General features: G+C 36.6%; 1 pseudogene; it reads left to right on the top strand.

Annotated features, from left to right (window-relative positions):
- Positions 1 to 27,784: 27,784 nt before the first annotated feature.
- LOC118983271 (RNA-binding protein MEX3A-like) lies at positions 27,785 to 60,333 on the top strand (annotated as a pseudogene).
- The last annotated feature ends 11,756 nt before the right edge of the window (positions 60,334 to 72,089 follow it).

The raw sequence follows: 72,089 nt of genomic DNA, 5'->3' as shown, positions 1-72,089 counted from the left end.
ACATTTTGGCCAACATTTATTTCTTGCCTTTTTGGTAAAAGACATTCTAACAGATGTGTGGTGACATCTCATTTTGATTTGCCTTTCCCTGATAATTAGTGATATTGAACACCTTTCCTGTATGGGTTCACTGTCTGTATGTCTTTGGAAAATTTTCTATTCAGACATACTGCACATTTTTAATTGGATTTGTTTTTTCTGCTATTGAGTTTCTTATATGTTTTGGAAATTAACTGCTTATCAAACATATGATTTGTAAATATTTTCTCATATTTAGTAGATTGCCTTTTCATTTTGTTGATTGTTTCCTTTACTGTGTAAAACTTTTTAATATGATACAGTCCCACTTCTTAATTATTTTGTTGCTTTTGCTTTTGGTGTCAGATTAAAAAAATATGATCAAGACCTAAATCAAGGAGCTTAGCACCTATTTTTTAGGAGTTTTATTGTTTCAGGTTTTACCTGTAAGTAATTAAAATATTTTGGCTTAATTTTGAGTATGGTGTAAAATATTGGTCCAGTTCCATTCTTTTGCATGTGGCTGTTAATGCGTTTTCATAGATGAACACATGAGTGAATGAATGATCATTTCGACAGCATACTTGTTTTCTGACATACTACTTTAAAGATAATTTCAATATATCAATTTCCCCATTGCTACTTTTCTTACACAGTTATCTTTATATTTTAATAGTGTTTATTAATGTTCCAATACAATTGTCTCCATTCATTATTTAACCTGATGAAAGTCAGACCAAATTGGAAACTAGAAACTAATAGAAGTTAAAGAAAGAATTTGTAGCAAAAGAAGCACTTGGACTTATAAAGTAGAAATAAATCCTGTAGCAATAGTTATGATTTCATATGTATACATACTGATGCACCAAAAATAGACAATAAACCAATAAACCAGTAATGCAGAAGGTAATCTAATCGAAAACTAATCTCCTAATTTTACCAAAACAATGGACTGGGCTTTGTAATTTTTTTTAAGCAGAAACAATATAGTAATGGAAAATAATTATTGTAATCAAGGAATTCTGAAAAATCCCATCACCACCATTTCTTAGCAATTTATTTTCTGGAAAATTAATTTTCCTCCCTGAATCCTCAGTGAAAAATTAAAATAATGAGAATTAAAGCCACTCAATTCCACTATCGCTTCTCATTTTACTAGTGCAAGGCTCTTAACAGATTTAACATGACCAGGTAGTTACTGACTCCATTCACCAGGGCTGCTCCCCCAAACCTCAGCAAACAAACAAACAAACAAACCAACCCTGTTCTCAGTGTAGAGGCTTTTTTAGTGAAATGATGCTAACAGCTCTGGGACTGTGAGTAGTTGCAAACCAGCTGTTCACTTTGTAAGAGTAGCAGTTGTGTTTACTGGTGCTGCCAGGCAGTATGATTGCTTATTTTTCTTTTTTACTTTAGTTTTGCTACAAAAGTCCAGTTTAAGTTCCTCTTATTCCATGAAAATGTCTCATAATAATTTCTAGCAGTGTTTTCCTTTATAACAAATAGGCCAAGTTTTAATTCAGCTTTGTGCTATTTTCAGGTTACTTTATACCTTTGAATTCATGTATAAAATATGGACCACATAGGATCTGGTATTTCTATACAGTAAAGTTCCAAATTCAAACTTTTTCTTTCTACCAACTGGAAAATAGGCAAGCAGTACCTGGCACTTTGCAGATGGGTAGATTCCATATTGAGGGTCACCAAAATGACCATCTATTTTTACAAAGACATTATTTGTCACCTGCTAATCACCATCACTGAATCTTTAATTTAAATGTTAGACCTAGACAGTAATTTGTTGATGTAATTATACCTAGAAATTTTTTGCTATTTGTAATCATGCAAGTTTCTTCTAAACAATTGAAATAGATAGCAGATTCTTTTTTCCCCACAATGCATTCTTTAGAACCATCTCAAGTTAGAGCAAACAAACTGCATTTCTACATAGATGTGTGATTAAATAAAATAATTTCTCCTTTAATTGAGCTGTCAACTAAATAAAAATTGTAACAGTAGTATAATATAACAAATATATTTGTCCTATATTTTACCTATAAAAGCTACTTTATGTGTACTAATGTTTATTTTATTCTGTAAATTCAAAATTAAATTATATGTTGATAAATGTTAATAACCAATTCTCTAAGGAAAACAGCACTGATTTCTATTATTTGTTGATTTCCATAGTTTAGATAATCCCATCATACTCTATTTCAACTTTCTGAGACCATGTCATGTTCTATAAACACGGAATTGGGCAGAGATGCACAGTACACACCATGACTATATACCCACCACACAGCACAACAAACATAAAGAATCCTGAATATAGATGATATTAAAATGGGGCAAAATTACTAGAAGGTGATGATTTTTGTGTATTATATTTCTCATTGATATGATTTATATAATTTACATGTATAATTTAATTTCTAATAATGATAGGCTTAACATCCATCCCAAAATTCTTGGTAACTTGAGAGTTGTCCTTGGTGAGCCAGTTGATGCTAGCATAGCACCGGAAGGCCGTTCATTTTAAACTGGTCCATTTAAACATCATGCTTTCTTTTTGCATGTCAACACTGCATGGGACACAATGGTATGTTTAATGCAACATCTCTCATGTATCGAGTCTGTCTAAGATTTGATTCATTGAATTAATCTCCAAACATTTTGTGGTGTTCTACATCAGTTATCATGGTATTCCTGGTTTATCCATATACAATTTCTTCTGTCTAAAGTTCCAAAATAAAAAAGAAACCAGCCATATTGACCTGTGTTTGTACTTTGTAAAGCCTCATTTTTTATATTTTTGTTAACTATTTAAATAAATCATGCCAATTTCTCAAAGATTAACTAGAGGCACAATTTTAGACTTAAAATTGAAAGCATGCAGATATAAAACTACGTTGAAGTTTTCATTCATAGACCATTTGGTGAAGGCTCCCTGCTTTCTCTCTGGCCAGCCCTGCTGTGCCGTGGAGTTCGTCTTTCGTAGGAGACTCGTAAGCCTCCTTGACATTGGTAGGAGGGTGTATATACAGCCCTCGGCCCAAGCAGCACTGGGGAGAGGTTTTGATGATTACTTAATTTTGTCCTCCAATTTGGGATATTACTAATCAATGTTTTAACACATGAGATTGACACATCAAACATTCTACCATTATTTCAGATTGATGGCAGCAAGTGTAGATAAAGCTTACCATGTAGGTTATTTTACATTATATTTACATGCACCGTGAAAGGAAAGTACGATGGTGGAGGGGCTTGAATGGGCTAGTTGTCTTCAATTTCTTTGGCCAGTGTATTTGAGTCACTTATATTTCTCTACTGTGCCTGCAGTAGTCATCATTATGCTTATATATCACTGTGTTTAAAACACATGAGTTTCTACAGAAATGAGGGAAAAGGTTATAAGAGAATAATTTTAGCATTAGTAGAGGGAGCTTCCTTATCATGTTAATCATGGACAATGCTCTCTTGTGCAATTAGTAATGTTTATTTTAGTTTTTTTCCAGGTTTTTATTATTTTACTTCTTTTAAATTGGAAAAGCACTTGAACTAGCAAAGTTTATTTTTAAAAACTCACAGTAAAAATATTGGATTTAAAATGCATTGGTATGCTGTGGAGTCTGTGGCATTACGTTTGGAAAATTGAGGAAAGACCTAAGAACTGAAGGCTATTTTACTTCAGTACAACAGTGACAGTTCTCCTAGTGTTCTGGACTTTCAATGTTATTTCTCGCATGATCTTGCTCAGCAGCATGGAAATTAAGTGACATTCAGGAGCAAATCCTCTGACGGTTAGGTGAGTGAGATGATTTGTAGTGATCTTAGATTTTGCTTCATTTTCTTTCTTTTCCCCTGAATTGCTACATTTCATTTTAAAGTAAAAGTGAATTGGTTTTGTAAGTAAGTATTGGTTTTTAAGTAAAAGTGTATTGGTTTTGTAAGTAAGTTTTGACTGTCAGTGTCATTTCTCGCATGATCTTGCTCAGCAGCATGGAAATTAAGTGACATTCAGGAGCAAATCCTCTGACGGTGAGGTGAGTGAGATGATTTGTAGTGATCTTAGATTTTGCTTCATTTTCTTTCTTTTCCCCTGAATTGCTACATTTCATTTTAAAGTAAAAGTGTATTGGTTTTGTAAGTAAGTCCATTGTAAACAGTGAGGAGTATAAGAATTTCTGATAGAAGTGATTGTGCATCATAAGCACAAGAAACTTGCTTTAAATTTTTACTCAAATATTTAAGAAACAACAACAAATAATACTGCCTCTGATTATAGTAAAGATAATTTGATCTAGAGTGGCATTTAGAAATATTTTTGTATAATAAAACATTTTCAATATACATAAAAGTAGAGAGAGCAATAAATGAATGCTTATGTGTGCTTTATCCAGAATCAATATATAACGGGGTGCAGAGCCTGGGTCCCCTCATAGTAGAGGAACAACCCACAATCCAGACTTCAAGGTGCAGGTAGGAGGGCTGTCCACATAGCAGCAAGTACAGTGTTTTAAGGCACACTGCGTACAAAGGCAGATTAACAGCCACACCTTCCTGAAGAGAAAAGGGCTGCTGCCCAGGGGGAACTGTTTGTGACTGTGAGAGTGTGCACTGTCTGGTGACATAGCTGAGAGTGGGCGCTCTCCCCTGATGCCCGTGCATCGCTGGGAACTTTTGTCCTGATTAAGGATGGCAGAGGAAAGAGGGTGAAAGAGACTGAGAAGCTGACAAAAATGGTGGACCCTAACATACCGTGGGAAGAGCGGGATATTAGATCACACACGAAACTCTGAGCTGAGCACTTAAATTAGAGCAGGCCGCCAAGAAGTCAGAGGAAGTTTGCTGAAGGTCTGCCTGTGGGTCTGCCTGTAGATTTGTCTGGGTATCTTCAGGGAATTTTGCTGCAAAGCAGTGAGTCAGCCACAGGATCCGCAGAGAGGTCTGTAGAGAAGGCGAAGAGGTCTCTCACGTACTCCCTACTGGGGACCTGGCCTGCAATCCAGGCATGTGCCCTGACTGGGAAATGAAATGACGGGCCTTTGGTTCTCAGGCTAGTGTTCAGTCCACTGAGCCACAGCAGCCAGGGCTGAATTTTTTTAATTCTTGTTTCTTCTTGCTGTACTGGTTGAATGCTTATTTCTTCCTTTTGTTCCAAATTGTTGGTTTGAATCCTGGCTTCCTCCCCTTCACTGTTGTTTTTCTATAGATTTTTCTTTAAAATTCCATAACTCAAAATAATCATTTACGTTTTTAACACAAATGGCCAATTAATTCTTAGTGACCTGTTATGTTAATAGCAATAATAAATAGTAATAAAACAATAATCTAATACCTTTATTTTATTTTATTTATTTTTTAAAATTTTTGTTGTACTTTTCCATTACCTTTTGACCCCCTTATACCATCCTCCCCCTTACAGTCATGAGACTGCTGTCCACGTCCATGAGTCCATTTCCCATTTTGCTCGATTCCTTGACACCCTAATCTCTCCCCTCAATAGCTGTCATCCTGATCTCTATCTATGAGACTGTCTTATGTTTTGCTTGTTAGTTCAGTTTGTACATCAGATTCTACATATGAGTAAAATAATATGAGATTTGTTTTTTTCTGACTGGCTTCTTTCATGTAGCATGATGTTCTCCATGTCCAAACAGTAAAATTTTCTTCCTTTTTATAGCTGAATAGTATTCCATTGTATAAATGTCCATCGTTCTTTTATTGACTTATCTATTGATGGAAACTTGAGCAGCTTCCATATCTAGGCAATTGTGAATAAAGCTGAAAGAAACATAGGGGTGCTTATGTTCCTTCAAATTAGTGTTTTGGGTTTCTTCGGATATATTCCCCAAAGTGGGATCACTAGGTCAAAAGGCAGACCCATTTTTAAAATTTTTTGTGTTATGTCCATACTACTTTTCACAGCAGCTATGCCAGTCTGCATTCCCAGTAGCAAGCTCCCAAATGTATAATCAAATTGATTTTCAGTTTTATAAACAGTTGAAATTTAAGCTCTAACATTTCCACTTTCAGGAAGAACTCTCATTGCTAAGAGAACACCACATTTGCAATTCTGCCTAATTTCAATTTCAGCCATTACTTGTAACACATTGTAGAAAATTTTGATAAGTCAGATCATTCATGTTTTATTTTATTTTAAAGTCAACTTTATTGAGGTATAATTTTAAGGTAAAATTTACACCTTTTAATTGTGCATCTTGATGAGCTCTGACAAATGCATATAGAGATATAATAATCACCACAAAGTAAGAATAGTGCCATCACACCAAATTCCCATCCCGAATTTGATTTCTGTGTCAATGATTTTTCCCTTTCAAAAGTGGCATATGTGTGGAATTATTAAATGTATAAGTTTTGTGGTGTATAATGCATAAGAAAATGTGGTGCATACATACAATGGAATATTATCCAACCTTTAAAAAAGAAGAGAATCCTTTCGTATGCTACAACATAGATGAACTTTGAGGACATTTTTATTTCATTCAGTATGATGCTTTTCATCCAAGTTGAAGAATCAATCCAAGTTGTTGCATGTGTCAGAAGTTTTCTGCTTTTTATTGTTGAATATCACTATTTAGTGTGTAGATATTCCACCATTTATTTATCCATTTACCAGTTAAAGAAAATATGTGATATTAGCAGTTTTGAGTGATTATAAATAAAAATGCTGAAGTATTGATATATATGTCATCGCATAGTCATGTGTTTCAATTCCCTTGGCGAGAGGGGGATTTCTGGGCCATGTAGTATGTGTATGTTCAATACTGTGTGTCACAAAGTGGTCATGCCATTTACATTCTCAAAAGCAATTTATAAGAGCTTCAGCTGCTCCAAATGTTTATCTGCACTTCATATTACCAGGTTTTCATTTTAGCCACTAAGGTTGGTGTAGAAAAGTATCTAATTATTATTTTAATTTGTATTCACCTAATGACTAATTATGTTGAGTACTAATTCATGCACTTATTGCAAACTATATTGATTACTGATATATATTCTTTAATGAAGAGTGTGTTCAAATATTTTACTCATGGACTTATTTCTCTTCTTAAATATTAAAACTTGTTTATGTGTGTTCAACACAGATATTTTACTAAATACGTGGTTGTAAGTTTTCTCCTGTTTGTGATTTTTTCTCATTTTTGTGTTAGTATCTTTTGTATTAGTCAGAATTTTCCAGAAAACTAATAAGATAACAGGATGTATTAAGAAAGAGAGAGAGAGGCAGAGACAGAGATTTAAGAAATTGGCTCACATGTTTGTGGGTATAAGGGCTGGTAAGTCTAAAAATCCACATGGCAAGCCAGCCGGCTGCACATTCAGGAGATAACAGCACTCTCACGGTCACTGCAGCGTTATTTATAATAGCCAGGAGTTGGAAACAATGTACATATGCACTGACTGATGAAAGGATAAAGAAAATGGGGTGCCTACATGCAATGGAATATTATCCAACCTTTAAAAAAGCAGGGAATCCTTTCGTATGCTACAACACAGATGAACTTTGAGGACATTATGTTTAAGAAAATAAGCCGTGCACAGAAAGACCAATAATGCATGGTTCCACTTATATGAAACATCTGAAGGAGTCAAACCACAGAGGCAAAGAGTAAACTAGTGGTTGCCAAGAGCTGGGGGAGAGGAATATGGGGAGTTGCCGTTCGAAGGGTATGAAGTTTTAGTCCTACAAGTTGAAAAACTTCTAGAAATCTTCAGTACACTATTGTACTTAATTTCTTAAGAAGGTAGATCTTATGGATAGTTTTGTCTTGATCACAACTTTAAAAAAGAAGAGTTGATGTTATAACCTTATATCTGAATCTGGAAACTCAGAATTTTATGTTGTAGTCTAGAGGCAGGCCCACTTCTTTGGGAAAGCTCAGCCTTTGCTCATAAGGCCTTCAACTGATTATTTGAAGCTCACCCACACTATGCTGGGTAACATTAAAGTCAATACAAAGGTTAATCACATCTAAACAAATGCCTTCAAAGCAGTATCTAAACCAGTGTTTGGCCAAATAGCTAACTATATTCTTTTTTTGAAAGATTTTATTTATTTTTATTTATTTTTTGAGAGAAGAGAAGGGAGGGACAAAGAGAGGGAGAGAAACATCAACGTGTGGTTGTCTCTCATGCGCCCCCCACTGGGGACCTGGCCTGCAGCCCAGGCATGTGCCTTGACTGAGAATTAAACTGGAAACCCTTTGGTTTGCAGGCCGCCCTCAATTCACTGAGCCACACTGGCCAGGGCTATTCACTGTATTCTAAGTGGACATGTACAATTAATCATTTTATGTAATAAGAAATCTTTGTCTAACTCAAGATTAAATTTTTTTCTTATTTCATATTATAAATTTTAAAGTTTCAGGTTTTATATTTAGCTGTAAGATCCATTTTGAATTACTTTTTTTGCATGTGGTGTGATATGAAGCTTGAGGTTCCTTTTCAGGGGAGTGGGGGCACATGCGTGTCCATTTTGTTGAAAAGAATGTCCTTCCTCCATTATTCCCTACACCTTGGTCGCATGTCCTTTGACTGTCAGTTCTGTTCCATTGACCTGTATGTTTGTTCTAATGCCATTTCTGCATTGTTTCGATTACTGCAATTGTGAAACAAAATGATTCTTCTATATTTTAATTTTATTTTTTAATTCTAGATTCTGTGTTTTCCCATATAAATTGTATAGCCAGCCGATCAGTTTCTGGGTGGCTATGTCAACTACCTGCCAAGAGTGTGGGGGGAGATGTCCAGGGTACAGCTGTATTTGTCAAAGTGAAGGCCAGTTTGCTTGTTACCCACTATGTGCGTTATTGGAAGCCTGGGAAAAGGTGGGGACTGGAAGAGAGATGACTTGGGCTCCATACCATGGCAAATGCAGGTACTGGCTCATCACAGACTTGACTTTGCCAGTTAGAGAGATACAAAGGCTCTTACTGATATGGCTCATTCTCTCTTCATTTGCATCATTCAACATTGGGTTTATCTCTCCTCCAATAAAAGATTTCTGTCCTCATTTTGCTAGGTATTGAGTTCTTTTATCTTGTTGATAGTCATCATTTCACTCATGTTACTTAGCAGTGAGCTATATTTAAGCATTCCTTGATTTGTAACTCAGAAGCCACTGGCCTATAACTCTGTACATAAACAGCTAAGGGTCCATGGGATATACAAATCCAATAAGAGAGACATATGCTGGTTATAATAACAATAGGATGCATTGCGTGAGGAGGAGTGCTTCTTTTTTACATAAAGCTTTTTCAAAGAGATCCAGAAGTAGCAACAGATGATTTAGTTTGGGGAAAGGCCAGAAGTTGCAGGGCACCACATCTGGGCTGCAGGCGGTTTGAGTCACCTGAGTGACTTGATGTTTCACCAAAAACTCTGTACAAGACATGATGCATGAGTGGCATGTTGTTGTGATGAAGCTGCCAATCACCAGTTGCCCATGGCTGTGGCCTTCTGAATCGTCTGAATAGTTTCTGCAGGGGAATGTTCAAGCTTAATGCCAAATTTGATGCAGATTCATTGCTCTACTTGTCCGGTCATTTAGAATGCGATGGCTACACAGTACACAGGCTCACTCAGTGACATCTACCTACCCCACTGACTAGTACAATGAAGCTGTCATTATTTAAGCATGCACATTCCAGTCTACTCTCCTTGGCTGCCAGGTTACATCAATGTAATGCTAACCATTTTCATTATATTAACAATGGCAGGGTTTTTTCGGACAGACCTTGTATAAAATGGGATATTACTTGACCATAAAAAAGAATGAAATCTGACTATTTGCAACAATGTGAACCCGCCTAGTGGGTACTAGGCTCAGTGATATAAGTCAGTCAAAGAAAGACAAATACCATATGATTTTACTTATATGTAGAATCTAAAGAACATTATAAATGCACAAACAAACCAGAAGCAGCCTCATAGATACTAAGACCATGCTGATGGTTGCCAGAGGGGAGTGGCACTGGAGGACTGGGTGAAAAAGGTAAAGTACTTGGGAAGTATAGATTGGTAGTTACAAACAGTCTTGGGGATGCAAAACGTAGGGAATATAGTCAATAATATTGTGATAATAATGCATGTTGCTATTTGGATAGTGGAAGTATCAGTGGGAATACTTTGCAAATTATATGATTGTCTCACCATTATGGTGCACACCTGAAACTAATACAAAATAATATTAAATGTAAGCCCTAAAATATTAAAATAATTGAAAAAATTAAAATGTGAAAAAATAACAAGCACTTATTTGAACAAAAGGAACTGCAAACCTGGAGACAGTTTCAGGTTGCAACCTAAACTGTGTTCCACAAAGAGACAAGGGGGGCAGGCTTTTCTAGCAAAAATTCCCCCCCCAGGTTTCCAATGACATCAGTGTTATATAAATGAGGTATCCGAATTGTGTGTACTTCGGATTACACAGGGCAGGTCTCGTTCAGTTGGTAGAAAGGTTTCCCTGCACTACTTGAGGCTGGTTGCATGAACATGTGGGGCACAGAGCAGGAGGCCGAGAGCTCAGCCTGAAGTTTTTCCCGGTATCTAGAGTGTGTGAGGGGTCCCTATCAGCAAATGACCCTAGGCTCTTATTATTCATAAAATTTGGGCTCTTGGTTTATCATGGGGAGTCCATCTCAGGGAGTATAGCTCGTTTCTTGGGGGTTTACATCAAATGAACCTTTCTTCTTGTCTGCAGGAGAATGAAGGCTAGAGAGGCATGAGCGAAGAAGAAAATAATAAAAGAAGCGGTCAGAAAGTTACTGAGAGTATTTGAGAATGGCAAATGGTATAGCCTAATATAGAACACTCCAAAGATTATAAATTTTACTATGAAAGAGGTGGGATGCCACTAATATTACAAGCTGGGTAGTCATATAATTCATGTTTTATAAGGATTTCCTCCAGGTGCCATGTTGGGGAGGAGAGTGAACTGCGTAAGTGTGGTAAACGGAGAAGAGTTAAGATACAACAGTCAAGTGAAGAACAGTGGTAACTTGAGCCAGGGTGGTGATATTAGAAGTCTTGCCTAGTTATTGGAGTCTTCACAGTTTGTAAGGAGAACCTACAGATTCTTTAAAGTTTATAAAATTTGGTCATAAGGGTTTTTTTTTTTTAATGTTCTTTTGACCTAGTTTTGAGGCTTTTGCCAGAGGCCGGCCGATTTCCTTACTTGAGCAGCTGACTGGGTTCACACCCCAATCTCCTCCCTTATCTCCTTCTCCTACTCTTGGCCACTATACATGAATCTTAATTGCCTCCGGGCCAGGTACCAGACCACAAGTGACTGCCCCTCTGTTCTCCAGCCCAGCCAAAGTTATTCACATTAGCCAATCCTGAGCCTTTCTGCCCTGCCCCACCCTTCCCTTCTCAAAAAAACCCCACAAAAACAAAAACAAAAACAAAAACAAACAAACAAACAAAAAAACAACTTGCTCACAGTCACACTCCCTCTGCCTTTGGACCAAACCCTGGCATTTTTCTGAGTAGTGCTGTGCTATTTCCTCCCAGAGAACTGGGAGTATTAGAGCAATCACAGTGATAGACCAAAACTATAAAACTCCTTGCAGAGACGCCCTCTCTTGATCTGCACCAAGCCTCACCAGATCTTAAGCTAATGTGGCTAAAACAAATATACCATACATACCTCATAAATTATATGTATTTTCTTTTCATTCAAGACATGCCCATTGATTTTAGAGAGGGGAGGGGAGAGAGGGAGAGAAACATCAATGTGAGTGAGAAACATTGATAAGTTGCTTCTCATACTCACAACCCACCCGGGAGTGAGTTTGAACCCACCCAGGGTTTGAAATCGCAGCTTAGGTGTGTGCCCTGACCCTGACTGGGAATCGCACCTGCGACCTTTTGGTTTATGGAACTACACTCCAACCAACTCAGCCACACTGGCCAGGGCATAAGTATATTTAATGAATGAATGATACTTCTTGGAAAGCAAATTTACTCTAAAAACTCAAAGAGTGTCCACAGCTAGTAGTGGTTGCTCAATAAATATTTTATATATTTTTTAAATCAACAATGAGCATTTTCTAACAGAGGAAGATATCAATAGGGAAGAATTGCTTTAATGTATACACTCCAGGGACTTTTATTTAATATATTAATTCAGAGGGAAATCAAATACTGTTAGAATAAATTATAATATTTTAAATTTGTGTTTTGCCAAACCTAAGATTTTTTAATTTTCTGATACCTACTTCTGTTGGTATTAAAATCTACTGAGGAAGACAAATCAAATACAACAAAAAAGAACACATGAAAGAACAAATGTAGAAACATTAGCGTTGTATTCTCTCGGTGGGAGGAGGGCTGAGTAAGAAGGGTAGATGGACTGAGCAGAAAAGAAAAAGAAAGAAAGAACTCATGGTCACTGACAATCACCAGTGAGGTGATTGCTGGGGAGAGGGGAGTGGGACAGGTAGGGGAAGGTATTGAGCGAATCAAGGCTGAGCGACAGAAATTTGACTTGAGGACACAATACAGTGTACACAGTGTACACAATACAGTGTACAATGAGCACACAATACAGTGTACAGATGGTATGTGTTGAAATTGTGCACCTAAAACCTATGTAATTTTGTTAACCAGTGCCATTATAGTAAATTCAATAAAAATAAAAATATTGTCATTAAAGGTTGATATTGATGGTTGGCCAATATACCATATTTTTCAGACTATATGATGTACTTCCCAAATGTGGGAGGAAAATGGGGGTGTGTCTTATAGTCTGAGTGTACCTTACCTGGCTCCCTATGGGGGGGTGGTGGAGTGGGGTCACAGGTTATTAAATATTTTACCACAGTTTTCACTTGAATTTTTTTTCTGTTTTCCTCCTCTAAAACCCAGATGTGTCTTATGGTCCAGTGCATCTTGTAGTCCTAAAAATACAGTATTTTTTAGAGAAGATAGTGATTTGATAAAAAAAAGAGAAGAGTGCAAGTGTTTGGGGGCTCCCTTTTTAAAATACTGGGGCCCCATATGTACCGATACGTTTTCTGTAAACAGACACCTATTGGTTTCACTGGCTTGAGTTGAAAAGATTCACTGGGAATCTGCTATAAGTGAAAGCATTTATCTAAAGTTGACAGAGCCACCCAGAAACCAATACTTTTTAAAAATAAGTTTATTTTTAATGAAATTATAGTCCAATAGATTTTACTGGACACGGACCCATGGATTTTATGAAATACATGTAGATCCGCAAGTCCATTAGAACAATTAGGGCTCAGTGCCTTCCCTCCCTCCCCCGAAGTTCCCTCTTGCTGTCCAATGGTAGACAAAACCTCCCCTCTGCACCGGCTCTTGGTAACCGCTGACAGGCTCAGTCACCGAGTTTGTCTTTGCAGAGTGCTGCGTAGTTGGAATCACACGATGTAGCGATTTAGGCTTTTTCACTTAACATGATGGCTTGGTGAATCATCCAAAGGATCCAGAAGTGTGCCAATGAGGACATTTTGCTCATCCATTTACCTGGTGAAAGACAGGGTAACTGTTGCTACCTCTTAGAAATTGCCTGTATAACTTCTGAAGCTCTGAGTTTCGGTGACATAGCATCCCTTCTCTCACCAGCCCCTTGGGGTAGGTATCAGTCACTACCAACTTCATTGTGAATGCATCATCAGGATAACTTTTGAAAGAATATGTACTTTTGACCAACTAATATTATAAAACTCTTAACAGTATAAGGCAGAATAAGAAATATTAAACTATACTACAAGAGCAAAGTCAATGTTTGCAGATTTTTTGTGTAATAACATTTATAAATTAAACAAAATAAGAACTCTGCGTGATTCTTAGATATTTAATTCCACTTAGCCCTACTCTCTCTAGCAAATAATTTATTTTTCAATTTCTTCCTGTGGTGAAGATGAAATAAAAGCAGACTGCCAACTCTGCCAACTCAAAATTTCATGAGAAGGGAAGACATAAACATCATGTCAATGATAAATCATTTTAATACAAATGTAAAAGAAAAATACACAAAGACAAAGAAACTAGTGGAGAGTTGGGAAATAAATGACCTACCTCCAAACCTGATGCTTCTTCATCGACTTCATTTGAAAGTGAACATCATTTTTTGCTGTGGATGAGCGGTGTACTGACTGCAGCAGTGGCCCAGGAAGGCTGATGAGGAATTACTGTTCCTCTACAGTAACTGTGAAGCTTCGAAAATTTAACCATGACAACTTTTGGGAAGTCACTTGTAGCTATAATTTTATTTAGTAATGTTTCCAATTTATTCTTGATTTCATTTCCAGTTTATTTTTGATCTTGAAAAGTCATAACAAGATTTTAATATTCTAGGTTAAGCAGAATATTTTGATAACCCCTGGCTTTTAGGCATTTGGACAAAATGCTTGTTCAGAGCATCTTTAAATGTACACATTCATAAGATGATATGAGAAATTCAGAAAAGAAATTACTCATTAGCTTTATTATCTCTAGACCTTGATGTTCTTATTATTTTTCTGGCTTCTAATGGTTGTTATTTGAGAGACTTGACTGGTCAAAGAGTGAACATCAATAAAAATGACTAGTGTTACTTTAATAATAAGATAAAATTCCATGGTATTGAAATTGGCTAGTGTAGTGAACCAAATCGCTGACTCCAAACATAATTATGGTAAATAAAAATCTATTTTAACACAACTTAAATCATGTCCATTGCTGTTGATCTCAACATCACAGTTATAAAGGACTTATTCACACAACTCATATTTATGAATCACAAGTCATGTGGCAAGTACCATGTTAGGAATTACAAAAGAAAAAATTAATAATATTAACAGCCATAGCAACTATAGTCTCCCGAGAGTATGTTGCGTGTTAGGCCTTATCCATGCATTATATACTTTCCAATATGTGCGATAACAATTTTGTATTTTAAAGATGAAGAAAATAAGACTAAGGGGATAACCTTTTCAAGGCCATGTAATGACAAATATAAGCACCAATAACTTCAATACCAGTATGCTCGACACCAGTGTATAATATATATTGTTCCTCCTCAATGCACATCGAATGGGGGTACAAATCTAACACATATCAAATAGTTTGTGAGCAAGGGCAGAGGTTTAAACTGTGAGCCAAATACAACATGTGTGATTAGAACCGAAAGCTTGCTGAGGGTTGGGCTTCAAGGATGAGCAGGGGTTTATTTAGAGAAAAAAAGAGGGAAAACATTTTAGGTAAATAATCAATTATGTGAAGGCTGATGTCTCTAGGGAAGTAGGGAAATGTTTTGGGGTAGAAAGTGTAGTGAGTGAACTCTTCACATTATTTCTGTAATTGTATTTCAAAATTTTTAGTTTCTGTAGTTTGGATGTCCTGTCATTTAATGACTTACAATAATGATACAGATGATCATATGGGCTCTTGAAGGCATTTCAAAGTCCATAGAGCACTATGTTAAAACCGATGGTGGAGAGACTGAAGTTAATAAAGTAGGACAAGGAGTAAAATGATGCTAAGTTTTTTGGCATAGTGTTTTCTTTTTCTACCATTGCGATGAGGAGAGATCACTGAGGAGAGAGTTTTCATTTACAGATAAAGATGCCCTAACAGAGGGAGTAGCTGGCTCAAGACCACGGAGCTACTTATCAGAAGAGAAAGCATTCTAAACCTGTGACTTTTGGGAGCCAGCGTAAGTCAAATTTTTTATGGAGACTTATAGCTCTTTCTCATATATATTTTAAGCAATCCCTTCTAACAATCCCATCTTCTACAAGAAAACCAAATTCAACTCTTACAATCCCCTCACTTACAAAATTGTCTACCACTTTGGCATTGTCTCAATGTTTGGTTCCTGAGACTAAAATAATAAAAAATGAATGTAAACATAGGACCTGTAGTTGGGTCAGTTAATGAGGAATAGTTATCATTACATGTTTAGTATTTTCAGTTTTAAATTGTTCCATTGAAAATATTTCAGAGAAAGTCACAGATGTGCTGTATCACCATATAACTGCTATTTATTTATTTATTTATTCCTTCCATCTTGCTTTTAATCAAGAAAAGTCCAAAATTTCTTACAATAAGATCAGGTGGTTCATATTGGGTTTGGAGCAGGAACAATACTAGAATTAAATTATATTATTCCAAGTTCTTATTCTGCCATCATGGACCAGAAACACACAGGTAGACAGGGGTATCCATTGTTCTCGATGGGTACTTCTGGGAAGCAGTATCGTTGAAGAGGGGAAGCCTCTTCTGGCTAGGTGCTGCTAATTCCCCACTCTATTCTGAGGGGTAAAAAAGGTGAGGGTAGGAGACTTGGTTTCTTATCTGCAAAGAAGATTGATAACAGTAGGTTTGTACTAGAAATTTGTATAAATAATTTGCAAACATTTCTACAGGACCATTTCATAAGTTCTAGAAAGCTGCCCAAGTGCTTAATTATCATTAGAGCTAACACACATAGTTTATAGAATTCACCAACATAAGACTTTGGAGATCTCTCTCCTTTTCCTTTTTCACTTTTTTATTGTTGTTCAAGTATAGTTGTCTCCATTTTCACCCCCCTGTCCCACCTATCCCTGGAACCTATCCCTATCCCTATCCCTTTCCCTATCCCTGGAACCACCCCCCCCCCATCCCTCCCACGCTGGAACCTACCCCCTTTGGCTTTGTCCATGTGCTCTTCCTATAGGTTCCTTGGTGAACCTTCCCCTATTTTCCCCCATTTGCCCACTCCCCTCTCCCCTCTGGTTACTGTCAGTTTGTTCTTTATTTCAATGTTCTGGTTATATTTCGCTTAGTTCTTTGTCTTGTTGATTAGGTTCCACTTATAGGTGAGATCATACGGTATTTGCCTTTCTTAATAGAAAGTTTTCCTATACTATTTACTTTTTACAACATTGAAGAGTTTCTGCTCACATCCAGGATGCCTCAGGAAAACCACAAGAATAACTTTGCAGTCACTCTCTTTAGCTTGAGGTATCTTATCAGGAGACTGAATATGGAATGGTTTTAAAATTCTATCAAGATCACACAGAGATTGAAGTGAGCCAGTGTGAGAAATGAATGGAAAGGAAATACGCGAAAATGAAAACAGCAGTTGTATTAAGGTGATGAGCATTTTTCTTTCTTAATTAAATAACATTCACATAACTTATTTAATCAATTTCTTATAATAATAAAAATCACATAAATCAGGAGAGAATAAATACTCATGTGTTTAATAGGTATTAATGTTGCTTCATAACAGAGTTTTGGAATAGAAACTCTATCATAGATACACAGTTATGATAATTACACAGTTTTTCCTTTTCGTATTTTCAAACCACAGCAATTCTGTAATATTTGAAGGAGTAAGCCTGAGTAGCTTTAGAGGTATGCTTGTGTCAATAAATGACTTCATTAGCATTCTCATGAATACCATTTAGCGCATTGCATGCGGTAAGAAAGAATATTGTGGCAAATTAGATACTATAATTAGGCACTTTTCCATCTTTAATTTTCATTATGAAAATATGATTACCCCGACATCTAAATTTGCTTTCATTCCCCTGGCTTAAGAGCAGGCTGCACCACAGGTCAGCTGTGCACATTGAGAATATCTATAACTTCATGGAAGAATGATCCGTATTTACAGTCTGCAAAGTAACTTCAATAGAAAATCTGATGTTATGTTTCTGCTGATTTAATGCCAGCTTTATGGTTTGCTATCACATGCCTCTTGCACTTTTATAGTCTAGGTTAGTTTCAGGTTAATTCACATTTAATGAAAAGTGAAATGAATTGTACTGGGCATATGCAAGGTAACTGCTATCACCAGAGTGAACTGGCTCTTATGTTATATATGCAGATTTCTAAAGTACAACCCTATACTATTATAATTGATAAAGCTGAATTTTAAATTTACGATAAGTTTCAGATGAGATAAAAACAGATTTGTTTGCCTTGTCTAAAGACATCTCTGCCTTTTTTCTAGGGTAAGCAGGGCTGAGGATGCTGAGTCTGACAGATGTTCTCTCCTCTTTTGAAACAAAAATACTCTCCTCTGCTTTGGAAAGAAAACTTCATGTAGGAAGAGACAAATGAGCTTCACAATGTCATACAATAACATTGTACTATGCCAAGAGGGTACATTTTAAAGGAACTGTTTATCTTTTGTTCAGAAAACCACTGGAAAAATGGACTTTATAAGATGTCATCTATATAAATGCAATAATATATAGAGCACCTTAACTGCCTTGTGAGGTAGGTGCAGGGGATGGAATCCCGGTCCCTGTAGTGACTCAGAATGGAGACTTAGGCTCCAAACTAGATTGTACTTTTCCCTACAGGAGAACTTGGTTTTGTTATTTGCACAAGGCAGGGCTGTCTGAGGTGGTCTCAAAGGTCACCTGGATGTCTTTAACTTTGTTATTTAGAATAAAACCTTGAGCTTGAGGATAACCCTACAAATTCTTACATCTTCAGTGTTTCTTATTTTGCTTAACCATCTTCACCACTTCTGATAAAGATTATTTCTAGTTTTATTTTTCAATTTCTCTAAGCATCCTACTACCTTCTGATGCTAGTCAAAGGTTTTAAAAAAGTATGTGGGAAAAGATCAGATTGAATAAATGATTTATAAGAGTAAACAAAGTAATTTTAGTACAGAGACTATATGAGCAAAACAAGCATGCAAATAAAACAGGAAGGTACTATGATTACACCTTTTTCACAAGTAAATAATCAATCATATTAGTACAGAAACCACATTTACAAATTATGTCTAATCCAAGTTTGAAGGAAAAATCACAGATTATAATCCTTGCTTTCTCCCTATAACTTTTTTAAAAGAATGATTGTAATTGGGAGAAGCTGGACCTTGGTTTTGGATCTGGAAAAGTTACCAATATTATCTGCTGCCACTATACTTCTGTCTCTAAATTAAGCTACCAATTTTCTTAGGAAAGTGGTCTGTGTGCAGGTACTTTGAGTGCAGTGAGTTTAAATCCTGTGTGGGGAATGGATCTCTGGGTTTTTGATGGCTAAAAAAGAAGAAAAATAAAGTAAAAAATATTTATCAATATTTCTGCCACTTAAAATATCATATTAAATCTGCTTTTGAGGTTCTTGGCTTTCTTCTTAAAAAAAAACACCAATAGTTTAGTCAGTTACATGAAGTAAAACAGTATCTATTAAAAATATCAAAGTTTGTGATAGTCAAGAGTTAATTGCCTTGCACAAAAATGTGAAAGGATTGTATTTCTTGAATGAAGAAGATGATTATAATGTGAAATTACTTTTGGCTTCTTGCAATTGCGCCAGAGGCTGCAATTTGAAGCTTGGAGTTTGAGAGACAGGGTGCGGCAGACAGGGGATGCTAACAGGAGAGAGAGGAAAATATCAACAACCTGGCACAAGGTCAAAAACAGGACATGGCCAAGCAGATAATGTGGCAAAGAAAGGAATTCTAGGGTAATAACTTGAAAAATGTTTAGGTGTGTCTCCTTTCCTGCATCACAATCTCATTATGCCATATGAAAGTCTTAGTATCAGGCCTGGCTGGTGTGGCTCAGTGGAGGGAGAGCTGGCCTCGAACCAAAGGGTTGCTGGTTGGATTCCCAGTCAGGGCCCGTGCCTGGGTTGTGGACCAGGTCCCTAGTGGGGGGCATGTGAGAGGCAACCACACATTGATGTTTCTCTCCCTGTCTTTTTCCCTCCCTTCCACACTCTCTAAAAGTATATAAATAAAATCTTTAAAAAATAAAAAAAGAAAGTCTTATTATTATCTGTTGAACACTTTAACCTTTTGTTAAGGTGTGTGCTGAGGAAGAAAAGGAAGGACAACATTTAGCATTCTCAGGCCTGATGAACCTGGGAGAAGGGAAGCACGTGAATTGTTTTGTGAAGGGTAAAGGTGATAAGTAGAGAAGGGGGAGTGAGAGGGATAATAATGCTGTTACCTAACATTTCTCAAGCATTTGGTGCACCCAGACATTGTACTAGGTTCTGCTGAGACCGCTGATGCACCCTCAGCAATACTTGGGAGGTGCCTAGACATCCTGTAGAAACACAGTGTATGTCTTGGAGATTTACTACTAATAAATTAAAGGGAAGGTGAGACAAAAGCTTTGGGATGCCAGGGAACCTTGGGGTGATTCTAACCTATTTACATAGAAGGAAAGTACTCATATACATGGTCTTTTCTACTGGATTACAGAACAGGACTTCAGGAAGTGGAAAAATGGCCAATGACTTGGCAGATAATCCTATTATCTATTGTAAGAGCTAAAGCTGTCCTGTCAGAAAATCCAGAATCTAAAAATTAGAGTTCCTGTCACAGATTTACGATATATGAGCTATGAATGCTGTGGCAAGCCTCATGACTTGCTTGTATGTGATTTTCCATATCTACTAACAGGTTTGCTAAGAAGATGAAATAAAATTATATGTACAGATGTTAAATACAAAGTCCTATACAGTATTAGCCATTTTCATTTTCTGGTCTTTATCTTCTTTTCTAGTTATACCATTAAGGATCGTGGAATGATAAGTTCAGAGAATGGGATGAGCAAGAGATGAGATTAGTGAACATGTTAAATTAACAGAAGTTCTTATCAATAATATTCTAAAGGTTCCCCTCAATTTTTCAAGCACTGGGGCATGATATGTAGAAAAACCTACAAAGTCACATACCTTAGTTTTTCCTTCAAAATACGAGTTGATTATTCAAAATAATTGATTGATTATTCCTTCAAAATAATGTTGATTATTCATGACCATATTTTTTCAGTTTTTAATATTCCAAAGTTACAGTATTCAAGAGTAGACAAAACTAGGATTAACCACTGAGAATTTATAAGAAGTATTTGTTAATAAGCAGAAAACAGAAAGCATTACCTGAGATTATTGTATCAAAGGCATATTACATATACAGGGTGGAGTGAAAAGTAGGTTTACTGTTGTGAGTGCACAAAACATCGTTTATTCTTGTATTGTCATTTATTCATTACTGTATTATTTTCCATATGATCAATAGTAAACCTACTTTTTACAAACTCCGTATATTGCTCTACAATTTCCCCAATAAGAAATAAGGACTATTATAGATTAGAATACAAATAATAACAAAAATAAAGATTAGAATAAATCAGGAATAAAAAGGTTTAAAGGACCATTTCCCTCTCGGTCATAAAAAAAACATATAATATCTAGGGTTATACTATACCAGGAATATGTTAAAAGATTATGAGTGACTGGGTCAGTGATTTAACAGAACTAAATGTATGTTTGAAACTCTTTAATGTTTTATGTTAAAGTGGAATAGGTGTGATGATTCATAAAAACAAATTAGAAAAAAGTAATCTCATTTTTGGAATGTAAAATTTCATAATTCATGCAGATTTTAATGTATCATTTGTATGGATTTATGTAGGTACTTTGTACTTAGTAATGCCCTCTGCTCCTGGAGTGGTTGACAAAATGATTAATGTCTTGTCCTGTTTAATCAAAATCATTTTTATTTCTTTATAAAAATAAAAATAACAATAAATAGTTTTCGATAGTGGAACTTTTCACTCTAAATCAGAATGACTCAATCAGAAAGATACTATTTTTTTACCATAACCAAAATTAATTAATTGGTCATTTATAATTCAGGCTTCTAAGCAACAGACATAAGTTGTCAACAGACAAAGAATTTATGAACAATCATTTTCTTTCCAGATTAAATTTAGTTATTTATTTATTCAGAAATGTTAGTGGATTGCCCAACCTCACTCAAACGAACAGTGAAAATATAAAAACGAATTCAAATCTCCTGATTTATCCTCCAATGCTTTTCCCATTTTATTTTATAGCCTCTTATATAGTAATTCTTTTATGTTTTAATGCATTAGAGTCTACCCTGCCAGCTTTCTATATTTGTTTTTTATCATTTACTGAATGTACTCTTTTTCTAGATTAATGTTATTTAGAGAGAAAAAAACTATTTCTTTGACATCTGTGAGGAAAGCTTTAATTTATTGAAGACAATTCCCCTGCGGGTTGGTGCCCCAGGAAAAAAATTGTCCTCCCACAAGGCTCCATGGAAACCAGCTACAAGTGAATGCAACCAGCATATTGAGCATAAGGCTTGGATTTTGTTTGCATGCATGCTGGTGCTCACCTGCTGCTGAGCTGGTGGGTAGGGCTGAGGCCAGGTTTCTGCCAAGTCACAGAGCTGTTGCATGATAGCCTGTGGTCACATGGCAGGGGTGCTAAACTTTCTAATCTTATAGTTGAAAACCCCATAGTCCAGGATTCAAGTCCTTCTTCCAGAGTCTGCCATCAGGTGCTGTCAGATTACTGTCAGCGGTCCCAGTGGTGCGAGGCACTGGGGACCCATGGACCTACTTCTAGTCCTCTCTCTGTAGGCTTTGCACTGGAGGACCTTCTTCAGCAGGCCTGGCAGGTGTGCTGCTCCGCATTGCCTTTGTCTCATTCACGGTCTGGTCTTCATGAGTTTTATCTATGTGTATGAGTCTTGAAAACCAAGCCAAGTGATATTGCTATATACCTCAATATGCATTCCTTGTGGTGGTTTTATCAATATATTAAATTAGTCAAATATATAATATAATATATAGTATATTGAACTATACCAAATTTAGATATTAAGCCATTTCTTATTTACAAAGCACATTTATGTCCTATTGCCATCAGTAGCTATTCTTCATCCAGAGCTATGTAAAGTTCAGTTAATCACAACCTTTCTTTTCTTAAGGAAACATTTCAACATGTACCATTAAGTCTGAGAAATATATGTATGCACAATTCAGATTTAATAAGCATTAACATTTTGTAAAATATATTTTTATTTTCTTTAGAGAATAACTGCTGCAGGTACAACTACTTCATGTCCCTCTCTGACTCCATTTCTTCTTTTCTCCCATGACTACTTAGATGAACGCTAAGGGGAGCGTTCTGAGATGCACAGTATTTTTCTCCCTTTGTATTGTGCTTTTGTAAACCTTATATAGTATTATTGTCTTAATAATTCTTATATTTTAATAATAATATGTTTTAGTAATTCTTATGTTCTTGGGTATGATAACAGTATTGCTGATATTCAGAAAAATGTCCTTGTTGTTTGGATATGTATAGTATTTATATATGAAATGCCATGAGGTCTGGAAATTACTTTCAAATATTTCATGAAGACACCTGTAGAGAAATAACAAATGTGATAAAATGTTAACAGTTCGTTATTTTAGGTTGAGAATTTATGGGTGTTCATCTTACTATTCTTTTAACTTTTTTATATATTTGAAATATAAAAATTTGAGAATTTTAAAGCACCGTATAACTAGCATTACCTTATGTGTTTTAATAAATAGCTCACGTATCTATTTCAACTCACATATATAATACTCTTGAATACCAGCCTTTTCTCTCTTAAAGGAGAATTAGGTTGTTTTTTACTTGAATAATGTTACAGCATCCATCTTTGTGAATTACTCCCTGTACTAAGAGCAGCAGTATCTCGAGAACTGGTCCATGTAAGGTAGTATATGTATCTTTAACTGCGTTTTGGAGAAAACTCAGAACATTATACACTGTTCCATGTTGGTTTGACATAATAACTGGGAGCTGCTTAGATTGGAGGCCTCCCTTGATGTCATATGCTGCAGGCCATATTGGGTCATATCCAAGAGTAGGAATGCATACCCCATGGAAACAAAAGGTAATTGGATGGTGAGTTCTGGCCCTCCTTCTCTTTATTTCTGGGGTTCATTTAGTTGATTTGCAGCCCCATTTGATGCCTCTCTCCTTTCCTGCGCTGTCTGGAATGTCCTCCTGACTCTATGCTCTCAGTCCAAATGGATGATCTTCTAAACAGAAGGAAATCTTCTTTGCTACTATTGAGATCAAGAGACTATGAAAAGAGCAGGTGTACAAGTATTAATGCTCTTTTGATAAGTACTCAAACTCATGTTTTCAAGGTAAAATGTATCAAATACTAAAATTAATAGAAAAAGGCATCTTTAATCTTGTTCAACATAATGTTGCTTTATTTCATTATTGAAATGCATCCATGATCACTTAAATTTTGACTTCCCCCTTCAGGAAACAGTAACTTTTCAAAAAATGCTAATCTTAACAATGTAATGTATATTCCTTCTCAATGCAAAATGGTACATCTACTTTGGAAAAAATGTTTGGTAGTATCTCAAAATGTTAAGCATGTAGTTAGTTACCATATGACCCAGAAATTATAGAATCATAGGTATGTACCCAACCAAAATAAAAGCATACATTTACACACAAAAAATTGCACATAAATGTTCATAGTAAAATTATTCCTATTACCCCAAATGAGAAAACATTGCAAATATCCATGAGCTGATGAATGCATAAAAATGTGTGGCATACAATGAACTCAGCAGTAAAAAGAAATAATGTCAAGACACATACTACCTTATTGCTTAACGTTAAAAATATTGTATTAAGCAATAGAAGCCAGTCACACACACACAAACATGTTGTGTAATTCCATTTATTTGAAACTTTCAGAAGGGACAAATTCATAGAGACAGGAAGTACATTAGTGTTGTGCCCGGGACTGGGGTGAAGATATAAGGAGTGACTGCTAATGGAATGGAGTTTGTATTAGGGGATGATAAAAATGTTCTAAAATTAGATTATGACAGTGATTATACAACTCCGAATATAATAAAAACACGGAATTGTGTTTTCTAAATATGTGAATTTCATGGAATGTGAACTCAATAAGCTGTTAAAATATTCTTTTCATGGAGTTAAGCAACATAAATATTTTAATACTAATTGCATATGTGAAACTATAACTGTCCCTGCTTATTTTAGATCTTATAAAAATGATAACTTTAATACACTTAAAGGTGAGAAATAAGCTCAATGTCAGGGATAAGCAATTAAAGTTGACATTGTAGACTTACCTAAAAATATAGCAGTTGTATCATTTGTTGATACAGTGTTTTTGCTTAGTACTTTAGTATAAAGAGGCTGGATATCCTTCAGAAGTGCATTTCTTATTGTTAATTTACATTTACTTGAGTTTTCGACTAAAAGGAAAGAAACAATGCCCTGACTGGGTGGCTCAGTTTGGTTGGAGCATCATTGTGTACACCAAAGTGTTGCAGGTTCAGTTCCCAGGCAGGGAGCCCACCTAGGTTGCAGGTTCGATCTTCAGTTGGGGCATGTACGGGAGGCAACTGATTGATATTTCTCTTTCATACTGTTGTTTTTCTCTCACTCTCCCCCCACTTCCTCTCTCTCTAAAATAGATAAAAACATATCCTCAGGTAAGGATTTACAAAAAGAAAGAAAAAAGGAAAGAAAAGAAACATTGAAATAATAATGATATGTACTATGAAAATGATTGCTTCTGATTTTTCTTTTTTGAGGGGTAATTTATAACACAGTTATATATTGATGTTTTTAATAAATTAAAAGTCTCCTGATTCAGAAACTGTGCATAGGAAGCTTACTCACTTAAACCAGGGGATGCTTTGACTTTTATGCAGTGAAGCAGAAACATTAAACAAAAATCCTTATGAGACTCACTTTCCAGGAGTGGATACAGAATATACACTATAAATATAACAAATAATTGAATTACATAGTATGTTAAAAATAACAAGAGAATTGGAAAAAATAAGAAAAGTGAAGAAAAGGGTTTAAGAATGCAAGGGCCAAAGCTTCAAGTTGCTGCTATAGAGATGGGGAGACTATAGGAAGAGCAGGCTTTGATATGTCATTGTAGGAGATGGAGAATCCGATCTGACATGTTGGTTTGAGATATCTGTTACCCAGCCAAGTGGGTGTGCTGAGTTGGCACTCGCATAGGTGAGTGTGGGATTCTGGGAAGTGCTGTAGGCTGGAGAAATGGACTGCAATATGGAAGCACTCAGGAGTTGGCACTTACAGACATGTCACTGGGTGAAATCACTAAGGGAGTAAATGTGGGTAGAGCAATGCTCCAAGGTATTAGAGAAGAGGAAAAATCAGCACAGGGGACTGAGAAAAGCAGCTGTTCATTTGGCCACAAATTAAGAGAACAACATGTCCTGTCAAGAGAAGGTGTCACTCAGAACTGGCCCTTGGATATAACTTTGGCTGTATCAGCATCGACAATTGCTAAGACACAAGTGAGCTGAAAATTTTTTTTTTGCTGTTCAAATTTAAGCTATGCACATTTTAGATCTAATTGAAACATCCATCTGGCCTCAAATCATGGTGTTTACAATGACCAGTTTCAGCAGAGACATGTGGGTATCTGAGATTATTAAACAGAAGTTGGGGAATTGCCTTACTAGGTTAGGAAAAATTGGGGGGTAGAAGAGAAAGTATATTCAAAGTTGAAGGTGGGGGGCTAACAGTTATATTAATTTCACTGTTAAAATCCATTTTGTACCCCACATTTGTAAAATTGGCCTATTTATTAAAACTAAAATTTTAGCCCTGGCTGGTATAGCTCAGTGGATTGAGTGGGGGCCTGTGAACCAGAGGATTGCGGTTCAATTCCCAGTCAGGGCACATGCATGGGTTTTGGGCCAGTTCCCGGCAGGGGATGCATGAGAGGCAACCATACATTGGTATTTCTCTCCCTTTCTGCTTCCCATCCCCTCTAAAAATAAATAAATACAATCTTTAAAAAACCCTAAAGTTTTACATTCTAGTAAAATACTTTATATAAAATAGTATTAATTTAGTATATTCAAAATACCTATAATGCCTTCTTGTTTTATGTGAATAGGCTAATAATGGCATAGTTAGAAAAAAATTTCAGAGACTTAAAATTAATGAAATAAATATTGCACAATCTTGCCAGACATGCAGTGTAGGTAGACAGTGAAGATAGTAATATCCAGATATATCCATAATGAAATAATAATTAAAACACATAAAAATTAGTCAAGTTTAAATTGGTAAGCAAGGATTCTGTTCTTTTTAATCCATAGAAGATCCAAGCCGAGGGACACATCCAAGGTGATGACCCCATCATCTCAATGTGAGGCTCCTGGGCTCCCCAAGACTGGAGTTCAGTGTAGAGACTGGGAACCGGATGTTAAAGGCTCATGATCACACCCACCTTTTCAACTCGTGTTTTCTTGACCACTTGGCTGTGCTTATTTTTTCCGGACACAAACAAGTGTATCTTCCCTGTGTCTGGAATCAGAGAAGAACCAGGAATGTTGGGAAACACCAGTGTTGTCTTTTGGATCCACATCTCCCTTGTGCTTTGAGAATAATCAGAACTACTAAGCTGGTGCCTATTGTACTCTCTTCTACATCTCTAAGCTCTGTATTTGAGTTGTATTTAGGGTGGTGAGGAAAGAAAAGCAGTTCACTATGATCCTTAAGGAGCTGATCAGAAAAAGGAATGGGGTGGTAGCAGGAAAGGGTAGAGGGTCAATAATTTTTTAAAAAGAGAGGCATAGTTTGTCTTTGTAACAGAGAATGTTGAACTCTTCAATGGTATTATTCTTGCGTCTTCCCCCATCACATTTATTTGTTTTTCTTACGAGGAGGTCCTCCCTGACAGTCAGAGGAGACATGTCATCCAGTGGTCTGGGTAATCAAATGATGGCAGCCAAAATAAATCTAAGTTTATAAATTCAACTTGAAATCTCAGATGTAAAATAGAAGGATTTGGATCTCCCTGAGCAAAAGAAATGTTTTTCCTAGTTTCTGACTATGTTAAGACTTCTTTGACGGGGGGAGGAGTATCAGCGTAAGCCCACAGACCGAGGGCATGACCAAAAAGGGAGGGCAGAAAAGAGAGACTCGTTTCAAAGGTTTTCTGCAGCCTCAGATGAAAAGCGTCAGGGAAGGAGACAGATCTGCAGTAATTTGGAGTAGAGTGGGAATGTGAATGGTCCATAAGTAGAATTTGGGGCTATGAGCTGCCGACACCGAAAAAGAAATCAGTGAGGCATGACGAGTGGGCTCATAGGGCCAAAAGGAATTTAGAGCTGTAAACTTGGTGTGAGCCAGGTAGGCTCTCATGTGAAAGTCTCTCTATACTTGCCAGAAACAGGATAGGGTAGGGGGAATGCTGGGGAGGTGGTTGGGGGTATGGTAGCCAAGGTCTGATAAGGACAGCCTAAAAGAAAATCCTGGGGCATGACGGCCTGGAAGTCACAATGAAACCGTCTTAACAGAATTATTGTAATTCTGTAATATAACTTTAAATACTCTAATACACTTTAAAAACTTTTAAGAAGCAAAACTTTCTGAGAGGAAAAAGTTGTTTTCCTTAGAATGTCATTTTAGAAATTTATGAGTTGTTTATTCATTTTATAAACTCTGGAAATGTGAAAAGCCTTTCAGGAGTATGTTGACGTTGAAAGAAATTAATAAACTCCACATGCTTCTATGATTTTCTATAAAGTTCATGTTATTTTACTCATAAAAAGTAACATATTGAATCCTTCTGACTTCATTCACTTCATCTCTAGAGCCTGTGCAGTTTTCCTGGATGAGAGGCAGCATGACCTGATATTAAACACAAACACCTAGTGGGCAGACACATTTACTAGATGTGTGCCCATCAATTTCCCAGGTATAGAATGGTGCTCAGGATGCACACATCTTAGGTTTGATGTAGGTTTGCATTGTGTTGTGAAGACTAAGAATGATGTGGGTAAAATCCTCAGCAAAGTTTCTGCCACATAAAAGATTCTTGGCAAAGAATCTTTGTTAGAAGAGATTTTGGTCTTTATAGCACTTATTCTATTTGTATAAAAAAATGTTTTCCTGCTCTGACTGGTGTAGCTCAGTGGAATGGGCATGGGCCTATGAACCAAAGGATCACAGTTCAATTCCCAGTCAGGGTTTCAGGCCAGTTTCCAGCAGGGGATGCACGAGAGGCAAGCATATGTTGATATTTTTCTCCCTCTCTCCTTCCCTTCCCCTCTAAAGATAAATAAATACAATCTTTAAAAAATATATTTTTCTGTGTTGGCTGGTGTGGCTCAGTTGGTCAGAGTATTGTCCAGTAAAATGAAAGATAACAGGTTCAATTCCTGGTCAAGGCACAGGCCTGGGTTGCAGGTTTTGTCCCTGGTCAGGGTGTGTACGACTGGCAACCGGTCATTGTTTCTTTCTCACACTGATGTTTCTCTCCCTGTCTCCCACCATCTCTTTCCCTTTCTAAGCATGCCCTTGGGTAAGGATTAAAAAAATCGTTTTCTCTTTACAAAAAAACAATAAAGGGTAGAGTCAGAGAGATCTGGGTAGCATGGACTTTAATATTCCACCAGAACTGGGCTTGTGTCTTTTGAGTTCCAGATGACATCTGCCAAACCGACCTCAAATGATTTCATTGTTAGCATGCACCTGACTTCAGGTAGGTGCTCAAGTTGAGAGAATAGAGATTCATCTATTAAAGCACGACTTTTATTAAATCAGTTCCCCACCTCTGAGAGTCCCACACACTGGTATTTATTCTGCTTCTGAGACTGTAATGAAAAAAAGCCTCTCCTATCTTCTACATGGAAATTCTTGAAATAATAAAACATTAAAAACATTTCCCCTATACCTTTTCTTTGGGGTAAAAATAATTTTTATTATGCATGTAGATTATAGTGTAAAATTTTAATCTTTCAGTAAATACTCATTTCTCATTTTTCAATATAAAAATGCATTTAAAAATGATTACCTCTAATTTTTCTTCCTCTGAAGTAATTTTTTCTCCTGAATTACATAATATCTAGATCTGTGGGTAATGAAATAGAAACTCATGATGCATAAAAGTTAGCCAAACAGTACACAGTTTGGGCAAAATTAAAAAATGATACACTACTTGGCAGAATCTAACTGAAAACAAAATCTCCCAACCCAGGAAATCTTCACAAAAGTAGTGGAGAAAGAGCACACATTCATTATTGCAGGAACATTAAGCCAGAATGTGACATGAATTGTAGGCAATCCACTAAGAGATCGCAGAGAGAGAAAAATGTCTTATCCATTTATAATGTCTCTTTTCAGGATAAACCATGGTTAGATTTCAAGTAAGATGATTTAATATCACCACCCATTAGACAGAGTTTATCCTACAATCACCTATTAAGTGGGGTGGCTATCCTTGTTGGTTAATTGGTGTTGTACTAAGGAAAAAATAATACCATTATGAAAGGAGGTAGTTTTTCAATTGGGGGCAAGGCTCTGACCCTCCCACAGAAGCTGGGGGAGAGAGGTGCTATTTCCTTTGAGGTTTACAATCCTGAAAGATGTCTCCCAGGTCTTTGTAAAGGACATTTTTAGGTCAGAGAGCTGGCAAGAGGTTTATTTAGTTCCCAAGAGAATTCACGTACACTTCAAAGGGGCAGAAAAAGAACTTACAAATACAAGTTCTTTTAAGTTAATTCTCTAAGAAATCAGGAAAGAAGTCTGCTTATTTTCAACAGATAGAATGATCTCACTTTTAATTTTTATTTGTCCTTACATGCTGTACTCCATGTTTGTTATTTGATTTTTGGATTGCACAATTATCATGAAATACTATGAAATACTAGGGAGANCAACCCAGGAAATCTTCACAAAAGTAGTGGAGAAAGAGCACACATTCATTATTGCAGGAACATTAAGCCAGAATGTGACATGAATTGTAGGCAATCCACTAAGAGATTGCAGAGAGAGAAAAATGTCTTATCCATTTATAATGTCTCTTTTCAGGATAAACCATGGTTAGATTTCAAGTAAGATGATTTAATATCACCACCCATTAGACATAGTTTATCCTACGATCACCTATTAAGTGGGGTGGCTATCCTTGTTGGTTAATTGGTGTTGTACTAAGGAGAAAATAATACCTTTATGAAAGGAGGTAGTTTTTCAATTGGGGGCAAGGCTCTGACCCTCCCACAGAAGCTGGGGGAGAGAGGTGCTATCTCCTTTGAGGTTTACAATCCTGAAAGATGTCTCCCAGGTCTTTGTGAAGGACATTTTTAGGTCAGAGAGCTGGCAAGAGGTTTATTTAGTTCCTAAGAGAATTCACGTACACTTCAAAGAGGCAGAAAAAGAACTTACAAATACAAGTTCTTTTAAGTTAATTCTCTAAGAAATCAGGAAAGAAGTCTGCTTATTTTCAACAGATAGAATGATCTCACTTTTAATTTTTATTTGTCCTTACATGCTGTACTCCATGTTTGTTATTTGATTTTTGGATTGCACAATTATCATGAAATACTATGAAATACTAGGGAGATTCATTCCTGGAAACTGGGAACTCAAATAGTCTATGTGCCACACAGGGGGACCCATGAGAAATCTGGAGAAAGTAGTGAAAGAAATTTGGGTATGTTGCAAAGGGACTTTGACCCCTAAGTTTATCCATTAGCAAGATAGAACGACAGGCTCTTTATCACAGCCTCTGACGAGTTTGAGCACTCATTCTGAGCCAAGAAGAAACGGACAGAATACTCTCCACCTCAGGCACAGTAGAGCTTTCCTAGACTTGATATTTACCAAATAGGTGCCCTCACTTCACCTCAGCGGTCCTCAAGGCCCAATTAAACAATCAGACTCTCAGGACCGAGGCCAGAGGTTCCCAGTGGGGCAGCTCTAGGCACTCCTTGCTCCTCTCAGCAGCAGTCCCTGAATTTGTAGCAGCTCACACAGCTGTCAGGGAGTTGTCCTCCCCCCAGATAACAACTCATATTCAAGGAGATGGAACCACACTGGGCACATGTGGGAGATGAATCATTTAAAGCTTCTGCTTAGAAGCTTCATGCCTCACAGCAGAGAACATCTCTTGTAAAAACTACATAGGCATAGCACCCTGAATCCCCCAAACGGACTGTTGTGTCACTGAATCCAACTGTGATGTCTCCATCAAGAGGAACTTATAGTTCGTTTTTAGTTTCTTCTGGTCCAATGCAATTTACTGCACAGAGGTCATTTTGTAATAAGCAATGTTTGCATGTATATGACAGAGTAGACATGCTGCATGTAACATATCTATAGGGTTAAATCAAACATGAAATGGCAGCAAAGAAAAGGGTTATGGTAACCCTTGGTCCACTGTGGTCTTAAGCAAGTTCTTTAACTGCTTTAATGTAAACATTTTCATCTCTGAGATAGAGACCAGGTTCTTATTTTGCAGTATAAAGTGTGTGGATGTTAGGAGACAAAGTGAGAGAGAGTATTAGTCCACGGGTGTTCTTTTAAGCTGTGATCTCTGAAGTTATGATGCTTCAGCCCTTTTCAGTGGAAAGTTCTGCTCTCTAGAAGATGGAAACAGTGCCCACTCTCAGATCTGGAAAACATCTCTTTGAAGTTCTCTCCTGTAGCAGTTATAGCAAAGTCTTGGTGAAGACCTGAGTGGGACCTCAGGTTTCACATGAGTGGTGGGCAAGGTGTGAAGCCAGGGGTGACAGGACTCAATCTAAACTCTATCATGGGTAGTTGGCTAGAAGTCAAGTAATATACTTTAAATAAACATAAATCAAGATAAAGCAATAATATGTTTCATGGTTGTGTAGTGTGTGTATGTTAATATGTGGTCTGTGTTCATTCGTGTTACCCTTTTTGCACCTGCTGAGGCTTTAAAATGATATGCTTTTTCTCCCAAGGTTGTTATGGTGCTTCTCAATTTTCAAGCTTTATCTTACATCTCACTTTCTATTAAAAATCATGTCCAGGTATCTTAGCTAGTGTTGTATGTCTTGCCTCCAAACTTCACAGCAACTCTATTCATTTTATTCAATCTCTGGTTTAAGTCTATCAGTTCATATTTGTTTTTTTTTAAATATTTTATTTATTTATTTTTAGAGAGAGGGGATGGGAAGGAGAAAGAATGGGAGAGAAACATCAATATGTGGTTGCCTCTCATGTGTCCCCCACTGGGGACCTGGCCTGCAACCCAGGCATGTGGCCCGACTGGGAATCGAACCAGCAACCCTTTGCTTCACAGGCCCTCGCTCAACCCACTGAGCCACACCAGCCAGGGCCTGTCAGTTCATATTTGTTAAAGCACAGGGATGGCTGCAATACTTTGGGTTCTGTCAAAAAATTCAGTGCTCTCTACATAGTCCCTAAAATTTGGTGATTCGTTGACAGAAGTGACTCGAGAAGATATGCAAGAGAGGAATCTGTGAAATCCTTAAATGAGTAATTTCCTCCTGTCCCAAATTAATAGCAGACTGCACTAATTTTGTTCTTTCTTGAATTTCTTAAACTGTTCCCAAATCCTGTTCATTTTTTTATGGTGAATTGCATTATCTGCTCTGAAGTGGAAGTTTTTTTCTCATTACTTTGCTCTCTCTCTCAGCTTTCCCAGCTCTCCCAGCAGTAACTCTTAATAAGCTCTCTGAGCAAATTCAGCCCTTCAGTGTTCTGGAGTCATGCAGGTGGTCTATCAGAAAACTGAGCCTCCCTAGATGAGAAAAATCACAAGGTTTGTCTGACTATAATTAGACCTATAATTCTCATGCCAGCTTGAACGCTGCTACCATGTGAGCCTTCACACCCTGCAGTTTGCCCAGCTCTTGTCTCACTCTTCCCTGAAGTATGAGAACGGTGCTGAATCTGGTGCTCCTATCAAGACGTGCCCTTCACTTCATTCTTGTTAGCACTGTTTGTTCTAGACTTTTCTCCTTCTTCTGAGGTGCCTGACATCATACCTCAATTTGGCATGTAGCTCTGTCTTGCAATACTAACTTTTTTGGTAGGTTTCATTTGTCACATTAAAAATGATTATCTCATACTTTCTCTGGCTTCCAACTTCCCTCACTGCTACTCCTCCACCCTCACTGTCAGCTGATTTCAATTCACCCTTCAGTAAGAAAAGAGAGTTCCCTCATTGTCCAAGTTCAAATCTACAAAACTATAGCCATTTCAATGTACCTTTCCCTTCTTCCCACCTATAACCCCAAAGGCAGTGCCCTTCCTTCGTCATGGCCTATTACGCTTTGCACGGTTTGCCATCGGCCTGTCACAATTTCCTTTTACTGATGCTTTGCTAAATGCTCTCTCCTCTGTAGCTCCATCTGGAGCATTCAGCCCTGCTGCTTGGTTTGACTCCCTCCCATTGTAAACGGCCTCAGAGACGTTGTTCTGACCCCCCAACCCAGCAGGTCTCTCACAACGATTTATCTTGGTCTGTTACTGATTTTCAACAAAGAGTCTGTACCTTGTCGGCCACATTCAGTAGATTGTAATCCTCCAAGGAAGAAAGGATGTCTGTCACCTAGGTCAGTGTTTCATGTCCTGGTATATAAGTGTTATGTCTGTATTTGATGAGGCCATTAATGCTATTTTCCAAACTAAAGTGCGAACCTGCCCTTACTACCTCACTGTCTACCCCCTCCTCAATTTAAACAGGTTCAGCTATACTGAATCACAATGAAATATTTGGCGCCCTATGAGTTGAACTCTGAATTGCTGCATATGGAGATGACTTTAAAAAACCTTGGGACCACCAGAAGTTTGTACAGAATCAATCAGTCTGTCCAGCAACTACACACACACACACACACACACACACTCCATTCCCCAGACACCTCATGTGCTCACAGTTCTCAGGCCTTCTTGGACTATAAATTTTGGAACCCTCCACAAAGGGGATTTTTTTAAGACCCGCATTTGAGCACTTGTTACAGAACTGCTACCTTGTGCTCAGATGCTGCTTTTTAAATTGAACAATTACTCTCCCAGCTTGCACTGTGTGGCTGACTTGATTGGGCTCAGTCTCTGAGCAAGTCAAGGGTCTCTGAAGGAGCCTGGCTTTGCCCCCTCCCAGCTCTTCGTGCCTGAGGTCCACATGCGTTCCCTTCAGGATACATTGGTGTTCAAGTGTTGTTTGGTTTAGCGGACAAAACAAAGATATAGAAAAAACCCAAACCATTTAATAAAAATTAGCCCTGGCTGGCATAGCTCAGTGGATTGAGCTCGGGCCTGCGAACCACACGATCGCGGTTCGATTCCCAGTCAGGCCACATGCCTGGGTTGCAGGCCAGTTCCCAGCAGGGGACTCGCGAGAGGCAGCCATACATTGATATTTCTCTCCCTCTCTCCTTCCCTTCCCCTCTAAAGATAAATAAGTAAAATCTTTAAAAAATTCAAAAAAACCAAATCATTTAAATTATGTTTTCTAAATCACAGATTATATTAAATTATAGCAAGTCACTAAAATAATCTATTATAATAATTATTATAACCAGCTATTCAACATAATATTTATATTCTATTTCTTTAAGTTAATGTTAATGGTTAAGAGCCATAAAAGAAAAGCTAGTTCTTACATAAAGCTGTGACTATTAATTATCTTTTGGTGTAGAAAATGTAGGCTTGCCTTGAAAATACAGTTTTACTTCTTAGTTTTTTTGAGTCCATAAGAACTTATATTCATTAAAGCATCTTACCNGACAAAACAAAGATATAGAAAAAACCCAAATCATTTAATAAAAATTAGCCCTGGCTGGCATAGCTCAGTGGATTGAGCTTGGGCCTGCGAACCACATGATTGAGGTTTGATTCCCAGTCAGGGCACATGCCTGGGTTGCAGGCCAGTTCCCAGCAGGGGACTCGCGAGAGGCAACCATACATTGATATTTCTCTCCATCCCTTCCCCTCTAAAGATAAATAAATAAAATCTTTAAAAAATTCAAAAAAACCAAATCATTTTAATTATGTTTTCTAAATCACAGATTATATTAAATTATAGCAAGTCACTAAAATAATCTATTATAATAATTATTATAACCAGCTATTCAACATAATATTTATATTCTATTTCTTTAAGTTAATGTTAATGGTTAAGAGCCATAAAAGAAAAGCTAGTTCTTACATAAAGCTGTGAGTATTAATTATCTTTTGGTGTAGAAAATGTAGGCTTGCCTTGAAAATACAGTTTTACTTCTTAGTTTTTTTGAGTCCATAAGAACTTATATTCATTAAAGCATCTTACCTATTTAGACACAAAAACGCCACAACCTTTCCCTTTTTTAAGGTTTCTATCTTATTATTTTATTGTCAATCTGTGTGGCCTTAAACTTCAATTTCCAGGATGGGATATAAAATTCCATTTTGTTTATCTCAAGACTAAAGGAGAACCATGAATTTTATTCCAGAGAACTGTTTACTCACCTAATCATAGTATGACTTCAGGAGTGTCAACATATTTTTTGATTTTTTTTATTGATCACTGTTGACTGTACACACACATGCACACACACTATAAATTGACTTTATTAAGATAGAAAATATTGAGGCAAAGTTATGGACAAAAGGGACACATCGCATATCAACAACTTTCCTGATTGCATTTCACAAACCAGGGAGATATAATTAAGGATTTTTATGACTATGATTACATGATTATAAGCCTGTTCTATGGTTTGAATAATTAAAAACATGTGGTGGCATTATTTTACAGTAACATAGTTTTTATTTCAACTAGTGTGGGAGTTCCTGGTAACCGCAGCCATTACACCAGAAGCAGACGCCCATTTTTGAAGCCGTGGCACATACTGGTAAGAAAAGGAGTGTCCAACTCACAAAGCATTCAAGTCAGTCCAATTCAATGAAAAACATGTTGTCCTGCGTATTTGAAAGGTGTTGGGAGTAGATGTCAAGTACTATCAACAAACACATGCTCACAAAAGGTAAGTATGTGAGATGATTGGTGTGTTAATCATCTTGACTGGGCATTATGCCATGTTGCATATGTATATCAAATAAGTGTGTCATACACTTTAAATGCATACAGTTGTATTTGTCAATTATTCCCCAATAAAGTTAAAAAATATTTTTCCTGTGAATGCTAAGTAAAGAGTTTTTAATTTCCTTTCTTGTCAGATAAACCTGATAGCTGTAATTTTGCCTATAGCTCCAGACAAGATCATCAGTCTTTGAGATTAATTTTTTCTTTAACATAATTTTCTCTGGGAAGTGTTTCTGGAGACGCTGATTCTAGTGGGGTATTTATGTCCAAAGAGCTTTTTCCTTTGCATTTTCAAAATTCAATGTAGTTATGGGCTCATATGAATATTTTAATATTACTGGGGGATAATTTATCTTTCATTTTTTGAAATCAGATTGAAGGACTGAACTTCTTATAACACATAACAACTTAGTATAAAGAGGTTTTATACATTGTGAGGGTCTTAACAAAACTTTTCTGCTATATGTCTCAATAAAACAATGTCTATGGCAAATGAAAACAGCTATTTGTGCTTAGTCTTTTGCTCCATGCAGTCAGAAGATAATCTTAGTGGTAAGAGGAGATACAGCACAAAGTGTTGAGATTTTAATATATTTGTACCTTGAAACAAACACCTTTACACAGGAAAACCTTTATGTCACCTATACCTGAAATTGACTGAAGGGGAGATTTTATCCAAAGACCAGCTGTCCAAGTTACACAGAGGTCATGGAAATCCCACCATTAATCAGGATTGTTGAGGATCAGTTCAGACGTAGAGTGAATGCCCGGACATCTGTTTCAAAGCTGCATTTTTGCTGGGCTGGTGGTGGCGAATCCTGTGAAGAAAGCTCCAAAGCTGTAGAGGAGAGGATTTGTGAAAGACAGAAATATTTTCCAGGAAGTGCTTGGAAAAAGTAATTGATGATTTGATTCAAAATAATATTGTATAAATTTAGTGCTGACTCAATAGATTCAGCAATTTGAAACTAAATAAGTCACAGTATTTCAAATAAGAAAACATATGACAACTACTTTGAATTAGGTACAGTATAGAAACAATTTAGTTCATTAGAATTAACCTCTGTGGGAAAATGGAAAACACAAGCTAACAGCTCCAATAATGATTCTACTGCAAAGAGTTACATAAATAAAACCATAAAGAAACTACTATTATAGTCAATAAAAATGAATTATAATTTACTAAGTAAAAATATATTTGAAACAACTTTCAGCTTATTTAGAAAAAATATATCACACAAGGGATATTTTAAACAATAGGCTGACAGGGTCCAAAGGGGAGAGGGGAGAGAATCATAGGGGAAAAGGGGATGGACTCACATGAACAAGTATAAAGGACACATGGACAATAACTAAGGTGGGGGGTGGAAATGTTGAATAAGAATGGTGGAAGAAGATATCTTTGTCTTGCTCTTGATCCTAAGGGAAACAATTTTAGTTTTTGCCCATTGAGTATGATGTTGGCAGTGGGTGTACCATATATGGCACTTATTATGCTGAGGTATGTCCCCTCTATTCCCACTTTGTTAACAGTTTTATCATAAATGGGTGCTGGATTTTATCAAATGCTTCGTCTGCATCTATTGATCTGATCATGTGGTTTTTCTTGAAAGACACTCAAAAGACTAAATAGATAGAATATATACACCACTATATTCTTGCAGCATTCTTTATAATAACCAAGGTTTGGAAGCATCCCAAGTGTCCATCAGTAGATGAGTGGATATAAAAAGCTGTGGTACAGTTACATGATGGAATACTACTCAGTCTTAAAAAAGAAGAAAGTCTTACCCTTGTGGCAGTATGGATGAACTTTGAGGGTATTATGCTAACTAAATAATAAAGTCAGAGAAAGGCAAGTACCATGTGATTTCACTTATACATGGGATTTAATGAACAAATGAACTAATAAGCAAAACAGAGAGATACTAAAAAAATAGAGAGCAGGCTGACACCTGTTGGAGTGGTGAAGCTGGCTGGGGTGGTAGAAGGATTGAACAAAAAAAATAGAAAGGCATTCATGAACATTGCAACAGTATGGCAATGGGGGGGTGGGAGTGGAGGAGGGTGTAGGGGGAATAAATGGTGATGGAAGGAGACTTGACTTAGGGCGGTGAACACACAAAATACAGTGTACAGATTATGTGTTGTAGAATTGTGCCCCTTAAGCCTGTATAATTTTGTTAAACAGTGTCACTCCAATAAATTTATAAAAAAGTTTTCACAAAGATGTGGTTTGATAGATATTATTGTGGTTCAGTTCACAAAAGGATTTGATAGCCATATTTATGTGGGAGAGTGGGCAGAAGCAAGTGTTCTTAAGATTTTTGAACCTATACTAGTATCAAGGCAAAGGATAGATAAATTCTACTGCAGAGGTAGATACACTATTTTTTGTTTGAAGTGGTTTGTGTGTCTAAGCATGTATATTGTGTGTAATATCCAAGCAGAGATGCTTTAGGAATAGTTAAAGCCATCAGGGTTGACTGAAGACCACCTACAGTGAATGAATGTCTCCTGAATATAATGACACCTGCTTGGCGACAGAAAACAGACTTTTGGAACATTGCTGGTGAACATGACAGAAATATACATTTTTTGTTGCTTAATCATTTAAGCAAAGAAAAGCTGGGCCAGTCAGATTCAGTGAGTACATCTAAAAGGCTTACAATGCCTGGGTTTAAAACTGGAAATTTAATTTAAATCTTAATGATGTTAATAAGGTGAGATATATTTGTGGGTCATATGAAATTTTTTTTCAAATACTAAGTCACCAAATCCAAACTCCCAGAATGATGCATATAGTTCTTTAACATTTTTTCAGGAAAATCACAAAGGAAGTTAGAAGACTTGGCTAGCAATGGCTTTCACTTACTTCTTCACAGTAACTATGTTTTTGTTCTATTTTAGTGTGGTGGCTTTCTGACATTTTTCTTTTTGAAACTTATAATTTATGTTGTACTAAAATGATAGATTTTAAATGAGTCAGGGTCCAAAATTAGCAAGAAAGGGCAAAGACTAAGTGAAACTTTGCATCTCTTGTGATTTGAGAGATTTTCCATCAGATCATCCATCTCTTGCTTTATTCTCATAAAGAGTCAGGGTAAAGGATAGAGAAATTGTACCACAGAGGCAAATATACCATTTTCATAAAGCAAGAGGTATCCAAGAAAGATCATTTCAATGTAATATTTAATCTGCATGTAAACATTGATTTTAATAAGGGTGCAACTTTAGATTTTCTGCATTATGAACTATAATGTGTTTATAGTTAAGTTGCTTTAAAGTAGTCTCCTAAGACCCCAAAACCAAAAGGACTTCATTGTTATGACAGCTTTAAAGAGTAGGATAAAATCTGTTAACTCAAACAAACATTTTTTTGTAGATAACCCAATCTTTTCTAAAACTTATACTGACAAAGCTTACTTGAAATGATAACCATCATAACCATCTACTTGCTATCTTTCTCAATTAATTTTTAGGCCACTGGATTTAACAATATTTGTGTTACCTGGGTAGTAAGTAGAAAGAAATATTATCTTAATTTAACCTCAGTTCAGTAGGGTAAATTTCTTTCCCACTAGCATAGATAGACTTTATAAAAACATCACCTTTGTGAAATAATTATAGCAAACATTTATTGAGTAAATATTTATAACCTTAGGCACTGGTTTCAGACTGATTAAGTAATTTAACTACTATGACAACAGCAGGTGCTATTAACACCTTATGTTATGAATGAGAAAATGTAGTTATTGCTTAAGTCAATAGTTGTCAGACTTGGGGATGTATTCAGATCACCTACAGACTATTGAAGAATCTGAGGCCTAGGCTTCTTGAAATAGAAAATTTCAAGAAGGTCTGGACCTTTGTATTTTTACCTAACACCCCGTGGTGCTTCTGAATAGAACCCCTGATTCAAATGCCTTGCCTAAAATAAGTGGCAGAGCTGATATTTACACCCTAATTAATGAGATGGCAATAATTTATGCTTCCAATCAACAAGCTATACACTGTTCAACTAAATTCGTTCCTTGAAATTACTAGGATGTCCATATAGTTTCTAAAATAACAAATATCTAACTGACTCACTCCTCTGAGCAAAAGCAACCAATGGTCTGTTTTAGTGTATTGGTTTTTAATTATCTCTATTACTAAGAAGTGTGCTATTGACATTACATACAAATATAGCAAATACACATTATATTGTAGTGAAGTGGCCCGGCAAAATTTCTAGCAGAAACAGGATAGAGGTACTGCAGAGGTCATTCCTGTATTGGAAGTGGAGTTAAAGTTGAATTCCGAGGTGCGTGCAAGCTGTTGGGTCTATAGTCTTGTGAGTGTGTACAGTATTTCCACAGTTTATTATAATACAATAAAATGAAACTTGAATAATGTACTGACCTTATTCACTGGACATTTCAAGTAATTCGTACTACGGTATTAGGAGAATAACATGAAACTGAACATTGGCAGTAATGGCTTAACAAAGAAACCATCAACTTTCAAATTTTCATTCTAAATCTGTTTTTTAAACAAGATAATGGAGCTGCTGCCTTTAACCTTGCATCAGCTACTTTCCCCAGGAGAGACATTGATAACAATTACAGGTGTAAGTTATGGTTTTCTCTTTCTGGCCCACAAGATTTTCTTTTTCTCCTGTGTTTGGAGTAGGAAAGGATTTTCAGACAGTTCGTGGAAAGTCCTCAAAAATCTCCAAGTCACATTTATGGACATATGGCTCTAGCGCCCCCTGCTGATGGCATTAATTACACTGTATGTAATTACATAGTACATTACAACGTACATACTATGTAATTAATGTTTGTGGCACACTGACCTCAGAATCCAGAATTCCTCCAACCATTTCACTTCACTCCCGAGAGAGAAAAATAATATGATCGCAACGTGTCTTATCTGATCTTTAAACCATTGTTAGATTTTCTTTGAAATTCTAAATCCTCAGCTTTCATTTGGTTATTATTAATTTGTATGCCCTATTTAAAATTCGTCCATTCATTCATCAAAAAATATTAAGCTTATGCTCTGGCAGGACGTATTCTAGTGCATTGAATACCTCTAGTTCGTTGATACAGGTATGAACAAAACAATGCTCCTTCTTCATGGGGTTAAACCCCGGGGTGGGACAGAGAGTTGATAAAAATCAAAGTAGAGAGAAGGGGAAGGCAAACGCACAGTATGTCAGGTGGTGATAGCCTTGTGGGAATAAAAAGGAAGCAAGTTAATGGAAAAAATAAATAAATGCAAGTGAGGGCTGGAGGTTCTATTTTTTATAGGTGAGCTGTGGTTTGTGGCATTTTCCTGCCACTTTTTCGATGAGTGCACTGAACATAAACAGAAGAGAGGCTATTTGCTTCATAACAGCTGCACTTCAGAAAATGCACACACTGCGTGCCCAGGACTGTATTTGTCATAAAGACTTCAAAGTCCTCCCGCCCAGGTAGTGTGAGCAGAGGTTGGAGCACAAAGGGAGGCAGTGCTGGGCAACCTCTGGGGTCGGGGTGGAGGGGGAGGCTTCTCTGGACAGGCAGGGGCAGACCACAGGTCTAGACAAATTTTATATTCAAAACAAATTCACCGGTCTTGGCCTACCATCAGAGCTACATTTGATGTAGTATTTGAGACTAGGCTTCCTTTATTTTTAAAAAATTTGACACAGAACACTGTAACATTGATACAGAGTCAGCCATTCGCACTTGACATTTTATCATCTGAAAACATGTCATTGCAATCCCATTCTTAACGTGAATGTGTCTGCACAATGGTGAGGGAGAGCCTTCGGCTTTGTCCCTATTTCCAGTCCTTTTCCTGAGACTCCCAGGTAGCTATGGCCGCACTCTCATCATCTCTGCTGGTCAGCAAACAGAGACCATGTGTTGGAAGCTCTTGTGGGTCAAATCTCAAAGCACTGGGATAGATAATTCTGTTTTCAGTTATGTTAAACCAGAAAGAAAAAAATAGTTGAATCTATTAAATAGTATATATTAGTAGAAAATGTGGATTAAATAGGGTAACCCATCATGAAGAGGAAGGTGGCAAACAGCCTGAGCACTGATGGTCTTTCTCTCCCGTCTCTTCTCCCCATTCCTGCCACTCACAAGGTCAAGCCCCAAGTCTGAATCAGTCAAGGCTGCTGCCTTCTCAACATGTATACTCAAGCTGCTATGGGTTCTCAAGAAAAATCACATATTTTAGTGGATTGGGAATATGACAAATCCATGGTCCTCAAAAAAATAGGAAAAATGGTCCTCGAAATACCTGGGAATTTCCCACTGTGTTTCTAATCAATTCTATCTCCTATTTTTAACCTTGGCTTCTGTCCTCAATAGTAGTACTCATCAGACTTCATCAAAAGCTTCCCCTCAAGAGCAGAGCTGCCCTCTCATTACAGGCGGAAGACGGAGGCTGCCTGGTTGTCCTTCCCTAATCTTCCTGACAGCTACATTGCTTTCAAAGGTTTCGGCATCTGCCGATCTTCGTCAATATGTCTCTTTCCATGGCAGAGGCCTTTGTCCAGCTGTTCAGAGATGATCCTTTCTCAGCCGGCCCATGCCCTCGGTGACATTGCCACATCATTCACCCACCAGCCTCTACCCCCTCTGCCTGCTGGCTTCCTGAGGCCTGTGCATTAGGGTAGATCAGTGGGTTTGGAATTCTAGTGTCTCTCCAAATAGGTTTTCTCATTTGTCATGTGGTTACCAGGATACCTCTTCCACAGGGTTTTGTCAACTTTAAGTGCCATAATATGCAATGCACCTGGATCACAGCAGGTATTCAAAAAAGATGACAGTTTTTATTATTGTTTCTATTACTCCTACTAGCAATTAGCATACTACCAATTTTGCAGTAGTCATGTTCAAATCATGTTTGCATCCTTATAAAACTTGTAAGCAGGACAGGTCTTGAAATGGATTCAAAGTAGTCAAATTGCTTTCTCAAGGTCACAGAAATAGGTGGTGGCAAATTTCAGACTCAAAATTCGGTTTTCTGGATCCTGCTTCAGTGCTTGTGTACATTTACCACCTTTTCAGTATCTGACTCCTTGTGGGGAGTACGTTAATGTCTGTGAACGTCGGACTCACTGAGCTTAGGAGCCACAGAGCTGCTGCTATTTGTGAAATATGCTTGTTTCACTCTGTGTGTACATCATTTGTGTTTTTCTTTATATTTGGCCCACTTATAAGTTGATGTTCTGTAAGTATGCCAAGTGGGACAGGCGTTAATTGTATCATCTGAAGCAAAGAGTATGGCTGTGTGAGGCTGAGGAAACTACAGTAGATTTTACAAAACACTTAGGGAACAAAACTATGAACACTGAAGACAAAGACTGCATAACATATGGTTTAGCATCCATTTGTATAGGCAAGTGTAAAACATCCAGGGAAGGAAGTACGTGTGCCTTTTATTCAGTAATTTTTTTTATAAGTTCAAGGTTTAGTAGCAATTTTGAGAAGTTCAGTTTGAATTTCAGGATACTTTAGAGACCATGTAAACAACTTACATCAATATGAAATCACTCTATGGAAATTGTTACTTTATTCTGTTTGGGAAAGGAATAACTGTTTTTGAATTATTAAAATAAAAATCAAGCTGGTGAGTAAAGAATCAGAAATACACAAGAAAGTGCTGGCATAAATGAAAACACAGAAAGTGAATTCCTACAGGAGTTCTCAGGACTGAGGTATCATTCTTGCAGCTGCTAAGAGTGTTGGAATTACTGTGGCTAAAGAAAACTTCCCCCTTTAAGATCAGACCTGGCTCCAGGGAAGCCCGTTCTAGTGGCTTTTTATGCAACCCCAATAAGTGGGATTGCATAAAAGCCTGGCCTCCTTGCTGTAGTTTGAATGGCTCCAAAGAGGGTCAGAGTAGAACACCATCAGACACTTGTTAAAGGTGATAAGACATTTTATTTAGACTACTGCATTGGGACAAAAGACTCTAATACAAACTAAGCTCAATTCTAATTAAGACAAAGGTAACTGAGGTTTTTAAAGAGATAAGGGGCCTAGAGGTATTGGAAAAGGGGATAACAAAAAACCTAGGGGCCTACTGGGAAGTGCAATTTACGGAAGGGAAGTAAATGCAAAATGACTGAAAATGGTTTGACAGTGTAAGTAAGGGTGGGGCGATGTATATTTTGTGGTTTGTCAGCACTCCCCCCCCCCTTTTTTTTGAGCAAGGACTCTGCACAGGGGCTGGGGACACCTTTAGGAACAAAGCCCAGTGCAGGTGAGAGCAGAGCAAACACTCAGTCAAGTCCCTTAGTATCATATTCAGGAAAATCCTTTGTGTTGTGTGGGAGCTCAGAGTTCCCAAGGCTACCCATTTTCAGAACTCCTCCTAGGGCTTCCCGAGCATCCAGTCAGACTGCAACGGAGCTGGACTTCCCCCTTCATGCAATCTGGCCCCTGCCCACTCGCCTCCCTTCCCCAGGTGGTGATCCTAAGGTTGCTAGCGAATGCCCTCCATGCTCACCTCTGTCTGTGGATACTTCTGATGGAGTCCAGCCTCTAACAATGTACACCTCATAACAACAGTCCCTGGGCAGTTCACAAATTTGAAACTGACAATTCTTTTTTTCTCTCCAAAGACATTTTGCTCTATGTGTGTAAGTCAAACATCATTATAACCTTAGAATATGTGACAGCTTTAGGACTGTGACACTGCATTTTATCTAAAAAGGCATGATTATTTGGGCTGACTCATTCTAGTCTTTTGTGTGTTAATTTCTACACATTTTAATTTTTTGTTTTTGCTGTAATAGTCTATTAGAACCCTGAATAACTGACCTCTTATTCATTCAAAGGTAGTCTGCTAAATCATGAACATAGAGAGTCACATCCTAATATAAATGCTGTGACTCTACATTATAAATGCAAAGCTATTTTTTTAAGTACAGAATTAATTGGGTGGTTATAGCAAGTAAATATGTCATGATGCTATCATGTAAGAAGTTAAAAAAAGTGCTGACAGGAAGAACACTATACATGAAAATTAGATTTTTATTGGACTATTGATCCATTCATTCACCTCTATTTCTTGGGAGATAGTTCGTATTAGAAATTTGTCAAATAGCATCATGAAACCATTAAAGCTATAGCATAACTTTCAAACAAAGTGACTTTATTAGTTAACCAACTTAGTTGTTTTTTAAGAATTATTAAATATTGTTTTTTGCATGAAATTTATTGATTTAGTTGCTAAATGTAGAAAAGGACCCCAAGTTTGAGTCTTTTGACAGGATTCATACTATTGTCAAAATTTTTTAAACAAATACAAAATTATAGATAAAGATTAGCCTCAGCAAGAAGATAACAAAAGCAATTGTCAAATTTATTTTATTAAAGAGTACCAATAGGCATCAAATTATGTTAATGCAGATATTGTCAAATAGCAATTACTCTCTTAGACAGACAAACTTATGGTGGAACAAGACTTTGATATGAAGAGAATAAATGAGTTCCTAACACATATGTGAGAAACATGTGAGAGGTAAATATTCTATGAGATTGTGCTTTCTTTATTATGAAAACTCTATGCTATAGAAGATGTTTTGTTTTAATTTTGGTAACAATTACTTTATGAAACATAATGAAGCATCAAAAGGTGTACTGGCCTTAACACTGAGGAAATATCATTCTTTTATTTTTTTAAGATTTAAAAAAATTTATTTCTATAGAGAAGAGAAGAGAAGGAGAAAGAGAGGGAGAGAAACATCAATATGTGATTGCCTCTTGTGCACCCCCGACTGGGGACTTGTTTGGCAACCCAGGCGTGTGTCCTGACTGGGCATTGAACCATGGCCCTTTGGTTTGCAGGCTGTGCTCAACCCATTGAGCTACATCATCCAGAGCTGAAGAAATACCATTTCTATCGAGGCAGCATGGAAGGCCGTTGCTGCCTGGTGGCAGCTATACCAACAGTTTTACTCTCAAAGTGTACTCGGTATCCAACTAAAAACTTCCTGCTGTTGTTTCTATGTTGAGGAGGAATGTAAAAGTTATGAATGTGATGAAATTTTAACCATGAAATTTAGGTGCTTTCAACTTCCTGGAAAAAATAAGTAAGCAACCAATGTAAGATTGTTTTTCTGTTTTTAAGTAAGCAAATAGAAAAATATATTATTTTCTATCATTAAAACTTTTATAAACAAATTCTTTGAACATATATTCCCCTCTGGTATCACTGCATTTTCTTGCAATCCGATGAGAGTAAAACTTTCAAATAATATTTTGCTTTTCTCTCTTTGCTTTATCTTCTGTTCTCTCAATAATCCAGTCCAGTAGAGCTTTCATTTATACCCAGTGAAACCACTTTGTCAATGAAAAAACAACTTTCATCTCAGCAAGTTCAAGGGTAAATTGTCAGATTTATCATCAAGTGTTTCCTCAGTTGATTTCATATAAACAATATGTAATATATGAATGTAAATAAAATGTGAAAAATATAATGCAATATGAAATATAATATGTAACAAATACATATGTGTATATATATAATCTTAAAACATCATCATTCCTTATCTATTCTCCCCACTCATTTTCTGGAAAAAGTGTATACTTTCAATTTTTTTACTGTTTCTTCTAATATTTATCTTCATAAAACTATTATTTTGAGTTTTTCAATTTTATACTTTACTTATTGATTTTTTATTATCAATGGGCAAACAACCTGAATAGACATTTATCCAAGGAAGATGTGCAGTTGGCCAACAGGTACATGAAAGATTCTTAATGTCACTAGTCATTAGAAAACACAAATCAAAACACCAGTAAGATATTACCTCTTGCCTGTTAGAATGGCCGTCATCAAAAAGAGAAGAGACAAATCCAGACCAGGATAAGGAGAACAGGGAATGCTTGTCCACTGTTGGTTGGATTGTAAACTGGTACAACCACTATGGAAAACGGTACAGAGGCTCCCCTAAAAATTACAAATAGAACTACCATGTGATTCAGCAATTCTACTTCTGAGAGTATATCAAAAGAAAGTAAAATACTAACTTAAACAGATAGATATCTGCATCCTTAGGTTCATAGCAGCATCATTGACAATAGCCAAGACATGAAGACATAAAAAACAACCTATGTGTCCATCAATGAATAAATGAATAAAGAAATGTTTATATATATTATGGATAAATTTAAATATATATATAATTTAATATATATTTATAATTTATAGTATATAATTTAGCTATAAAATTGAGAAAATTCTAGTATTTATGACAACATGGACCTTGAAGGCGTTATACTAAGAGAAATAAGTTGAAGAAAGGCAAATACTATGTGGTATGGCTTATTTGTAGAATCTAAAAAACAAAAATCAAAGTGGACTAAAAGAGATTAGATATGGTTACCAGAGATGGGAGACAGAGGAGGAATTAAAAGAAGGTAGATAAAAAGTATAAACTTACAGTTATAAGATCAATAAGTATGAGGGCAGTAATGTACAATGTGATGCCATAGTTAATACTGTTGTATATTATAGTTGTTAGGACAGTAAATAATAAACATTCTCATCACAAAATTTTTCCTTTATGTATGAGATAATAAGTGCTAAGTAAACTTGTGATAATCACTTCACAATATATGTAACTCAAATCATAATACTGTATGCCTTAAATTTATAGGGCTATATACTAATTATAAACAAATAAACTGGAAAATAAGGAAAACAAGATAAAAAGACATTCCTATCCCATAATATATTTCATGTCCCAAATGCAATGCATTCTATCGTCAAGCATAGTTAACCTCAAACTTTTAGGTATATCAATATTTGCTACTTATATTTATTATGTAAATATACTCAACTCTTAATGTATATCATGGTTATATTTCCTTTATTTTCATCATTTTTTAGAGTTTAATAATTACCTCATTTTGTCACTGATACATCTCAAAATATATACAAGGATGATAAGCATCCTTCCAGTAACTCCAGCCCATTGGATTATTAATCTGTTTCTTTTTCATTTGAAGACATCTATAAGAAACCCTCTGTTCTGTAACCTCTGCTGGTTATTTTCTATGCTCCTTGTGGAGCTGGGTACCCGGGACCCCCTTCACTGTTACTTTGTGACCTTCCTGCACACTCTTTGTGTGGGGTCCCCTAGTTCTTTGTTCATTTCTCTCTTTCTCATTTTCCTTTCTTATTTAATAATGCATACAGTAAAAGAACTCTCTGGGAAACTGTGTGGATGGTAACATGTCTATATTTTAAATTCCCAGTTGCTTAAAAATGGGCAGGTATAAAAATCTGGGTTGGAGATAGTCTCCCTTGTAATTCTGAAGATTGTGCTGTTGTCAAATTTCCAGTGTGGCTCTAAGTAAGTCCAATGATATTGAGGGACCTGATCTTTGGATGTGACGTCTTGTCTTTCTCTTTATCTCAGGAAGAATTTTACGTTATTATCTTTGTATTGAAATGTTGTCGTCATAAATCAGTCTCTTGTCATTCAGTGCAGTAGCATTTGGGTAATCCTGCCAGTACAGAGAATCATGATATTGGTTTGTAAATTTTTCTCTTATTATTCTGTATTGTATTGAAGTTTTCTCAAGATCTCTATTCTCTTTTTTCTAATATTTAGTAATTGAAGATTGGACCTTTGGGATTTATTCTTTTTTATTGTATTTTATATTTCTAAACCTTTGGGTCTTCTTTTTTGAAGTTTTGTTAACTGTTATTCTGTCAAATTTCTGCTACATTTTTAAAAAGCTATTATATTTTAAACTTATAGTAGCTCCCTTTTTGTACCAGAAATTTGCTTTCAAATCATGTTATCACTTCAGGGATACAATATCATTAAATGAACTGTCATGTTAATTACAGATTTAAAAATGCTTCATTTAGGAGGTCCGTTGCATCTCCGTCAGTCTGGACAGAACTTGCTGATGAGGATTACGAAGGAGTCAGTTTTTTCAAAGGGGGATCTGCAGATGGTCATTTTTTTTTCTCCTGGATTGATCAGTTTCTCTAGACACCTATCTTCTAACCTCCTGCCTTGGGAAATAGAAAACTTTTGTTGGCTTTCTGGTAATTGAGTGGGAAATATAGGCACTTCTTCATTTAATTATTTAATTGAGTTTAACCATTGAATTGTCTCATTTAGTCTCTGTTTTCAGAAAGTAACTTGTGCTGGATGTCCCCAACTCTGGAATGGCCCTCACAGACCACCAGGCTGCAGCCCACTTTTAGCACAAACAGAGTATTCTTATGGTAAGGTAATTTCAATTTTCTTAATACTATTAAAGTGGTACCAATGATCATGCACAGGTTAGGGAATTAAATAAGTCAGTGATTCAATAACAAAATATAAATATAAATTATTGCATAGGAAGTAAAGACAATGATCAGTCATACAACTATTATGTACCACCTCCAGCTTGTTTTTCACACTGGGTTTTACAGCTGGCTCATCTCTGTCTTAAAATTTCTCATCTCTTCACCAAATGTTCCAATGTTCTGCTGCTGCTAATGTCTTACTGCTATAACCAAACTCAATGCTTCTTGCTGTGTTGTAGAGTTATTATCATCAACTTCAGTAGTTCCACAAATATGCATTGAGCACTTATTATGCACGAGATATTGTGCTGAATGCTGGGATTCCAAAATGTATAAGGTCAAGTGTGTTTTATTTTGTGAAAAATATTTTAATAACTTTATAAGTAAATTTAATTTTGTATTACAGAATTCATGAAGGGTTTGAAGGGCTGACAAATTTTTCATGCCACCAGATGCATAAAGCTCTGGAGAAAATGTGACAAATTGGACTCAGTTTGCAGGAAAGATGAGGAGAGGATGTCCGGCTAACACACAATATAGCAGGACTCAGTCCCTCCGACTCCCCTCAGCTCTGCCCGGCCACTTCTCCAACTCTCTCCACCCCAAACCCAGCATGTCCCAGATGCTTAAGTCTCAACTTATTCTTACTATTTTTTCCATTCTGCTTTATGACCATTTCATTTTAATTGGCTATTTACCTCAAGGCTATGTCCTCCAGGAGATTGAAAATAAACCAGTGTGGGTAGTTTTCCTCTTAAAGCTTTTGGCTGACCAAACACTTTGTAAGACACAGTCGGAAACACTTTCTGGGTCACATCAGTTTTTCCTACTGTTTGTATAGTTCCTACTTTTGCCAGCGCAATAGAAGCTAATATAAATTCTTTGTTTATACTTCTATTTAAACTGAAAGAAATGCATATTTTCACTTCATGGAGAGAGTTGTACTTACTGGAATAAATAGGATATCTACATATGTCAGTTACAAGATTTCATGCTTTAATGTCATGCTTAGATGCTTGAAAACAATTTTGTTATTTGCTTTTTGGCAATTCAAACAAATCAATAAATTAATCAATTACTCTAGTAAATTATGGAGCAAGTGTGGTGCATTTTATTGTTTGTGGGGTTTTGATGCCAAGCTATTTTTAGGATTTTATGGACAAAGCAATACTGTGTAAAGGATATAGGTGGATGAGGAATAAACCCCTATTCTGTAGCCTGTCTTGAGTCATTTAGTATGTGTGACCTCATTGTTTATTTAGCTTCTCTAGTTTTTCTAGACTCTTTTATACCAAGAGATTATACCGTCCTGAAATGAAGTGATATATTGAGGTCCTTTGTGATTCTCGAAATTCTGATTTAATGTCTTTTTTTTCAAGTTTTTTAAAAAGATTTTATTTATTTATCTTTAGAAGGAAAGGGAAGGAGAGAAGGAGAGAAATATCAATGTATGGTTGCCTCTCGTGAGTCCACTGATGGGAACTGGCCTGCAACCCAGGCATGTGCCCTGACTGGGAATCGAACTGCGATCATGTGGTGCGCTCAATCCACTGAGCTACACCAGCCAGGGCTGATTTAATATCTTTTAAGTCATAAGAATTATAATTAAGAAGGTCAAAACTAACTAGTTTTAAAGCAACAAAGACATGGATGTTTTATTAGATACTTATGGATGGGCTGGATTATTATGCTGAGAAAGCTGATTTCTCTGTTTCCAAACCTTTGTTCAGCAAACTCATTTTACTAGCTACTAGTGAAGTAGGTCTGTGACACCTTGGTAGAAATCTTTAAAAATGAGCCTGATATAGGTGGGGTTTTTTTTCCCATCAGGCAGGGTGAAGAAATCTGCAGATCCTTTTTGAGTCCTGTTTGTCCCTAAATCTATTTAAATAAATAAGAACAGAAGTCATTTAATTGTTTTATATTTAAAAAGGTTGACTTTACTGAGATCTTCACAGCACCAGGAATGTACTGGCTAATCGTACTCTTACTCAATTTACACATTTGTTATTTACACTTAATCTGCAGTGATTTTGACACAGATTTTTACTCTCATAGAATAGTTATCCCTGGAGTTTATATTTATAATGGAATAAAATAAGATATGCATACCAAACTGAAAATGCGTTGTGTGTGGTGAAAATTCAGGTCCTTAGAATATCTTAAAAGTTAAAGGTATCTGGCTTAGGGGAAAAAGATGGGAGGGCATTGAAAATCAATATAACTTTTTGGAAATAATGTAATTTTTCAGTTTCGCATATATAGATCTGTAAGATGCTAAATCAATGGATACATCTCCATATATAAATTTTATTTATTTATTTATATTTAGAGGGGAAGGAGAGAGGGAGAGAAACATCAATGTATGGTTGCCTTTCATGCATCCCCTGCTGGTAGTTGGCCTACAAGGAACCAGCCTGCAACCCAGGCATGTGCCCTGACTGGGAATCGAACCCCGATCATGTGGTTTGCAGGCCCGTGCTCAATCCACTAAGCTACACCAGCCAGGGCTCCATATATACATTTATGTATCATTTAATTATTCTTGGAGTTTGCCTTTCCTGTGACATATGCAAGCATACATTCACTGTTTCTTTGTTAAGGCATTAGGCTGTTTGGTATAAATATTACAGGGTGAGGAAGGCTGTTCTTTCAAGATCAACATTGCTGCTTAATAATGATTGCTTTGTAACTTTACTAGTGGAGCATCAGTTTCATCATCTGTAAAATGATGAGGCTAAAATTATACTCAAGTCATTGTTATTATTATTACTGAATTAATTATAATAACCATTGTAACTTCTTTTTTGTTTTGTTGCCATGACTTTACTTTTTGTTGTTGTTGTTGTTTAAGGTTAGGAGAAACTTGTTTGAGTATTTTTAAATACTAGTTATCCCTTATGAATCAGCAAAGAAATAACACAGCTACACAGGCCACTGTATATGTTTTCTGTTTAAAGATATAGTTGTATTTATATTAGATATCTGACTGTAAAAAATGGTTTTCAAACAAGAATGAGTATAAGAATATCCTCTAGAGGGATCCATTGTATTGTTTTATAGCCACAGGCCTAAAATTGCCCTAAAGGTTTGTTCAGTGCGTCTTAGACTATTGGAGATTTACTGTCATGACTATTTAATGAAGGAGGGGAGCAAAATGACAAGTCATAAAAGATTTCCAGACTTATTTTTTTATAATGATGGAAACTTCATGTAATTCAATAAACATCCTTTAATATGATGGTATAAAGCTGATAATGTAATTAGTTTGCATGGAAAAGAAGAAATTTCTTTTTTCATACATAAGAACACTTAGAACTTCATTTTAAAATGAAACTTATAATGTGTCAGTTAAATTTTAGTCTTAGTTTGATAAAATGGTCCTCAATAAAGTCAGGATTTTCAGAGCACATTTTACTGTTCCATAGAACTAACTGAAAAAAAATAATAAATTCTATTTTGACAGTATAAACTTACATTCTTTTTTATGAAATAGTAGCCTATGAAACTGGAGTTTTTATCATTTATCTCAAGATCAAAGATAATTAAATTTGTAGTATATGATAAATAGAATATCAGATACTCTGATACAAGTTGAATCCTGTTTCAACTTGCTCTTTAAAAATAAATATTCTGCTTGATTTTGGATTTTATAGTATGTTTTAATTATATATATTTTTGCTATTGAATGTATATAACCTATTGAAATTTTACATTTCGATTTATTTTCTTAAACAATTCTGTCTCATTGTAAAATTGCTCTAGAATTATATGCAAATATTTCAGATTAATGTATGCTATTATACTCTTCTAGTTCTAAACACACAACTGACAATATAAATAAAATTAAATCTCAATGAACTTTTAAAAATAGGTAATATAAATTATTTATTAATGCTTTTCCAAGTCACATATGTGTAATTTTAAAAAACATAAATTTTCAAAAACTGTGAATTCTGTTAATACATTTTTATTATTGCAAATAAATTTTATAAGTGATTTTTGAGTCTTGAAGAAGAGGGAAAACAAGAATTACATATGCAGATAAATTAAATGGCATGTTTTTTCAGCCCAGTCACTTCTAAAATTTTTCTGCATTTTTTTGATCTCAGTAATTGGATTTCCTTCACTGAATTCTCATCGTCTTGCACCTTTCTTGTCTCTGACATTGCTAATCCACTGGTGACCTGGTTCTCTGCAATATTTTCATCTGTTTTTCACCTTTTATTCTCAAACCTGCCCTGGTTTAGACTCCTATTCTCCCATCTTCTGTCTCTCCCCCTGTTCCTTTCCTCCATCACCTCTTCCCACTTCGTTTCTCCTTCTCCCCATCTCCAGTGGCTCATGTTTGTTCACTGAATGTTAAAAGGGAAATTTCAGACACACACATGATCTATTAGTTGTTTACAATTTTAACCGGAGTAACTGTAACCAGACTTTTTTTTATTAACTCTTAATAAACTTGAAAGTAGATAAAGTTAAAATTACAAGTTGCCTCCCTATCAAATATTAAGCCAAAAATATCCTTGCAGTTTCTTTGCTCAGCTCATATTCTTTCCTTTGCTCCGGTGGGTCTCCAGACTATTAAACTCTTGGCCTGACCTATGACTACCATCAATCAACCTCATAACTTCTCCAAAGATTTCTGAAAATACATGTTTGCTTGTATTATTTTCAGCTAATCTTTAGTATACTTCTTGATTTCTGTTGGCTTATCTGATTTCTGACCCTTTATTTGCCTCATTTACTACTTTTAGTACCAAAAATTATACAGGATTGTTCAGAAAGGTCTGGGTCCCAGTTCAGACTCTTTCTTTGACTGATTTAAAGATGCATTTATTCATCTTTCTAAGCCATACTTAGCATTAGTAAAGGAAGATAATAATATCTATGCCATGTACTTTTTAAGAAAGACATATGTGATTCACCTAGCATTGTATCTGGCTCACAAAAGGTACTAAATAATTTTTATTTCCTCTTCTACCTTATTTGTGCTGTTTTCTTCATTCTGGTTGCTTCCCAATCCAGTTCAGCCTGTTGCTACCCATCTGTGACCCTGTGTTGCACAAGTGGGACTGTGTTGTGTGAAGCATATCAGATACAGCAGGGATGAATTATAGCACCACACATTCCTTGACCTTCCTACCTGTAGTAGCCAGTGAACTCTGACAGATGCTAATGGAATTTGCTTGCTATGGAAAATTTAATAAGTACTCAAGGTTATTTCATGTTGATGTGATTAGTCAAACCAAAAGGAATGCTATTTTCGTAGATTCTTGTAACCAGTGGGCAAAGTAAACCTGGGTGAAACGTGCTATAATAAAAATCTTGCATAATCATACTTAAAAGACATGTTAAGAATGAGAATTTTTTTCCTTAGGGAAACTCTTACAATTTATTGTTGACTGTTGATAACAATGTGCTTGAACAAAAAAGGCACAAAAGGGTATAAGTAAAGAGTTAAATATAATTAAAAGAGTACCTGTATTTGCAATATAGCTTGAAAACTGGATACATGTTGACGTACATGGTTAAAACAACCAATTAACTTTTCTCATACAAATCCTTTTTATAGTCACCTTTTTATAGAATATAATAAAATAATCAAATGCATGTGAGTGCCCACTCACACAATGACACCCAGTATGTGCAGAATCAAAGAACAGAAAACTCTAACTCCAAGAATACACACTATCTTTTTCTCCATTTAATCCTAATTTCCAAGTGACTGACATGGTCCTATCTTCATATACTTTCCTACACCTCATCATCTAGAACCAGCTGGTTATTTAATACAAGGGGCACCTTGACCTCACTAACCATTACAAGGCCCATCTCCAAGGCCTTTCATTTCAGCAGCAGGAAGGTTGCTTCTAGCTCACAGCCAGCTATCACCTGCACCCTCAGATTCAAGTTGGTGGCCTGGTGCTTTGGAAGATGTGCTGCTTTGAGGGAACCAAATCGCTGCATCTGGTGAGGAAGCAGGAGAGGAGGGTAATAGCCCAGGGGGTGAGTGGGCTGTGGACGTGCTTACAGAAGTTGCTGTTGATGTTTTTTTCCTTGTTTTCACTGAAACTTTTTTCTTTTCTCTTACTCTTTCAGAAATAGTTTCTTCCATTACCAAGATTTAGAAAGCAGGTAGCACAGGAAATATTTCAAGCTTAACTTCATAAACTATTTTTTCTTAGTGCTCGTGCAATATAATTGGCATAGAACGCCAGTAAAGGCTCCCAAAGCTCCCATCAAGGCTGGCTGGCAGGGGCTGAGGTGTTTTCTTCTCTGTTCTGAGACAGCAGCCAAGACAACATGAAATTACACCACGGGAGCACACAGGCTGCGACCGTCCACCTCTTGCCAGCCAAAGGACAGAACAGGAGGGTGGTCAGAAAGGCCTGCTCCTCCCACACTTGAGGTTTCCTTGGCCTGGGCCTAGCTGGGGGTGTAGACAGGGAAACCTGTCATTTTCAAAGGTTAAAAATTATGATAGCACAGAAAAGATATTTTTCTGTTATTGATTTTGTTTATTTTTCCAAAAAAAGACAAAAACATCATGCAAGCTGTTGCTATTGTAAACCATAAACTACTGTCTTGATGTTTCCTGAAAGCTAGGTAACAGAGTCAATTCTTATCTTATGCTTTATCGTTCAGACATGTGTTTCGTCTCGTTCTTCCTCCACAGTATATTTCCAAATTGTATAAAGTTAGGTTTATAGAAACTAATGCACTATGGAACCTGCAGATATTGCTATTGTTTTGAAGTCACGATGACTTGCAATATTAGTAGATATTAAGTACACATAGAAAGTGAACAAATGGCATAGTATAACTTATTACAATCTTTAAAAATGTTGAATTTTTTTTCATTATACACAAGAAGGTAAATGCAGTAAAACTATAACATAACTTTTCCATATGCCATGAATTTGGTGTATATATACACACATATTAAGCAAATTATCTTTTTTTCTCTCTATTCCTATATAATGTTATCTGAGATGTATTAATCTTATAGTGGTATTTAAGTATTGTTAGTTTTACGTCATAGTGTTTACATTATGAAATACCAGAAGATGAAACACCACTAAAGGACTTTACCTCCTCTTCTGGGGAACAAAGTTTCGTGCTTTATTTGATTTGAATAGTTGTATTATGTTCGGTGTAATTATGACCTTCATTTGCAGATTAAGTATGATCTAAAAAGACTCAGAGTTTCCTTTCCTAAATAGCTCCCAGTTACCACTTGGGCTTCAAATTAATGGTCAAAAACTTTCCAGTCGATAATCTCTAATCTCATACCTAGCGTGGAAGCTGCCTGTAAACTCTGCCAGTTCCTATTCCTGGGTATGTGGGGCCATAAGAAAGAGATCCCTAGGCTCTTCTCCAAAATCATGGATGTTTCTGGAAACCTGGAAAAACTTAAGACCCTGGGCCTGATGATGAGCCCAGGAACTAACTGTCCCCACCCTCCTTGTACCACTGCCATTTTGAAAAGGATCAAAAAATAAATCTCTGCTCTTGGGGTTTGGGTTGTATATGCCCATTGGATCTAGCTTGCTACTTGTGTATTACAATCTTCACTCTTATAATTTTTAAAAATTTGCTTGATTCTTCAGTTACCGAGAAATTTGTTTTAATTTTCACACAATGATACTAATGATTTTAATTTCTCCTGTAGTTCTGTTAGTTTTGTTTTATAAATGGAGACAATATTATTAGATGCATACATGCATATAATTAAATTTTTGGTGAATAATTTATCTTGTCATTATATTATCTTTAATCCTAAATAATGCATTTGGACAAAATGTCTGTTTGACCTTACTTGAATATGGTTTTTGTCATTGTTATTATTGTTAGTGCTTAGTATGCAATTTCTATCATTTAATTTTAAAATTTCCCTGTCTCGTGTTTTATCCGAGCATGTTGTAAAAGGAAAATATCCTGATTTTGCCTTATAGCCAACTTTTTAGTTTAACTGGAAAAGTTGTCCTAGTCTGTTTTCACTTATTTCTTCACCAATATATTCAAATTCATATCTAATATCAATTTTTCTTTGCTTTACTATATACCTCTATATTGATATCAATGTAGATATATAGATACAATTTCTGGCTTTCCTTACCTCATCTGATATAGCTAAGCTTTGTTATTTATTTCTTTGTGCTAGTAAACAGATTTTATTTTCCTTTTTCATGGTTGTAGCCCTTTCAGAGTCCCAGAGGAAAAGCAGGGCATTTTCTCCTGTCCTTACAAGCAAAGTCTCCATGTCAGTGACTTCCAAGCTGAACTCTTCCCTGTGAAAGGACACCTGAAATCCCCTCCCAGACTACGCAATACTCACTTCCAATCACAGTTATGTGCTACTAATGTACTGAATGTACCAAAATTTAAAAAATGGTATTTAAAATGAGTGTAAATATATTGCTAAATACTTTTCTGCAGGTCCCCCGTGGAATGTCTTATACAGCAGTTTCTCTGGATGCACATACACATAACTTACCTTAGAAATCAATATATTAAAAATACAACTATTTGCCAGAGAAGCTGTACCATATTACTAGATATTTCGTTTTTCTGTTTTCAGCCCTTTCTTCATCCTTGACCCAGGGGTTTCCTTTCATTTCCAAAAACTCAGTAATGAACTTATATAAATAAATAAATAATAAAATTCCAACATGTACATTTATTTAGCAAATCTAGCACTTTTACTTTTCCCCAAAATTTAAATATCATTTTACCTTTAATATTTCTGAAAACCGTAGTACCTGCTAAACTTCCTATGTTATTTCTTCCCTAAATTCTACTATTTAGAAAAGTGAAGCTATTAAATATATGGTGAATACATGCCCTAAAAGTGCAAAATAATAATAATAGCAAAAAAAAAAATAAGACAACCAAAAGCAGCTTTCCTACTTTGCCACTGATCCTCTTATTTTAATGACTTGTATTTAATTGACTATATATCATTGGTTTAATTGGAAATTTTCTGGCAAGGGATAGAAACATCAACACAATATGCAGATACCAATTATTTTAATCATTGTTATGACTATTGAACATATGGCATTTTAATATAATTGAGACATAATTGAATAGTTCTTGAGGCAAATGCCGAACATATAAATTTTTCCACAACAGATTTGAAAAGAACAGTGGGTTCTGTTAACCTAACGCTGGCTCTTTTCCCTTCCACCACCGGTCTCTCTCCCTCCTCTTTTGTTTCGCCATGCCTAATCTAGTCGTATTTGGAATAATGGAAAAAACGGGGGTTTTGGAGAACTAGGACGTTTCAGAGGGAATGCAAAGGACTGAGGGCTGGTGGAAAACGAGTGCCCTTCAGTTGGCCTTTTCCCCCCTTTTTTAAAGGAAATCATCTCAGCAGCTGAGCACTTCTCCACGGTGCTAGACCACCTTTAGTGTGGCTCCTGCCCTGCCTGTGGGTGGCGGCCCTTCCTTGTGGTGGGGCTGGTGGTAGGTCCCAAGGGGGCAACTATTAAGTGCGTCCAACAGCAGACCAATAGTGTACGTGATATACACTATCACGCAGGGCCACAATCACAACCGGTTGTTCAAAATTACGGGTGATTCAGGCGACCTGGAACAGCGAGGAGATCGAGACACGTGTCACAGTGTGTACGGGCAAGACCCTGGAATACAACAGCGAAAACGACTTCCTGGCAGGGAGTTCTGACTCCGTACTGGGCAGCTGCTGCTCAGAGGCTGGGCGGGTGCACTCGCTGGATTCCAAGCCCCTTTCCGCCTTCCAGCAGAATAGCCTGGGTCGCATCCAAGAGTGCTCAGTGGCTTTGAGACCCCACTCCTAGGTGGGCAAGGTGGGGAATTTGGCCAACGCAGGTACCTGTTTCCTGTCTAAGTATGGATAAGCAAGATGTGCGCTATGGGGTGGCAGAGACTAGGCCGCCCCCCGGCCCCCTCACCCCCCGCTACTCCGGCTGTGGGCAGGCCAGGAGAAAGCAGTGTCCACCTCGCTGCTCTTCTCTTCTGCCACTAAGACACCGGCTGAGTCTCCGGGCAGTGCACAGTTCTCCTGCCATCTCCTCCTATCTGGCAGGACTCCTAGGAAAGCCACTTCAGGGCTTTTCCGGGGGCTGGAGGTGGCGGAGCCCTGGTGTGGGCGGGATTTCATGGCGTGCTTCTATAGTGAGGTGACTGCTGTCTTATTGCCCTGCGGCCACAACCTATGCATGGAGTGTGCAGTATGCATCTATGAGGAGGACCCCAAGTGCCCTGTCTGTCACATCACAGCCACTTCAAGCCATCAGAATATTCTCCTGTTTTCCCCTCCCTCCTACCTCCCAATATCTTGAATTTGTAGGATCTTCTTTTAAAGATTTTATTTTCCTACCTCCCAATATCTTGAATTTGTAGGATCTTCTTCTTTTTTTTTTTTAAAGATTTTATTTATCTTTAGAGGGGAAGGAGAGAGGGAGAGAACATCAATGTATGGTTGCCTTTCATGCATCCCCTGCTGGGAGTTGGCCTGCAGGGAACCAGCCTGCAACCCAGGCATGTGCCCTGACTGGGAATCGAACCACGATCCTCTGGTTCGCAGGCCCGCGCTCAATCCACTGAGCTACACCAGCCAGGGCTGTAGGATCTTCTTTATATCCCAGGAGTTCTGAAATTTCAGGTTTGTGACTTGGTATGGGTCTTACTTCCCTCCCTGATTAGACACTACTCTGTCCTTCCAATGTAGAAATCAAGTTCTTCAGTTCTGAGAAGAATATTCACATTATTTCATAGGCAACTTCCTCCTCTCTCTCTTCTCTCTCTTCTCTTTCTGGAATTCCTTTTTGTCAGACGTTGGAGCTCCTGAATTAATCCTGTAATTTTCTTATATTTTTCATCTTTTATTATTGGTATTTATTTGCTATATTTTCTGGAACATTTCCTCAAGTTTCTTTCCTTTTTATTTTTATTTGTTACATTACAGTTGTCCCAATTTTCACCCTTTGCCCCCTACACCCAGCCCACCACCCCATAATGTGGGCCCCTTGACTCTCTTTTTGGCAAGAAGAGCCTGCTCCGTTAGACCAATGACTCTGTCATTCTCCTCCTGTCCCTAAACCCCAAACATCTCACCCGGTCTCCAGTTCTTCTCCCTTCACCTAGGAACAGATTACCCCCTGCTCTTTTTGCCCTAGAAACCCCCACAATTTGAGAAGTCAACATCTATTGTGGGGGGTCTCCCCTTCTCCACCCAAGGGTGTGCGTAGAGTCTGTGCGTGAATGGAGACAGCCCTGGGCCAGAGGAGATGGCCTCTCCACTGTAGAAAATAGAGTAGGATTCTGGTCAGACTTAATTTGAGACATCTAGAGAGGATATATACAAATCCATTGGGTAAAAATAGTTCAAATGCAAAATAAGAGTCAGGAAACAAAACAGACCCATGAATAATCAAGTCAAAGTGATAGTGCACAAAATGCAAAGAAGCCAAAAATGGCAAGTGTTAATGTATTAAATGTGCAATCAATAAGTTAACTTTATGAAAACTATTATTACTTAAAATATCTAACAATAAAAACTGGTACCATTTGTCCAATGACACAGTTGACATTTGGGTTGGCTAACCTGCTGCAGTAATCTTCTGGGCTTCTCAGGTATCAGAAAGAGGAGATCTAAAAAAGATAATAGGGTAGGACTTTAGGAAAGAATGTATGAGAAACTCGGGAAAACCTGCCTCCCAAAGAGACATAGGAGGTCAAAATTATCTAAAACAATTATTCAAAGTGCTTTTGGAGAGTGACAAAAGAGCTTATTACAAATTGAGAAGCATTTGTTCAGCAAAATCTATGGAAACTCAGATCACTGGGGACTATGACACTGGAGATAGGCCCTGAACCTGCAACCCACAGCTATACTCAGGGGAACAGCTGTTTCAGCAGCCTCCTAGTGAGGAAGAGGTAGTCATGGTGGTTTTGGCACCCCGGCAGATCCCATTTTCTAAAACCTATTATGCCATACGTGGCCTAAAGTAATGACCATGGTGGCCACCACGTGGTGGTATACATTTCCCCATTCCTAGCTCCTACTGTATATGAAAGATATACAGTCTCTTTACCATCCTAGATTTTTGTTTTTCAAAACAAAAAACAACAACAAAAAACAAAAGGTCATAAATAAAAGAATAACACTTGTCATTCTCCAGTGTGTCATATAGGATAGGTACAATTTTTTGAGTCCACTGTACACCAGGAAATGTGCTTTAAGTACCTCACTCTAATCTTCACAATTACAGTGAAGGAAATATTAGGCTCATATACCATAAAAGGGAAAAAATCCAGATGTCTTCAGAAATTTAAGGCATCACTTGACAAAATGCCCCTCAGAAAGTAAGAAATGAATCTAAATGAGGGAGGTTTATTTGATTACAACACTTGCGTGATTTCCAAAAAGCTTGTTTTCCCTAATCAAATGAAGAGAGAAGATGCCTTTAGAAATGTCTTTGACGGCTAATCAATTCACAATGCCTTTTCTTTTCTGATAATTGTGAATTAATGTGTGTGTGTCTTCACAAAGGTAACATCATTAATGACATTCTTCCCACCCACAAAAAGCAAATTTTCCTAACAGCTAGCTAAAATAGACAATTTTCATCCCAATCTATTTTTGCAATATATACAAGGTAGGAGGCAAAAATAAGTGCATCTATGAAGTATTGGTTTACATACTGCACAAAGATTCAACATATCAAATATAAAAGGTACATTATCTTTCCTGAAAACTTTTGGAAATATTTTCCTGGGAAAGGTTCGAAACCATTTTAAGCATCAAATAAATATCACACTACACTAGAAATGAACTCAAGAAAGCGATTTGTAAGATGATTTTAGGTAAACGCCTCTCTACATCCTCTTTCCATTTGTGGTTCCCCTTCCCTCTAAGCACCTGAGATAAACTTGGTACAAATGTTCACACCTGGGTTTTTTTAGAGTTCCCTTCAGCTCACCCTGAACCTGTTCATGGTTTAAAAGTGCTATTAAATGTTTGATGAAGCTATAGAAATATTTTAAGAAGTAAACTTAATACCTAGATAATTAATATATGTTTTATTATAAATTTCTATTTTTAGAAGTTGAAATTTATTCTTTCTGAAATTAGAATAAGTGAAACAAAATCAGTATTCAGAATTGTTACAATATTAATAATCCACCATGTACCATTAAATTAGTATTCATGCTCTCTTATAAATGTATCAAATATTCTATTTTGTGGATCAGTAATAATAATAAATATTCATTCTACTCATTCTAAAAACATTGGCCTTACAGGTGATAGTTACACCTCATTTTTTAAACTCTACCTGACCTGTGTTTGAATAATGGCTATGCCATTAACTATCTATGTGAGCTTGGGAAATTTATTTAATTTCTCTAAATTTAAAATTTCCCATCTATGATATAAGGATACTAATAATGGCTACATTAGAATGATCTAGGAATAATTAAATGGGCTAGTCCATGTTAAGCAACATGCTTAAGAGAGAATAGTAAAATCTCAAGAAATGTTAGTCATCAATATGCTTAATTTTATTATTAAAAGAGCAGTAAAAACAAGATTGATTCACAAAGGATTTGACTGTATGTGGGGTCAAAATTCTGAAATTTTTCCACTTCTCTGCACTCTTCTAACCACCATGTTCTCAAAACTACCATCTCGTTTTGGGAAAAATTAATTATGTTGTGTCTATTCTTATCTTGAAATCTGCCCCCCAAATTCAGAACCTCAGTCATCCATTGCTTATAAAACGGTGCCTCCCTGTCTCTCTCTGTCTCCCTCTTGCATGGCATGATGTTCAGGCTGGATTTCAGACCCTGTGCTGTCTATCTCCCACCTTGCAGGTCCCAGTGCTGGGTGTTTGTGTGCAGCACAGTATTTTCGTACAGCTTTGATGGGGTCCTGGGATCAACATCTACAAATATGCCCTCATTGTTACTTTTTATATCCCTGGACTCAATAAAGATAAAAGAGATACCTTCTCAGTGAAAGGAGCTAGGCCAGTTGCTCTGGAGACAGACAGTCTCTTGATGGCAAGTTGATAACAAAGACCGAGAACTGAAGACAGTGCATGTGCAATTTGCATTGCAGGTAGCATTGCAGGAACTAAGAGGAGACTGAAACCGCTTCTAAGCAGAGGAATCTTTAGAAGAAACAATATTGAAGACGCAATGAAATGCTGTGGTTGCCGTTGAATAAATCACTCTCATATTTCATGTATTCTACATTTCATCTTTGCTGTGAAGTCGGCCTCCTAATTAACCTTACGGCCTACAGTTTCTTCCAGAGCCAAACCATCCTCTACCTTCACGCTAGGTCAACTTCCCAAAATATAAATCAAATTGTATACTCACCTGCTTAAAATCCTTTATTAATTCTTCATTTCTTCATTCTTCATTAATTTCTTAATTCTTTATTAATTCTTCATTTAAAGAATTTGCCCTTACTTATTTTCCTGGCCTCCTCTGGAGCAATGTGCAACATTTTCTTGCGATGACCTTGGGATCTCATCCTAAGCTGACTGGACAATGTGTGAGGTGGGAACCATGACCCCTTCTTTCAGTAGGAGGGGCTGTACCCACTTTATGCAATTTCTGGGCCCCCAGATCCTCAGGAGGCATCTGGATTTCCCATGCAGCTTCTACAAAAAGAAGAAGTGGAACCAAAAGCCAGACCAGCTTGCTATTTCTCACACTCGCGTTTCTCCTGCTCTGTAGGAGAGTAGCTCACACGAGGCCTCCATTATTCCTACTCCTGAACTTGCTGGGCGGTGAGACCTGGGTGCCAAGCCTTGTCGGAGACCACGGAGGAGCCCGCTTTTAGTGACTCTTCTTTTCCTAACATTTCCTTTTAATCTGTTCTATTTTATTTTTAGCATGTGAAGTATTATGAAAAATAATGTTCATATCAAACTTATTTTATCATTTTGTAATTATAGTAATTATTTTAACAGTCATAAGATATTAAAGTTTTCTTGCAATGTATAGATTTTTTTTCTAGCTTCTTGCACATTCCTATAAATCACTAATCAAATTGTTCTTTTGGATTCTAGAGAGGCACACATTCAAGATTGCACATAGGTTTTGTGTGTGCATGTGTGTGTGTGTGTGTGTGTATACCAAACCCATTGTAAGAAAAAAACTCAGTGTTAGCTCTAGTTGTCAGTTTTGCTGGAGAAGCTACACTGACACAAATGCTCCAAACCTCAGCAACCTGTAAATAGTGGGACATTTCTTGCTCACATTAAGGGAGGTTGCTGTGAGTTGGGTGCATGAAGTGCCTCTACTTCTCACTTCTTCTACTGTAGAATCCAAGATGAGGAGGCTGTCACTTTCTGGGAAATGCAGGTGTTTTTAGCAAGGAAAAGAACAAGGTAACAGGCAGGACATTTAATGGTTTTTGAGAATTCTGTTCAGGTGTGGTGTGTGTTACAGCTGCTCTGATGCTGTTGACTGAAACAATGGGGTGGGGACTTGAAATTCCCTAGGAGGTCCAGGACGTCGTGTGGCAATGATAGGATTAAATAACCTCTTACTTGAAGGGACAGCAAATACTATGAAACAATAATAGAATTAACTATAGTTGTTCTCTGTACTATTTTCATATTTGTAATACTTAAAAAGTAGCATGCCATAGCACCCATTTATGGTAAAAACACTCAGCAAAGTGGGAATAGAGGGAGCATTCCTCAACAGAATAAAGGCCATATATGAGAGATCTACCATCAACATCATACTCAATGGGCAAAAACTGAACACTTTCTCACTAAGATCAGGAATAAGGCAAGGTTATCCACTTTCACTACTCTTATTCAACATAGTACTGGAAGTCCTAGCCACAGTAATCAGACAAGAAAAAGAAATAAAAGGTGTCCAAATTGGAAAAGAGGAAATAAAACTGTCATTGTTTGCAGAGGACATGATAGTGTACATAGAAAACCCTATAGACTTCACCAAAAAACTGCTCAACCTAATAAATGAATTTGACAAAAAAGCAGGATACACAGTCAATATCCAGAAATCAAAAGCATTTTTGTACACCAACAATGAAATACCAGAATCAGAAATCAGGCAAAAAAATCCATTTGATATAGCAACAAGAAAAATAAAATACCTAGGACTAAACCTAACCAAGGAGTTAAAAGACCTATACTCAGAAAACTACACAACACTGAAGAAAGAAATCAAGGAAGATACAAACAAATGGAAACATATACTGTGTTCATTGGAACACATTAACATCAAAAATGTCCATACTACCCAAAGCAATTTATAGATTTAATGCAATCCCTATAAAGTACCAATGGCATACTTCACAAATACAGAACAAACACTTCAAAAATTTATATGGAACCATAAATGACCTTGAATAGCTGCAGCAATTTTGAGAAAGAAGATCAAAGTAGGAGGAATCACAATACCTGATACCAAACTGTATTACAAGGCCACTATAACCAAAGAAGCCTGGTAATGGCATAAGAACAGGCACATGGACCAATGGAACATAATAGAGAGCCCAGAAATAAACCCAACTCTCTATGGTCAATTAATATTTGATAAAGGGGGCAGTAGCATAAAATGGAGCAAAGAGAGCTTCTTCCACAAATGGTGTTGGGAGAACTAGACAGCTATGTGCAAAAAAATGAGACCTGACCACCAACTTACACAATACATGAAAATAAATTCAAGATGGATAAAATATTTAAATATAAGTCTTGACACCATTAAAGTTCTAGAGGAGAACGTAGGCAGGAAAAATCTCAGATATTTCACACAGCAATATTTACACTGATATGTCCCCATAGAGCAAGAGACATAAAGGAAAGAATAAACAAATGGGATCTCATCAAAATAAAAACCTTCTGCACAGCTAAAGAAAACAGCATTAAAGTGAAAAGAGAACCAACTGTATCAGAAGACATACTTGCCAAAGATACCTCACACAAGGGTTTGACCTCCAAAATATGTGAAGAACTCACATGACTCCACTGTAGGAAGACAAGCAACCCAATTAAAAAATGAGCAAAGGACTTGAACAGACACTTCTCCAAGGAGGACATACAGAGGTTCCAGAGACATATGAAAGGTGCTCAGTATTACTAACCATCATAGAGATGCAAATTAAAACCACAATGAGATACCACTTTACACTGGTCAGAATGACCATCATAAACAAAGCAACAAACAACGAGTGTTGGAGAGGATGTGGAGAAACTGGAACCCTTATGCATTATTGGTGGTATTACAGACTTGTGCAACCACTATGGAAAACAGTATGGGATTTCCTCAGAAAACTAAAAATGGAACTGCCTTTTGACCTGGCAATTCCACAGCTAGGATTATATCCTAAGAACCCTGAAACACCAATCCAAAACAACTTATGCATACCAGTGTTCATAACAGCACAATTTACAATAGCCAAGTGCTGGAAGCAACCTAGGTGCCCATCAGTAAATGAGTGGATCCCAAAATTATGATACATCTACACAATGGAATTCTATACAGTAGAAGATCCTACCCTTTGTGACAGCATGAATAGACCTAGAGAGCATTATGCTAATTGAAATAAGCCAGGCGGTGAAAGACAAATACCATATGATCTCACCATTAACAGGAACCTAATCAATAAAACAAACAAGCAAGCAAAGTACAGCCAAAGACATTGAAATTGAGAACAGGCTCATAATGATCAGAAGGGAGAGGGGAGGGGATAAAGGGGAAAATGGGTGAAGAGTTTACAGGAACAATAATAAAAGACATATGGACAACAACAAGGTGGGGTGGAAATGGGGGAGAAAGGTGAGGAGGGCTGGGGTGGTGGGGAGGGGTGGGGGGAAAAAGGCAGAAAACTGTATTTGAAATACAATAAAAAAACTTTAAAAAAAGTAGCATGCCTTTTATTTTTTAAAGTATTTACATGTACAAGATACAAGAATAAAAAGATACTTTTAAAATTAGAAATTGTGGTGACATATTTATTAAAGATTAACTTTGGGGGAAGAGAGGGGAGGCTTATTCATCCCCTTTAAAAACTCTAAATCACCATAATTATATTGTAAGTTGATAAACAGCAAAATTAGTATTATTTGTGAATTTCCGATGAATTCCCAGTGAGTGAATCTCATTAAAGAATTTTGAAACTGAATGACAAAGTTGAGAAATCAAAATACCTAAAAAAACCCCAAACTAAATAACCCCAAATAGTTTTACTTGGGTGTTTCCAAGTACATGAAAGATTGACAAAACGACCTGTTTCCTAGACACCTTTGTACTTGTTTCAACACAGTTTCTGTATGTAAACACATTAATTAGTCTAGGAGTGACTATCTTGACATATTGTGTGTTAATCTTAATTTGTGAGCTTCTACCGAACGGTGTTATTTTACAGCAGTAGAGAACTAGGTGGTTTGGAATGCGCTTTATCATACAGTTCAGTTATATGATAACTGTGTATCATACAGTTCAGTTACAGTTCACTTTTAAAACTGAACACATTATGTTACTCAGTAATTTTCATATATCTCAATGAAAATAACTATTAGATGCAGTTTGAGTTAAGAGTTCCTTACTTTGTTTCAGGGGTGCAGGTATTTGGGTATTGGCATAGAAATGGTTGAGATTTAACATGGATACTTTCCTCCAGATCACCTTTGTGGTATAAAGGAGGATGAAAAACATCACACAGGCCCCACCATATGTTCTGCATTTTGTCCTACTCTCCTACAAATATAACTCCCAAGTTGCAAAATTACTGTGGAATAGGAACATTAATATAACTTTCAATTATACTTGCTTAAACAATTAATAAAAATAAATTCACCAAAAAATGTGTTGCTTTGTTATGTACCCATTGTAAATGGTATATATTTTTACCATTTAACAACCAAATAATGTATAATCTTCCAGTGAGTAAAAAAATATAGAAAACTCTGAGACTATTACTTTTAGGCCCTTTATATCAATATCATTTGATGCTTTTTCATAAAAGTCATACAACTGAAAAGCCATATACATGTAGAATGGGTTGTATTATCAGTATTAATTAATATCAAGCAGCCCCAGCAAGTACAGAAAAATGACTGGAATTTGAGTATATTCTGATCAAGGTTAAGGGCTAGTGTGCCCATGTGGACTGCTCTCAGCTCCGAGAATAGCATGCAATTAGCCATTTCATGTGTAACCTTCAGGTAAATATAATACCATCGCCTTTTACTTCCAAAGATGCTGTTTCAGAACTGCGACTAGAAGCTCTGTATTTGGCTGAAGAGCTAAAGTACTTATCATATTTTCCACATTCAGTTGTGACCAAAATCTAGCCATTGTCATCATGACATCGTTTTTATTGAAAAAATGTCAACCCCATAGCTTTCAGCTGTAGAATTCTTTATCCATTATAGCAATTTAGTTATTTAAAAAGAGAAATAACTTATAGTGACAGAACACTTATTCCATGTGAAGAGTGTATTTTTCCTTTATGGGCAAACAGAAGTGAACATTGAAACCATACTGGATTTGCAATCATGGAATCAAAATAAGAGCTTAATAAATAAAGTATATAATGAGTTCAATTTAAAATTAAGGGGAACCTAACCAACAAAATAAACAAACAAACAAAATATAACTAAAGACATTGAAATTAAGAATAAACTGAGAGTAACCAGAGGGGAGGTGGGAGGGGATAATGGGGGAAAAGGGAAGGGCTTTCAGGAACCTGTATAAAGGACACGTGGACAAAACCAAATGGGGTTAGGATTCAGGGTGGGAGGCGAGGATGGCTGGGGCAGGTGGAAGTGGTGAGGGGACAGTAGAGATAACTGTACTTGAACAACAATAAAAATGTGGGAAAATAATTTAAAACTTCAGGGAACAGAACTTGTATTCTTAGTGCTTTTCAACTAATTAATTACTTAATCATCAAAATAATTCTGTAAACTAATGCTGTTACCGTCTCTGTTTTAGAGGTAAAAAAGGAAGACATAGAAAGCTACATGCTCTGAGTCACAGTAAGAGGTCGAATGAGGACTTCAGATCAGGCAGCCTGAACTCACAGTAAAATCCACACTACACTGCCTCTCTGAGAAGCAGACATATCCATCTCATGAATACATAATTAATTAAATGAGTACAGTAAAATATTGAATTCATATGGGTGCAGATATTTTTTTAAAAACTGCTTTGTTTCTACTAGTTTTTTACTTGTCATAACCACCATAAGAAGTAGATACTAGCAGCATCAGGAAACTGAGGCACAAAAGGCAGAATAAATTGTTCAGAGTCACATAGTAGGTAATGGCCAGGTTTCAAGGCTTGGCAGGATGACGATATCCTCATGCTCTTAAAAATGCCTTTTCCAAAGAGACCAGAATCCTCAAAGACACAACAGTTGTCTCCTGCAAGGGGGACCACTGGTTCTTTTCCCCAAATAGTGATTGGATGAGTCTAGTCATTAATAATTTTTTAAAATGTCTTTCCATTTCCATAGTTTCTGTAACAGTTTTGATGACATGTTCCTTCTTTGGCTGTGATAATGCATGATACCCAGTTTGAGCTCTCACAGACCTTACTCCTTCCTCTAGCGATAGGACTTGTGGCTATGAGACACTAGGGGGCGATTTCTGTTTTCTTTAGCAAACAAGTTCAATATGTTGCTAAATCTACTTAACTATTTAAATGTTTCTTCCAGCCTTGAAAAATCTATAGAAGTTCTCGTTTAAGAACATAATGAAAAAAAAAAGAACGTAATGACTTATAATAACTTACCTGTCATTTACTTCATTTTGAACAACTGTGTCAGGCTCCTGGTCAATAACTAAAGAAATAAAACATTTACATGTTTTATTATAGTATTATTTTGCTATTTAAAATTAACTAAATGAAAAAATAACTAAATAAAATGAATCTCTATTATGTGAGAACAAGTAAATTAAGACAGATAATAAATAAAATAAATGTACTATGTATAGATGAGACTATACAGTTAATTTCTCACAAATATTGGCTTGATTTATAGTAACTGGATGACTACAGAAAAATATGTTTAGAATAATTAATTTTCTATACAATCTCACAAAGAAAATTCTATGTTTGTCTAACAGGGTGAACTAAAAATTGAATTATATAGTGATACTTATTCTCTATATCACTTATTAATTTTTATTTTTATCATATATTATTTTTATTGTATTTTCCATTTATCCCCCTATAGCCTCTTCCACCTCCACCCCCACAATCACCACACCATTGTCCGTGTCTATGAGTTCTTTCTCTTCCTTTTTTGCTGGATCCCTCCACTCCCCAAGGCCCACCCCGCCAAGAGCTCTCAGTCTTCTCGTTATCTCGGTCTCTCTCTATTCTGCTTTTCAGTTCAGTTGGCTCACTAGATTCCATATATGAGTAAAGTCATATGGTTCTTGTCATCCTCTGACTGTCTTATTTCACTTAGAATAATGTTTTCCAGGTCCATTCACGTGGGTGTAAGGGTAAAATGTTCTTCTTTTTTATGGCTGACTAGAATTCCACTGTGTAAATGTACTATAGCTGTTTTATTCACTCGTGTGCCTATAAGCACTTGGGCTGATTCCAATTTTGTGTACTGTAAATAATGATGCAACGAATGTAGGTAGGGGTGCATATATTCTTTTGAATTAGTGTTTCAGATTTCTTTGGATAAGTTCCTGGGAGTGGAATTGTTAAGTCAAAAGGCAATTCCATTTTTATTTTTTCGAGGTAACTCCATTCTGCTTTCCACAGTGGCTGCACCAGTCTGCATTTCCACCAACAGTGCACAGGAGTTGTCCTTTCTCCACATCCTTGCCAATGGTTGTTGATTTATTGATAATAGCCTTGCGACAGATGTGAGGTAATATCTCACTGTGGCTTTAATTTGCATTTGTCTGATGATTAGTGACATTGAGCGCCTTTTCATTTGTCTATTGTCCATCTATATGTCCTCTTTCTAAAGTGTCTGTTGAGGTCATTTGCCAAATTTTTAATTGGATTTTTGTGTGTGTGTTGAGTTGTATAAGTTCTTTATAAATTTTAGATATTAACGCCTTATCAGATATGT

Source organism: Sturnira hondurensis, unplaced genomic scaffold, assembly GCF_014824575.4.
Source record: "Sturnira hondurensis isolate 20B ecotype Veracruz unplaced genomic scaffold, ASM1482457v3 Scaffold0000396, whole genome shotgun sequence".
Classification (NCBI taxonomy): Eukaryota; Metazoa; Chordata; class Mammalia; order Chiroptera; family Phyllostomidae; genus Sturnira; species Sturnira hondurensis.
Note: the sequence above shows the minus strand (reverse complement) of the source record. Positions and strands in the feature narration are given on the sequence as shown.